Source organism: Schistocerca cancellata, chromosome 5 (genome assembly GCF_023864275.1).
Source record: "Schistocerca cancellata isolate TAMUIC-IGC-003103 chromosome 5, iqSchCanc2.1, whole genome shotgun sequence".
Taxonomy (NCBI): Eukaryota; Metazoa; Arthropoda; class Insecta; order Orthoptera; family Acrididae; genus Schistocerca; species Schistocerca cancellata.
In genome coordinates this window covers 282,709,915-282,782,003 of record NC_064630.1, presented here as the reverse complement: position 1 = coordinate 282,782,003, position 72,089 = coordinate 282,709,915, and positions in this window count along the sequence as shown.

The following is a 72,089-nucleotide window of genomic DNA, read 5'->3' as shown; positions in this document are numbered from 1 at the left end:
TTTTCATACGCAAATTAAGCAATTATCCTGAATTGAAGTTAAGATGAGTGAGAAATAGATTGTCAGATTACTCAGACCTTAAAGTCATTAATACCGGCACTCCTGAACACTGCTAAAATGAATTATAGTCCTGTCTCTTCATGGACAAAGAAAATGAATGTGCACTGTAGGAAGACCATGAACTCCAGACCAGTCCCAATCCTTAACAAATGTATCCAATAGGTTGTAAGTTATACTAATAATTTTCCACTTCTTCTGTTTCATATTGTAAATAAAAACCCGGGAAGCCACTTGAATTCCTGGCACCACAGTGGAAAGGACTGATGTACTGCATGATGAACGCCGTAGAAAGCTAACACAGATAGTGAAAGCATCACGAAGTGTAGGGCTTCGCTATTAAACTGTAATTGAACCACAATGAGTCAACAGGTGCTCGAACATTGTCCACTCTAGTTTAGTGAAAATAAGCACTCACTGTACTCATGTATTAGTTGTTAAGCTCAAGAGAATGTAATTTCTGAATTCTATCCCCTGAAGTGTGAAATGAACGTTCACTTATTGTTATAAGAAAATGTGGACAAAACTTAAAGATGCACATAAATGTTAATCTTGGTATTATGGAATGAAGTGACTGATGAACAAAGAGTGATAAACTTTATTTTGAAAAATAATAAATATCATATATATGTTTATAAATGTAATTTCAATTTATGTACTTTGTACTCCAGTAACATTACGTAAATGTCACACCAAAAATCACAAATATCTCTTGAGGACATGAGGATCGAGGTAATACTTCGGCATTCCCTCTCCGCTCATGGGAGGCAATGTGATATTCGCTATTTTTGACTTCATTAAAACAGCCAATACGTGAAGTTAATACTTTCAGCCAGAAGGCAAATACTTGTTTATAAATAATGATTAATGTATAATAAGGCGTCGCATAGCGACGGTGGAATTTTCTAAATAATGTAATTCGTCGTCTTTGGGCGGAAATATAAACAGAAAAATACGGATAGATATGCGATCCTTCACTATTTTGTTCGCTGGAGAACAAATGAAGCCTTGAGCGCTAAAAGACTTGTACTGTTTCTTTTTTTTTTTTCTTAAGTAAGAGGGACGCAGATTTGTGGCGCTCTGATCTAATTTTTTTACTAAATAAATAAAAACGTGTTCCGTCTAATTTTGAGTGAAGTGTAAGAAGAACTGTTATAACTTAATGTGACGACGCACGGATGACTCAAAAGGACAGTGGCTATATAAAAGAGCGCTCAATGGACATGATACGGACCTAAAAATCTACCGTCATTGTAGTACTAAGCTTAAGGTACGATATATGTTTTAGTTAGAATAAATATTTGTTATGGGAATACTGAATCATTTAGCAGTGCTCATTCCGATCATCTCCTCAGTATTATTTTCATTTTAATTATGCATTTTGCTAAGATTACAAACACCAAGATCAGCAGTCCAATGTGTGTGTCATTTTGATAAAAAGAAAACTGTTTTATCGTCATCTTGCTTCAGCTTTAATATTGAATTTCCCTTTTGTGTGATGTTACAGTTGTTTTCGAGCCCTTAAGAACTTTCTGGTTGTTTTGTCATAACAATAAGTTCACAACCGGCTATGATCGTACCTACGATCATGATGTAATTAGAAAGACGATAATGCAGTTTCTTAATCAATAGCACGCTAGCTGTGACTGCTTCAAGCCACGAGAGACTGCAAGTAAAAAACTATTCACATTTCATAATGCAATATTTTATGACAATGGTCAATCCATGATTCTTACGCCATTTGTGATTTATAAAACAGTAACCGAAATCTCAAATTCCAAATTTTCCATTGAATAACAACATCACTTTTATTTTGTAACATCACAAGGTCTAAGGCTAAAAATTAATTTGCCTTCACCATACTGCTTTCGCTGACAAGAACTGAGACGCGATGTGTGTGTGTGTCTGTGTGTGCGTGTGTGTGTGTGTGTGTGATACCGCCTGCGAGCGCAATGAAGCTGAAATGTTATTTACCTCGGTGCCACGATGGGTAATAGGTTAATGTGCCGCCAAAGTGTACAGTAGTTGCAGGGTAAGGTACGGGCTGTATAAGTGAGGCCGATATAAGCAAGAATCAAATGGGCTTGGTTACAGACAACCCATACATCTGAACAACATGTAGCTTTGTGTAATATTAAAGGAAACGATCAGGGCAGAATGTTACTGACACAGATGTAATCAACATACTAGGTGTGGAATCCATTCCTTTGTTTGTGCGGTAGGCTTTTCAACCATCAGCAGAATTATTTTTGATTCTCTGGGACAAGTTGTCTTCCAGACGCTGGTGTTCTTTTCCATTGGTCTACCGCCGTTGCTGGCAGAACGAACGCTATTTTCATATTTCAAAACACTTTTTGTATGAGCTCCATTTATTTATAAGCATAAGAGGAAACACTTTTGGGCATCTGGTGAAAAGTGAGCCTTAAACCACTACATATTCCACATCTATCGCTCAGGCAGTTAGAAAAAAACCACTTTACTCATTTCAGATTTGTTTTATTTTATTTACAAGTACATTAATATTTTATTTATTTTATTTACAAGTAAATTAATATAGAGTCAAGATTTTCAGCGGGCATGCATCATCTTCCACGTTCGTCAGGTAGAACTAGGTTGCACCGCTCTTCTTCCGTTGCCACATGTCTTGAGTCTTCTAATGGTCTAAGCTGTCACGCACAATCCTGTACTTTCGTGGTGTTTACACACAGCTTCGACGCCGGTACTTCCTCAGCCTTTGCACCTATACATGGCAGCGGCGTCGTCGCAATTTTACACAAATAACTCCAACGCTCCAGAAGAAAAAAAAAATAATAAAAATAAAATAAAAAAAACACGAAGAGAATATGAGCAGTGTTTTCTGTGAGTCGTGGGAGCTCATGAAGCGCTCAGACATCACGGCATACCGTCGGATAGTTGGCATACAGCACCGGCATGGCCACCTCCTCAGCTTTTGCACTTCCAGTGACTTGCCCAGGGTGGCGGCGACGTCGAAATACGTTCGAGTTCTGCAGCAGGCTCTTTACTCGCAGCTACCTGTCACTGAAACTCAGCATAAACTCCCAGCGTCGTCTGTTATATAGAAATATGACAATGTTAAGTGTGGTTTCTGTGGAAATGTGCCCTGGCGTCATTTCTTTACCCATTGTTCATTAGAATTCCCCATGTTGTTGTGGTGGTCTTCAGTCCTGAGACTGGTTTGATGCCGCTCTCCATGCTACCCTATCCTCTGCAAGCTTCTTCATCTCCCAGTACCTACAGCAACTTACATCCTTCTGAATCTGTTTGGTGTATTCATCTCTTGGTCTCCCTCTACGATTTTTACCCTCCAGGCTGCCCTCCAATACTAAATTGGTGATCCCTTGATGCCTCAGAACATGTCCTACCAACCGATCCCTTCTTCTGGTCAACTTGTGCCACAAACTTCTTGTGGTGTCACCGCCAGACACCACACTTGCTAGGTGGTAGCCTTTAAATCGGCCACAGTCCGTTAGTATACGATGGACCCTCGTTTCGCAACTATCAGTGATTGTAGACCGAGTGCCGCCACACGGCAGATCTAGAGAGACTTCCTAGCACTCGCCCCAGTTGTACAACCGACTTTGCTAGCGATGGCTCACTGACAAAATACGCTCTCATTTGCGGAGACGATAGTTATCATAGCCTTCAGCTACGTCATTTTCTATGACCTAGCAAGGCGCCATTACCAGTTACTATTGATACTGAATCATGTACAGTCAAGAGCGACGTTCACCATTAATGGATTAAAGTTAAGTATTCCACCAGCTACGTCCGTTTTTTCTAAATTCTAATTTCCTTGTCCTGTTCCAGACCTCATGCCAGCCTGTGTGAGCTAAAACGCGTGCCTTTCGGCTTCCTCTAGTAACACGGTGTTGGCTCTCCTGCCAACCACAACTTTGGCGACTACGCAAAACCGCATTCTTATCGATATTGCCCTGATTTACTTGTGTAATGGCTTCGCCACCATCTCCAGATGTACTGTCCGAATTTTATCGCTTACAGAATCAGCAGACGCAGGACTTTCTGGATGCCCTTGGATAGCTCGTCCAGGGTCAACGTGCAATGGAAAACGACACGGCAGCCGCCGCCCCACTGCTAACGCAGCTACAACACGCTGTTGCACCAACTTTTCGTCCTTTTGATGCTGCGCTGGAAAGCTGGACGGAGTGGTCACGCCAATTTGGATTCCATCTCGCCGCCTACAGAATTCTAGGTAACGAGCGGCAGCCATTTTTGTTGTCTTCGGTCGGCGTACAAACGTACCGTGTGATTGTCAAATTATTTTCCCGACGCAAAGTAGCAACTCTGTCCTACTACGAAATTTTGTCTGCATTAGATGCATATTTCAAAGAATCAGTCAATATAGTTGCCAAACAGTATACCTTCTTTCGTACAAAACGTACGGCAGTTCAGACTATTAATGAGTGGATTGCAACCTTGCAAGGCCTTACTAGGGATTGTGCTTTTGAGTGTCAATGTGGGCTACTTATTCAGATACTATGGTACGTGATGCAATTGCACAGAACGTTTCTGATGTTCGTATAATGGAACAGATTTTAAACTAGTCAATCCCTCCCTTCAACAAGTGATAGACGTATTGGATCAGCAGGACACACTTGACTTTGCTCATGACTCATTTGAAACTTTTCCACCTGTGTGTCAGGTTAATCGGCCCACCGGGCGAGCTGCACGGAACAGTAAACTCCCTCACACCCAGCCGCGCCGCTACCGCCAGGCTCTCAGCCACGTGTACCGCGCTGGCAAGCAAATACGGTGCTAAGATCATGCCCGCGGTGTGCTACTAGACATTCGCGTGAGAATTGTCCATCACGCCAAGCTATTTGCTTTTACTGTAATAAAAAAGGACATGTTCAAAGTGTTTGCCAGAAAAAGCTCAGATCGGAAACTCAAAATCATTCCAGGCCCTTTGCTTCGCGCCGGAATCGGAATCGAACCAAGGATCCTCAGGCTCGCGAAACTTCACCCATGGAAATTCGTATAGTCCATTCCACTCCGCCCAGTGCCACTCTCTCTAACAGTGACTGTGTTCGCCTCACAAATAGTGTGCATCGACATCGCCGGAACTCCCGTCAAGTTGCAAGTGATTTTGTACCAGTATCAGTTCACGTTGCACGAAACAGTCGCTCTTGTCATCAGCAGGACAATAAACTTTTTGTGGACTTGGACATTAACGCCAAAGTGATACCATTCCAACTCGATACCGGGGCTGCAGTTTCACTGATCAATCAAGACACTTACAAACTGCTGGGCACACCTCTATTGTGTGCCACAACTGTTAAGTTAACTAGCTATTCAGGTCAAGAGATCCCTGTGTTAGGACAGTGCAGCCTTCTTGCAACATACAAGGGCAAACAAAACTTGTGTCATTTTATGTCCTTCGCTATTCTTCGGCAGTGAACTTGTTTGGTTTCGATTTATTTCAGTTGTTTAACTTGTCTATAGGAAATCAGAGCCTATCAGTGAACCAGACTGTGCCTTCCGGCAGTGTTTCTCGTCTATGTGAAGAATTTGCAGACAATTTTGCACCGGGCCTCAGTTGCGCTAAGAACTATAAAGCACATTTGGAACTCAAAGTAAACGCACAACCGAAATTTCTCAGAGCGCGCAATGTTCCCCACGCATTGCGTGATGAGGTCGCAGAAGCATTACACGATTTGGAATCACAAGGTGTATTTGAACGTGTGCAGGTTTCTCTCTGGGCATCACCCTTAGTAATTTTGCCAAAACCTTTGGGACAATTGAGACTTTGTGTGGACTTCAAGGCAACAGTGAATCCACAACTAGTGATTGCAACTTTTCCTTTACCCCGCCCAGAAGATCTTTTTGACAAACTGTGCCCAGGTAAAGGGTGTGCATCCACCCCTGCATTGTTTCAACAATATCTACAAACTGTTTGTGCGTCGGTCCTTATTGCAGCAAACTATCTGGACGATATTGTGATCTCCGGAAAGACGGAAGAAGAACATTTAGCCAATCTCAGAACATTATTTCAGGTCTTGCGACAAAATGGTCTTCGCTTGCGGAAGGACAAATGTGTGTTTTTTGCTCGTGACTTGCCCTACCTTGGACATGTGCTCAATGCCCAAGGCATACAACCCAGTCCCGAGCACCTCCGTGCCATACAAGACTTGCCTTCGCCGCAGAATTTGAAGCAGCTACAGAGTGTGCTGGGAAAAATTAACTATTATCACAGATATGTGCCACATGCCTCTTCCATTTCAGCTCCACTTCATCGCTTGCGCCTTAAAGGTGTTCCGTTCGTCTGGACAACGGAATGCGAACGCGCCTTTCACCAGTTGAAATCGGCGTTGCTATTTAATACTTGCCTTACGCCATTCGATCCCCAGAAGCCCATTTGTTGATGGTGGATGCATCGGATTTAGGGATCGGTGCTGTGCTTGCGCACAAAGATGGATCGCACGATCGCCCTATTGCCTTTGCGTCCAAATTGCTCTCGTCTGCGCAAAGAAATTATTCACAGATCGAGAAAGAAGCATTGGCTCTCGTATTTGGAGTTACAAAGTTTCATGATTTCTTTTATGGTCGTCACTTTACCATCATCACAGACCACAAACCTCAGACATCGCTTTTTCATCCGACCAAGCCTGTACCTCCATGTACAGCGCAGAAATTCATTCGCTGGTCTATTTTCCTCTCGCAGTACCGCTACGATATCTTGTACCGGTCCACTGCTAAGCACGGAAACGCCGATGCGTTGTCCCGTTTCCCTGTCGCTGAGTACAGAGCATTCGATTCCTCCGAACTTGCTTACATGTTCATTGATTCGGAAACCGATGACGTGGTCGAATCGTTTCCGATTGATTTTCGTCGTGTAGCTACAGCCACAGCTGCCGACCCTGTCCTTGCTACCGTTCTGCGTTTTGTTGCTACGCAATGGCCCTTGTCAAAGTCACAGATCGGGGATCCGTTGGTTCGTCAATTTTTTGCTCACCAGGAGAGACTTTTTGTACGACGTTGTGTTTTGCTGTTGCGTTCTGATAATGATCTGTCCAGGGTCGTGATCCCACGTTCGTTACAGTCCTCTGTCTTACAGCTTCTCCACCAAGGACATTGGGGTATAGTGAGAACGAAACCACTTGCTTGTCAGCACTGTACTTGGTTCGGAATCGATGCCGCGATTACGAATATGTGCTCTTTTTGCATGGTGTGTGCCGAACAACAATCAGCACCACTGCGGAAATTCTTTGCATGGCCGAAAGCCACTTCCCCTTGGCAACGCTTACACATCGATTTTGCTGGTCCATTCTGGGGTGCTCGATGGTTGGATGTGGTAGATTCATTCAGTAATTTTTCTTTTGTTGTCCGGATGTCTTCCACGACATCATCTGCCACCATCCAAGCGTTATCTGCCATCTTTTCCATTGAAGGTCTTCCACAGACTATTGTTTCCGACAATGGCCAACAATTCATGTCCGCAGAATTTCAGTCATTCTGCAAGGCCAATGGTATTCAACATCTGACGTCCGCGCCGTTTTCGCCACAGTCAAACGGTGCCGCTGAACGATTGGTCAGGACTTTCAAGTCACAGATGTTGAAGTTGAAAGAGTCACATTCTCGGGAGGACGCGTTATTGCTCTTTTTGTCCTCGTATCGCTCTCAGCCCCGAGATGGTCGCTCGCCGGCTGAGTTGATCCACGGTCGCCTTCATCGAACCTTGATGTCTTTGCTACATCCGCCTCATCAGTTTCCTGTGCAGCGGCAGACACCTGCTTTTGCCCCAGGCGACGTTGTCTTTTACCGCCACTACCGAGGTTCACGGCGTTGGCTCGAAGGGCGCATTCTTCGCTGCCTCGGCCGCGCTATGTATCTGGTTTTGGAGGCCTCTGGCGAGGTGCGTCGGCATCTCAATCAGCTGCGCCTCTGTCGTCGCACGGGATCTGCTGCTCCCCGTCTGTTTTCAGCGACGGTGCCGTCCGGTCAGCGCCCTGGGGACCCATCTATGGCTCGCCTCGGCCCCAGGTGTTACCGACGTTGCCTTCCATTTTGACCCATGGCGACACGCCGCCGCCGCCACCGCAACCACCACCTGTTCTCCCGCCGGCGACGCCCGCAGTGGACGCTTCGCTGCAACCGCCAGGCGCCTTCCTGGGTCACGCGCCGCCCATCGCTTCCCGTGATCAGATGTCCTCCGATATGGAACTCTTGCCCACTCCGGACCATATGTCGTCTTCGCCCGTCGGGTGCCCCGGCCCGATAGAGGTCGACCATTCGGCCCCTCCTGTCTCTCTACGGGCGCATACACCGCATGTTGGCGTGTACCCTGGAGCAGGTTTTCAGGCGTTTCCTAGCTCCACGCTGTGCGAATGGCAGGGTGCGGGTGGCACAGCCTCGCCTGTTGTTAGGCTCCGCACCTCGTCGCATACGTCAACATGGGGTCCTCCCCACGGCGGGCGGGAGCCTTATGCCACAACCGTACACCTATTTGCGGGGGAGGAATTTGGTGTCACTGCCAGACAACACACTTGCTAGGTGGTAGACTTTAAATCGGCCGCGGTCCGTTAGTATACGTCGGACCCACGTGTCGCCACTATCAGTGATTGCAGACCGAGCGCCGCCACACGGCAGGTCTAGAGAGACTTCCTAGCACTCGCCCCCAGTTGTACAACCGACTTTGCTAGCGATGGTTCACTGACAAAATACGCTCTCATTTGCCGAGACGATTAGCATAGCCTTCAGCTACGTCATTTGCTACGACCTAGCAAGGCGCCATTACCAGTTACTAGTGATACTGAATCATGCACAGTCAAGAGCGACGTTCACCATTAATGGATTAAAGTTAAGTATTCCACCAGCTACGTCCGTTTTTTCTAAATTCTAATTTCCTTGTCCTGTTCCAGATCTCACGCCAGCCTGCGTGAGCTAAAACGCGTGCCTTTCGGCTTCCTCTAGTAACACGGTGTTGGCTCTCCTGCCAACCCAGAACACGTCTCTTCTCCCCAGTCCTATTCAATACCTCCTCATTAGTTATATGATCTCCCCATCTAATCTTCAGCATTCTTCTGTAGCATCACATTTCGAAAGCTTCTATTCTCTTCTTGTCCAAACTATTTATCGTCCATGTTTCACTTCCATGCATGATAACGCTCCATACAAATACTTTCAGAAACGACTTCCTGACACTGAAATCTGTACTCGATGTTAACAAATTTCTCTTCTTGAGAAACGCTTTCCTTGCCATTGGCAGCCTACATTTGATATCCTCTCTACTTCGACCATCATCAGTTATTTTGCTCCCCAAATAGCAAAACTCCTTTGCTACTTTAAGTGTCTCATTTCCTAATCTAATTCACTCCGCATCACCCGACTTAATTCGACTACATTCCATTATCCTCGTTTTGCTTTTGTTCATGTATATCTTATACCCTCTTTTCATGACACAGTCCATTCCGTTCAACTGCTCTTCCAAGTCCTTTGCTGTCTCTGACACAATTACAATGTCATCGGCGAACCTCAAAGTTTTTATTTCTTCTCCATGGATTTTAATACCTACCCCGAATTTTTCTTTTGTTTCCTTCACAGCTTGATCAATATACAGATTGAATAACATGAGGGAGAGGCTACAACTCTGTCTCACTTTCTTCCCAACCGCTGCTTCCCTTTCATGTCCCTCAACTCGAATAACTGCCATCTGGTTTCTGTACAAATTGTTGATAGCCTTTCGCTCCCTGTATTTTAGCCCTGCCACCTTCAGAATATGAAAGAGAGTATTTCAGTCAAAACTGTCAAAAGCTTTCTCTACGTCTACAAATGCTAGAAACGTAGGTTTGTCTTTCCTTAATCTAGCATCTAAGATAAGTCGTAGGGTCAGTATTGCCTCGGTGTTCCAATATTTCTACGGAATCCAAACTGATCTTCCCCGAGGTCGGCTTCTACCAGTTTTTCCATTCGTCTGTAGAGAATTTGCGTTAGTATTTTGCATCCGTGACTTAGTAAACTGATTGTTCGGTAATTTTCACATCTGTCAGCACCTGCTTTCTTTGGGATTGGAATTATTATATTCTTCTTGAAGTCTGACGGTACTTCGCCTGTCTCATACATCTTGCTCACCAGATGGAAGTGTTTTGTCATGACTGGCTCTCCCAAGGCCGTCAGTAGTTCTAATGGAATGTTGTCTACTCCCGGGGCCTTGTTTCGACTCAGGTCTTTCAGTGCTCTGTCAAACTCTTCACGCAGTATCGTATTTCCCATTTCACCTTTATCTACATCCTCTTCCATTTCCATAATGTTGTCCTTAAGTACATTGCCCTTGTATAGACCCTCTATATACTCCCTCCACTTTTCTGCTTTCCCTTCTTTGCTTAGAACTGGGTTTCCATCTGAGCTCTTGCTATTCATACAAGTGGTTCTCTTTTCTGCAAAGGTCTCTTTATTTCTCCTGTAGGCAGTATCTATCTTACCCCTAGTGAGATAAGCTTCAACATCCTTACATTTGTCCTCTAGCCATGCCTGCTTAGCCATTTTGCACATCCTGTCGATCTCATTTTTCAGATGTTCGTATTCCGTTTTGCCTGCTTCATTTACTGCATTTTTATATTTTCTCCTTTGATCAATTAAATTCAATATATCTTCTGTTACCCAAGGATTTCTACTAGCTCTCGTCTTTTTACCTACTAGTTCCTCTGCTGCCTTCACTACTTCATCCCTCAAAGCTACCCATTCTTCTTCTAATGTATTTCTTTCCCCCATTCCTGTCAATTGTTCCCTTATTCTCTCTCTGAAACTCTGTAAAACCTCTGGTTTAGTCAGTTTATCCAGGTCCCATCTCCTTAAATTCCCACCTTTTTGCAGTTTCTTCAGTTTTAATCTACAGTTCATAACCAATAGATTATGATCAGAGTCCACATCTGCTCCTTGAAATGTCTTACAATTTAAAACCTGGTTCCTAAATCTCTGTCTAAGCATTATGTAATCTATCTGAAACCTGCCAGTATCTCCAGGCTTCTTCCAAGTACACAACTTTCTTTTATGATTCTTGAACCAAGTATTAGGTAAGATTAAGTTGTGCTCTGTGCAAAATTCTATCAGGCGGCTTCCTCTTTCATTTCTTAGCCCCAATCCATATTCACCTACTACGTTTCCTTCTCTCCCTTTTCCTACTACCGAATTCCAGTCACCCATGACTATTAAATTTTCGTCTCCCTTCACTATCTGAATAATGTCTGTTATTTCACCATACATTTCTTCAATTTCTTCGTCATCTGCAGAGCTAGTTGGCATATAAACTTGTACTAGTGTAGTAGGCGTGGGATTCGTGTCTATATTAGGCACAATAATGCGTTGACTATGCTGTTTGTAGTACCTTACCCGCATTCGTATTTTTTTATTCATTAATAAGCCTGCTCCTGTGTAACCCCTATTTGATTTTGTATTTATAGTCCTGTATTCACCTGACCAGAAGTCTTGTTCCTTCTAGCACCGAACTTCACTAAATCCCACTATATCTAACTTTACCCTATCCATTTCCCTTTTTAAATTTTCTAACATACCTGCCTGGTTAAGGGATCTGACATTCCACGCTCTGATGCGTAGAACGCCAGTTTTCTTTCTCCTGATAACGGCGTCCTCCTGAGTAGTCCCCGCCCGGAGATCCGAATGGGGGACTATTTTACCTCCGGAATATTTTACCCGAGAGGACGGCATCATCATTTAACCATAAAGTAAAGCTGCATGCCTTCGGGAAAAATTACGGCTGTAGTTTCCCCTTGCTTTCAGCCGTTCGCAGTACCAGCACAGCAAGGCCGTTTTGGTTAGTGTTACAAGGTCAGATCAGTCAATCATCCAGACTGTTGCCCTTGCAACTACTGAAAAGGCTGCTGCCCCTCTTCAGGAACCACACGTTTGTCTAACCTCTCAACAGATACATTGGCTCACCCACTGATTTTACGTTGGATACAGAGTATAAAAACTTTTGATATTAATCGCTAGATACTTTTTACGTAATTTGTAGACATTATATTTGACCCTGTGTTTTTAATCTCCTAGTGATAGCTGTAATTGTAGAATAGTGTTCCTAGATTTTAATAAGGATACGTACTACCGCCGTATACAATGGTTTGTTCAAATGGCTCTGAGCACTATGGGACTTAACATCTGAGGTCTTCAGTCTCCTAGAACTTAGAACTACTTAAACCTAGCTAACCTAAGGACATCACACACTTCCATGCCCGAGGCAGGATTCGAACCTCCGACCGTATTTATCGCGCGGTTCCAGGCTGAAGCGCCTAGAAGCGCTCGCTCCCGCCGGCCGTCTCAATGTTTTGTACTTTTAATGTTGTTTAGAGAGGTGGAACAGTTCCGGAGCCACCAGAGTGGTATTCGGATGAAACTCTCCGGATAATGTATACACATTTTTGTTTCGTGGTTTCTTTTCACAGCTTAAGACAACCGAATACCTTCAGCTCACTTTATTTGTAAAGCAGCATTAAATTCTAAGCTTATCATCTCTTAATTTTGATTATATGTTACGAAACTAGTCTACTTGTACAAGAAGTCATCGTCATTCTGGCAACAGTGTTGTCAAGAGCGTGCGGGAGGTGAGACAACTTCAGTGAACCCTGTTGTCTCTGGGATGGAAAACTATCTCTAAAGAGGAAAATTATTAGCAATAACCAAAGACATGACGATGCAGAAGGCAAATGAGACACTGATATTAAGGATGCATAATGTGTGCCACGGTGTTAGAGATGCATAACTTGTATCTACAAGAAAACTGTCCTATTACAGGTGACGGTCACATAAAACCAGTCATAAGACTGATAACCCTCCACCCAAAGAAGTTAACAGACGTTCACACAGCAGACAAGAAACGAGACTGCTAAATGGATGATTCTCGTTAGCGCCTGGAAAACTGTTAGCGCAGGACTGAAGATAGCTGTTGAGCTACGTGGCATCCCTGTAGACGCACATCCAGAGACTGATTAAGAAGACAATCGGAATATACAGCTATTGACCTCACATGCAAAGACGTCACTTCCTGCGTCGGTTTGTACCACTACGTTCGTACGCTCGTATGGCGTTACAGGAAATACACAGCTTGATAAAATAGTAAATCACTTGGAAGAGACAGTCCGATGTCAATGTAACTTCGTAAGTGCGCTCACCTTTGGTATATGTGTGAATCATCAGAGTTGCAATTCTCTGCGACAGGAAGAACAGCCACATGAATGCAGTTGTATTCTTCGTATTTAGTTTTTTTATCAGATCTCGTTGGGTAGATAAGTGGTGTGAACACCGCTTAATGTTGAGTGATTACTGTGAAGGACACGGGGATAACGTTGCATGGTCTGAAGGGCACTCAGGGAGTCAGTACAGATGAGAAACTTAAGACTGGGAACACATCTCATCTGCTCCAGTGCCCGCAAGATCGCAAACAATTCGGCATCAATGTTGGTAAACGCTGCAGGAAGCCGTAACTTGACGACTCGATCAGGGAAAACAACAGCACTTGAACCCAGCGGATACGGTCGTCCAGAACATCCCTGATGCCCTACTCCACCTGCAACGGCAGGGGAAGGAGGTTTCTTTCTGCTGGGTACCGGGGCACGTGGGTATTAGGGGAAACGAACTGGCGGATGTGGCTGCCAAAGATGCATGTTCCCTCCCTCACGGTGTTGAATGTGTCGTCCCCCTCCATGCTGTTACCTCCCTTTTGCGTTTTTGTGTTATGCGTCAATGGGAAGAGGAGTGGCTGGCAGTCGGTGAAAATAAGCTGCGTTTGGTCTAGGACACCACGCGGCCATGGCGTACGTCCTATCAGTCATGCAGGCGGGATGAGGTTCTCCTCACTCGCCTCCGAATCGGACACAGTCCCTTAACGCATGGTTTTCTACTCCGGCGGGAGGACCCCCCAATCTGCATTGCTTGTGGCGTCCAGATTACTGTCCACCTAATTTTACTTGACTGTCCTTTATTCTCTGACCAGAGGGCGGTGGTTTCCTTGCCACCGGATTTTCCCTCTATCTTGCAAGACGACGCAACGACTTTGATTAAGGTCTTACGGTTTTGTGTCCTGTCCAATTTGTTGCCTAGGATTTTAGGGAGAGGATTTTAATGTGCTGCTGGGTGACTGGCTCACCCAGGCTTTAGGTAAGAGGTCCGCCAGTCACGATTACCTTCTTGTTTCACTTCGATTTCTGTTCTCTTTTCCTTGTGTTTCCTTTCCTTTTTTAGTGCGTTTCTTCTCCTCTTGTTTTGCCTCTGTATGTGAGGATTTGTAACTGCGTCAGGTCTGTGTCTTTTAGCCGTTCTCCTTGTTCGCTGTCCGTCTTCGTCCCTTCACTGCATGTGTTCCTGTTTCTATGCGTTTGGGCGCTGATGACCACGCTGTTTAGCGCCCGAAAAAACCTCAAACCACACACACACACACACACACGGGGATAACGTGTGCTCCTATGAAACGGTGTTGTCACCAAGAGTTTGAATGTGCCCTCATTTTGAGTCTCTGTTTGGATGCCTGGTGGAATTGTGTATTATCTTGCTTTGCGGGGCATTCGGATGTGACAGTCGCCCTATGTGGGGCTGCATGGGAAAGTGAGACCAGGCTTACTATTCATCAAGCTTCCAGTCGAGCATTATGAACACCATAAGGGACGTCCACATCATAACTCCTTCACATCTTTGCCAGGAGTCCGAGAACAAGTAATGGGCTCCCATAAACGTTCTGTGTCATCCCGCAACATTGGCTGGATAGAGAACTATCGTTTCATGCCTAGCCTACTGTTGACTCGACAACACACACGCTTAACACCACAACGCAAACACAAGGGCCTTGGGGCGCTGCTGTGACCGGGAGAAACGAACTGCTGATGAATGGCGTCGCATTGTATTCAGCTGTGAATCAGTGATCTGTCCAGACCCTGATGACCATCGCCGGCAAGCATAGCGGCGACTAGGAGAGCGGCTCAGTGGTATTACTCTACATCTGCATACATCAATCGCGAGCCAGAGTATGGCGAAGGGTACCTTGAAACACTATTATTCATTTTATTTCCTGTTCCACTCGCAAACGGAGCGAAGGAAAGACGGCTGCCAATCTGCCTCCGTACGAGCCCCACTTTGTATTATTTCATTTTCGCGGTCCTGATTAAAAATGTGCTATGGCTGCAGTATAATTGTTCTACGATCAGCTACACATGCCTATTCCCTAAATTTCGTCAATACCGTTTCGCGAAAGGAATATTGTCTTTCCTCCTGAGATTTCCGTTTGAGTTCACGAAACATCCCAGTAACGCTTCTGTGTGGATCTAGTAGCATTCCTCTGAATTGCTTCAAAATATTCATTTAATACAATATGGTGGGGAGCCCAAACACTCGAGCAGTACCCAAGAATAGATCCCACGAATATTCTATATCCAGTCTCATTTGTACATGGGCTACATCTTCCTAAGACTCTCCTAGTGTTTCGAAGTCGACTCTTCGCCTTCCGTGTTACCGTCCTTATTGCTCGCTCCATTTCATACCGCCTTGCGACGTTACGCGTAGATAGTTATTCGATGTGATTGTGCCCAGCAGCGCACCTCTAATACCGGATTAGAATATTACAGGATTCTTTTTCCTACTCATCTGCTTAATTTACTTTTTAATATGTTAAGAGCAAGCTGCCCTTCATCAAACCAAACAGAAATTCTATCTAAGTCAACCTGTGAAACTTCCTGGCGGATTCAAACTGTGTGCCGTACCGAGACTCGAAATCGGGACCTTGGTAGAGCACTTTCCCGCTAGAGGCAAAGGTCCCTAGTTCGAGTTTCTGTCCAGCACATAGTTTTAATTTGCTAGAAAGTTTCACATCAGCGCACACTCCGCTGCAAATGTCATTCTCTAAGTAATCCTGTGTCCTGAGCCACTCAACGGCGGCACATCCTCTCAGAGTATAGTGTTATCAGCGAACAGTAGCAGAATGTTGCTCATCCTATACCTCAGATAATTTATGCATATGAAGAATAAGATCGCTGGTATCAAATTTCCGTGGGACAGTCCTAACGATAGCCTTGACTCTGCGAAAACTCTCTTGCATCCATTCCCGTATCTAGAAACCTATTCCGCACGTTCAGCAGACTTTCATTAACTGTCTGTAGCGGGGCACCGTGAAAACGAATTTCAGACATATGGGTGTGTGGTATCTGCCTGTTATCCTTCATCCATGGTTCTAAGGATATCGTTCGAAAAAGGCAACTGAGCTCTGCACTAATAAGGCTTTCGAAACCCATTATAATTTGTGGACAGAAACTGTTATATCTCAAAGAAAAATTTTCCATTACAACTTAGCATATGCTCAAGAATTTTGCAGCAAACCGACGTTACGGACATTCGCCTGCAACTTTGAGGGCCTTGTACTGGAGAGAAAGAGAGAGAGAGAGAGAGAGAGAGAGAGAGAGAGAGAGAGAGAGAGACAGACAGACAGAGGAAGTCGAACAAATGAATCAGGGCTAGAGGCTGGAATGGTAGCGTAATTATAACCTTAATGAAAATGAAATGTAGGTAGATATGTCATGTAGCCAGACGAATGGATGGCAGATAGAAGAAAGGCCGGCAGCCATGGCCGAGCGGTTCTAGACGCTTCGGTCTGGAACCGCGCGACCACTACGGTCGGAGGTTCGAATCCTGCCACGGGCATGGATGTGTGTGATGTACTTAGGTTAGTTAGATTTAAGTAGTTCGAAGTTTTAGGTGACTGATGAATTCAGATGTTAAGTCCCAAAGGGCTCAGAGCCATTAGAACCATTTTGAGCAGATGGAAGAAGTAAGTTCTTCATTAGATTCCAGATAGTAAGGAAAAACCAATATGATAACATAATGGAAGGTGAATAGGTGACATTGGAAACCACGCATAAGTCTTTACGATAACTCTATTCAGATGATTCAATACCAGCAAATTATACGATGACTGACAAAAAAAGTAAAGCACCCAGGAGAAAAAGAAGGAACTTCCTGGTTTGGGAGGGTGTATGATAATATTTAAGTGTTTACTAAAACTAGTAAAATTTAGACAAAGTTGGCAGTATGAGCCCATATATCAGCATGACGATGAACCCCCTCTCGTCTGGATGCATATTTTGATTCGGTTGGGAAGAGTGTCATAAAGTCGTTTTATCATCTCCTGGGCGAACTGGACCACAACTGTTTGTTTTATGTACTTGTGTCAGAAGCCGTACAAACACTACTTTACACGAACGTAAAACATTAAGAGATACTAATTAAGCAACAGTTTCCATAATTTCCAATTTACATCTTTAACATAACGAAACAAATGATCTCCCAGATTTGAACAACAACTATAGTATTTCCCTTAGCGTCATCCAGTTGTTCATCTCTGCATGAATCAAGGCAGCATGGACAGTGGCACACGTCATTCCTTGTTGGTCCTCCTCCGCATTCACATTGTGTCGGTCCTTCGGAAATTCTCCATTTGACAAGGTTGTCCTTGAATTGAACTACACCTTATCTTAGCTATGAAATGCTAATTAAATCAAGATCCTACGCTGTCGACAGGCGTTGATATACATCAACGGGAACAGTTGAAACTGTGTGCTCCGCCCGGGACTCGAACCCGTGATCTCTTGCTTAAATGGCAGACGCTCTATCCATCTGAGCCACCGAGGGCACAGAGGATAGAGCGACTGCAGAGACTTATCACTTGTACGCTCCCCGTGAGACCCACATCCCCAACATAATGTCCACACATATAGTTAAGGTTAACCGGCCATTGACCTTCTTCTTCCGTGCAGATGCAGACGTATTGCCCGAAATTTTACGAGACTCGTTAGACTGACTTGTCTGCTGCGAGTAATGTGTGTAATGGGCAGGGGCACTACGAATGTCAGAAAGAACAGATACCATCTTCATGTATTATCTTAGCCAGTTCGATGATCTCAATCTACCAATCAAAAGCAGCTCCATGTGGTGGGAGCTCAGCAGATTTCATCCGTGTTTAAAGTTGATGTCATGTAGCTCCCCACCGTTGTTCTCTGGTATCGCATGGAGACATACGTTAGTGTTGACACTGAGCTAGGTAAACTACTTTCGGATTTTGAACTAGATCTTGGTGGCTGATGACCATGGAGAGAGTGTAAATGATTTAGTTCAGTCTACCCCCTTTCAATGTCTGCAGCTACTTTACGAAGTACGTCGACACGTGCAGTACATGCCAAGCAGTTAACCTTGTCTGTAGGCGTCGGTTTGTGACATGGAGTTGTCAGTCATGCAGTTTCATTCAGTGCAACGAACAGTTGCTTTATGTGGGCAGAGCTGCACCATACTTGATACACGTGTTACCCTGCAGAGAAACAGAGTGCCGAGGCGAGTTTCGCAGGGGCTGAGATTGGGCTCCACAGTTACTGCCAATGATTTTTCGAATGATGTTATCTCAGAATGACACTTTGAGCTTGGTGTTGGGGCTGATTGCGGTATGTTAATGACCTGTGTAAAGTGACTCCATGGTATTTAGGCGTTAAGCAGTGTTCCATCTCAATGCTTTTCCAATTACGATTAAATTTAACAGAACTGTTTTCTATTAACAGAATCTTCCATCGGTTCTTGGTAGAACAACATTATAATAAATGAAAACTACCAGTTTGCTTTTGTTCTACAATATTACTGCATTTTAACATTAACATTATAATCAAAGCAGTGGCTGTGTACCAGTTTTCATTAAATAAATGCTCATTTATTTAATGAAAACTGGTACACAGCCACTGCTTTGATTATAATGTTAAAATGCAGTACCAACACACTCGCCGGCCGAAGTGGCCGTGCGGTTCTAGGCGCTGCAGTCTGGAACAGCGAGACCGCTACGGTCGTAGGTTCGAATCCTGTCTCGGGCATGGATGTGTGTGATGTCCTTAGGTTAGTTAGATTTAAGTAGTTGTAAGTTCTAGGGGACTAATGACCGCAGAAGTTGAGTCCCATTGTGCTCAGAGCCATTTGAACCATTTGAACCACCACACTCTCAAACTGTAGATTCCCTCAAACACCGCCATTTTCCTGCATTTATTAATTTCTGTTTATCTTATTGATATTGCTTAAGTTCCTTATGTATTCTGTGTTTACATTGATAACTGTCTCTTCTTGTAATTGGTTGTGTATCACTCTCCATGTTTCATACCTCCCGATGCAGCCTTGTCTAGTACTAATTTAACTTTATTTTATTAGTTTTGTTTATTAATAGAAACTGTTACGTAGGCATGCTACTCCTATTTTGTGCTAAAGGTTTTCCTGTCTACTCCATTGTTATATATGTACTGTTCAGTTTTTACTTTTTCATTGCAAAGATGTTACTTACTGTATGTTTCTACTTCAGTCTAGATGTGTTACTTTTCTTCCAATGTTGTCTGCTAACATTTAACTTCTTGGGTGATAGTACTCAGTAAATGTCTGAAGATGGCCTTGTAAGCCGAAAACAGGTTAACAATAAAAGTAATATTGTAGAACAAAAGCAAACTGCTGCTTTTCATTTATTAGAAATGTTTTAACTGGACCCTGATATTCTGAGTACTGGAACTGAGCTTCAGTTGACATCCGATCTGGTGTCACATTTGTTCTATTGGGGAGGATGTGGGAATCTTTCTGTCCATGGGAGTATTTTAATACCAGAAGACAGTTTATAGACCGGCCGCTGTGGTCAAGCGGTTCTAAGTGCTTCAGTCCGGAAAAGCGCGGCTGCTACGGTCGCAGCTTCAAATCCTACCTCGGTCATGAATGTGTGTGATGTCCTGAGGATAGTTAGGTTTAAGTAGTCCTAAGTCTAGGGGACTGATGACCTCAGGTGTTAAGTCACATAGTGCTTAGAGCTATTTCAACCATACTTCATAGAGACATGTGTTATGGAAAATGGCACCACGATACTGTCACATGACAGATAACACATGAAGACACAGATACTGTGAGATACCGTTGTCACCAGAATTCCCTTAGTCATTATCTGCCACGATCCGAAGTTATACACGATGGTTTCCCACACCATGACACCGGCAGTAACACTGCTGTCGAAAGCAATGGAAGGGCCTCTTCCGAGGTCGCCGTCATACTAGCCTACGATGGACATGTTAGTTAGTGCAGAACTGTGATTCATCGCTGAACACCTATCGATGCCATTCATCAGCAGTCCATGATTCCCAGACACGACACTACCCCAAACACAGCTGTTGGTGTTGAGGTGTTAACGGCATCGTAGGCATTGTACAGAAATTCCCTAGTTCGGCAGCTGCTAGTTCTCTGCTGATGATGGGGGTGTCATAGAATGTTGCAGGGAGTCCATTACTTACTCCCAGACGATATACCCATACCTGAAGAGGCTGTGGTGTGCTTCGGGCCCAATAAGGCAATCCACCCTTGCGGTGGTCAGACGAGGTCGACGGAAATGTTAACGACATGTATTCCTGCCCTCACGTCCCATGAAGGCCAACATGGGGCCACTTTAATATCCGAATGCCCCACAAATTTGGATACTGCACGATTTGACCAGTCGTCAAGTGGATATTCACAGTGAGATCTCTTTCCAAGTCTGTCAGTTTATGATGACGCTGCCTTGCAACTGTATGTGGCATTTGTTTGTCCTTCACAGTGACCACTCAACACATCTACATCTACATGACTACTCTGCAATTCACATTTAAGTGCTTGGCAGAGGGTTCATCGAACCACAATCATACTATCTCTCTACCATTCCACTCCCGAACAGCGCGCGGGAAAAACGAACACCTAAACCTTTCTGTTTGAGCTCTGATTTCTCTTATTTTATTTTGATGATCATTCCTACCTATGTATGTTGGGCTCAACAAAATATTTTCGCATTCGGAAGAGAAAGTTCGTGACTGAAATTTCGTAAATAGATCTCGCCGCGACGAAAAACGTCTTTGCTTTAATGACTTCCATCCCAAGTCGCGTATCATATCTGCCACACTCTCTCCCCTATTACGTGATAATACAAAACGAGCTGCCCTTTTTTGCACCCTTTCGATGTCCTCGGTCAATCTCACTTGGTAAGGATCCCACACCGCGCAGCGATATTCTAACAGAGGACGAACGAGTGTAGTGTAAGCTGTCTCTTTAGTGGACTTGTTGCATCTTCTAAGTGTCCTACCAATGAAACGCAACCTTTGGCTCGCCTTCCCCACAATATTATCTATGTGGTCTTTCCAACTGAAGTTGTTCGTAATGTTAACACCCAGGTATTCATTTGAATTGACAGCCTTGAGAATTGTACTATTTATCGAGTAATCGAATTCCAACGGATTTCTTTTGGAACTCATGTGGATCACCTCACACTTTTCGTTATTTAGCGTCAACTGCCACCTGCCACACCATACAGCAATCTTTTCTAAATCGCTTTGCAACTGATACTGGTCTTCGGGTGACCTTACAAGACGGTAAATTACAGCATCATCTGCGAACAACCTAAGAGAACTGCTCAGATTGTCACCCAGGTCATTTATATAGATCAGGAACAGCAGAGGACTCAGGACGCTTCCCTGGGGAACACCTGATATCACTTCAGTTTTACTCGATGATTTGCCGTCTATTACTACGAACTGCGACCTTCCTGACAGGAAATCAGGAATCCAGTCGCACAACTGAGACGATACCCCATAGGCCCGCAGCTTGATTAGAAGTCGCTTGTGAGGAACGGTGTCAAAAGCTTTCAGGAAATCTAGAAATACGGAAACAACTTGAGATCCCTTGTCGATAGCGGCCATTACTTCGTACGAATAAAGACCTAGCTGCGTTGCACAAGAACGATGTTTTCTGAAACCATGCTGATTACGCATCAATACACCGTTCCTTCGAGGTGATTAATAATGTTTGAATACAGTATATGTTCCAAAACCCTACTGCAAACCGACGTCAATGATATAGGTCTACTACCCTTCTTAAACACTGGTGCGTACTGCGCAATTTTCCAATCTGTACGTACAGATCTATCGGTGAGCGAGCGGTTATCTGTTATTGCTAAGTAGGGAGCTATTATATCTTCGTAATCTGAAAGGAACCTAATCGGTATACAATCTGGACCTGAAGACTTGTCCGCATCAAGCGATTTGAGTTGCTTCGCAACCCCTAAGGTATCTACTTAACACATGACGCTGTTCACTCCCTTAACGAACCCTATTAGGTCTGATAGCAACAGCAAAAGCGAACAACAATAATGCACTTTGATCACCGTCCTGCCAGTCACAGAGAATCATTTACATACCTGCTGGTGATGTGTACGTGTACAAAGCTACACTCACAACCGAGTATGTCTTTGGCTGCTTAACATTCTTTGTAAGGCAGTGAATGTGAGTGATTTCCTCGTCTTTTCAGGAGTGATTATGTACTGAGCTGTTCGTTACCAGGAACTGCGTATCAACAGAGGAGTTCTGTCATAGGCTAACAGAGAGTGCCTATTATATACATTTGCGAGAAGAGCTGTGAAATAAATTAACAGAATCAGTCGTCTTAATCATTAAAAGTAACCTCTTATGACATCTTTGGCTGGAAGACACAAACAAGAAACGATTTTCTTTTTTACGCATAATAGTGGCTTAAAACATCTGCTCATTATGAATGTCCGTGATAACGGTGTGTGTGTGTGTGTGTGTGTGTGTGTGTGTGTGTGTGTGTGTGTGTGTGTTGAGTTCTAGTATCGTGCGTGGGTCGTTAATAATGGTAAGTGAGAAACTGTGAAGAGGTTGGTAATTTAACTATTTAACCCAGGACACTGGTTTAACAATTTAACCCAGGACACTGGTGCAACCCATGGTGACGGGGAATTATACGGAACTACACCTCGTGTCCTAGTCTGTCAAATAATGCTGGTGGAAAGTTCCTTCATTACAAGGATTTGAACCATCAGGATTTGAAACAACTACCTACTACACCACAAATACGCACATTAACAGCCTCGGTTAAAAGTGAGTACGGTCGCTGTTATTCACTGTGTGACTTGTGCCTTGATGGCACGTATGCAAGTGCCCAGTTATCAGTCCAGAAATAGCAATCTCATATGACATTCTACTACAGGGTTGTTTCCCCATCTTTCACCCAACGTGATTTTCACGTCTGTCCATAATTCGTGTATCCAGAAATGACAAATACCATTGTGATTCGAATGCAAATTTTCAAATATTTAGTGCAAGGAAGATTGATTAGGATGTAACGTCCTGTTGCCCACATGGTCCTTAGAGAGTAGGTCCATCTTGGACTGCAGAAGGTGGGAACGAAATCGGTTGCGAATTTCTAAAGGAAACCATTCCGCCTCAGGCAAGGCCGCTCTCTTTGGGATATGGGGCTTCTTTCGTGATGGGACAGAATTCGTATCGTCGAATGGCTATCTTAATGTCAGTCTAGGCTCTCTTAGTTTTAGTCTACACATATCACTTCGAACAAACTCCGCAGGCACATGTTCATGACACAGTCATAACCGGTTTCGGCCATACAGTGACCATCTTCAGATTCTAAAGGCGGCATACACTGAACACAGGTTCATGCGTTGTCAACGCATGAGCCTGTGTTCAGTGTATGCCCCCTTTGAAGATGGTCACAGTATGGCCGAAACCGGTTATGACTGTGTCGTAAACATGTGATTGCGTTTATAAATAAATAACAACAAAAAAAACAAAAGAATCAATCACGCACTACATACACAAAATGTCGTGTTTTCCAAAACTCCGCAGGTGCTCGATGGGATTAAAGTTGGGAGAACAAGCTGACCAGTCCATTCGCCGCTTAACCTTTTGTTCCAAGAGCTCACTGGACTCGCATTCGGGAGGACGACGGTTCAATCCCGCGTCCGGCCATCCTGATTTAGGTTTTCCGTGATTTCCCTAAATCGCTCCAGGCAAATGCCGTGATGGTTCCTTTCACAGGGCACGGCCGACTTCCTTCCCCATCCTTCCCTAATCCGATGAGACCGAGACCTCGCTGTCTGGTCGCCTTCTCCAAAAAACCAACCAACCAACCAACCAAGAGCTCAACCGCCTGAGGTGTTGGATGCGGTCTCGTATTTCCATTCATAAAACTCAAGTCAGAAACGAATGCACTCCTGAAGAGACGCAGATGGGAAAGAAGTACAGTATCAACCTTGACCGATGAGTGTACCATATTCAGAGGTTCTGAAGTCAGTACGCCAATGGAACATTATGCCTCCCCACAACACAACACGTGGACCACCATGTCGATAATGTTCGACAATTCTGGACGTACACTCACATGGCGAGAGGTGAGAACGCATAATGCACATGGGAACGCTATTGAACGCGCAAGTTTTGATGGTCCAGGTGTTATGGCGTGCTACAGTCTGGAAACGAGCGACCGATACGGTCGCAGGTTCGAATCCTGCCTCGGGCATGGATGTGTGTGATGTCCTTAGGTTAGTTAGGTTAAGTAGTTCTAAGTTCTATGGGACTGATGACCCTTAGTGCTCAGAGCCATTTGAACCATTTTTTTTGTCGTGGCGTGGGAAGACATAATGTTGCACGGACCTACTGGTCTTCAAATATTTGAATACTGTACACTCACCGGTCGACGTAATTGTGACACTGTAGTCTTTCCAGGCTTTCATTTGGCCCTGACTTCATTTTTATGGATGACAATGCACGACCGCATGGAAGAGCGCAGGTTGAAGAGTTCTTGGAACGAGAGGACAATTGGCGAATGGGCTGCCCCACCCGACCTAAATCGCTTCACAAACGTGTGGGATGCGGTGAGGGGACGTACTGCAGCACGTCCATGTGCACCAAGGTCCATCCAGCAATAGCCAACCGCGCTGATGGTATAATGGAACGCCCTACGACAAGTACCACTTACCAACCTTGTGGCCAGAGTGGGAGCACGTATTAGCGCATGCACTGCCATCCGTGGTAATCACACATCCTATTAAGAACCAAGTCCTGCCTCTTGCAATATCCACGGCACTACTGTCTTGGAAAATAAGTGTAATTTCTGTTCGTCTCATTACGTATTGCTTTCAGTTATATTCTGTACTACACACTAAGTGTGGTCCAAGTTTCATAGGGACACGTCACTTGGCGGGAAAACCCCATGTGAAAGGTACTTTCGTCCTTAAATTATGCACATGAGTGTACATCCACACTAATACTTCATAAATTGTTATGAAGTTCATGGCGAATGATACTTTCCATTGTACCAAACACTGGGACTTCTTCTGAACAACTGGCATATGGATAACTCTGTGCGAATTGCAGTTAGTCTAATCCTATCCTCGAGATCCCCACGGGCGAGTGACAAGGAGGATCATAGTATATTCCAAGGTTCCTTATTCTTGAAACTTGGCAAGTAGGCTTTCGCAGAATTCTATTTTCAACTAACTACCTGTTCAGGTTTTTCGGCTTTTTCATGATTCTGTCACGTGGATCAAACAAATCTACACTCATGCTCATAAATTAAGGATAATTGCAGAATGTGGGACTACACAACGTCGGACTACATAAAACTGGTGCTAATAGCATAGGCACATAGGGTACACACAAACACAGACCTGTAAGTCAACGATATTGGTGATAAGTTGAGAAAACCGTCGCAAAACACACGTGCTACAAAACGCCACTGTTTTCTGCGCATGTACCCCTACATCAATATGGAATATGATCACTATCCACACGTACACAGGCGGCACAACAGGATTGCATACTCTGGATCAGGTGGTCGAGCAGCTGCTGGGATATATCCTCCAATTCTTGCACCAGTGCCTGTCGGAGTTCCTGAAGTGTCGCAGGGGTTTGGAGATGTGCAGCGATACGTCGACCGAGAGCATCCCAGGACTGCTCGATGGGGTTTAGGTCTGGAGAACAGGCAGGCCACTCCATTCGCTTGATATCTTCTGTTTCAAGGTACTTCTCCACGATGGCAGCTCGGTGGGACCGTGCGTTATCATCCATCAGGAGGAAGGTGGGACCCACTGCACCCCTGAAAAGGCGGACATACTGGTGCAAAATGACGTCCCAATACACGCGACCTGTTGCAGTTCCTCTGTCAAAGACATGCAGGGGTGTACGTGCACCAATCATAGTCCCACCCCACACCTTCAAGTGACCTCCATACAGGTCCCTTTCAAGGACATTAAGGGGTTGGTATATGGTTCCTGGTTCACGCCAGATGAAAACCCGGCGAGAATCACTGTTCAGTCTATACTAGGACACGTCCGTGAACGTAACGTGGGACCACTGTTCCAATCTCTCCAGTGACCAGTGGTCAGTGGAATGCACCTTGTAGGTCTCCGGGCGAATAAACCATGTCTGTTCAGTCGTCTGTAGACTGTGTGTCTGGAGACAACTGTTCCAGTGGCAGCGGCAAGGTCTAGAGATAGGCTACCTGCAGTACTCCGTGGCCGTCTGCGGGCACTGATGGTGAGATATCGGTCTTCACCTGATGTTGTACACTGTGGACGTCCCGTACTGTAGCGCCTGGAAACGTTTCCTGTCTGCTGGAGTCGTTGCCATAATCTTGAGATAATACTTTGAGGCACACGGAGCGCCCATACTCTTACCTGCTGTATTTGACCAGCCTCCAGTCGCCCTAGTATGCGACACCTCATAACGTCATCAATATGAGTTCTTTGAGCCATTATAAACTCGCCGTCACCATTAGAACGTCTGAAAACGTCTGCACACTTACTCGCTGCACCGTACTCTGACATGCACCAACACACCTCTGCGTATGTGGACTGCTTCCAGCACCACAGTGCGACGACCGCAGGTCAAATGCACCGCATGGTCATACGCCGAGGTTATTTAAACCAGTAATACGCCCACCAGAGCGTTGTTTCATCATGTATCAGCATTATCTTTGATTTATGAGCATGAGTGTGTTACCTTTGGAACTGTCTTTCTTTGTACATGTACATCCTCTGTTAGTCCTATTTCTTGTAGGTCCCACATTCTTGAGTAGTTTTCTGGGATTGACCTCACGAGTGCTCAGCAAGTAGTATCCACCGTACGTTGCGTTTTCCTTGTTCCGTATCAGTTAACGGAGGTTTTCCACCTAGTTTCCATACGACTAATGTTATGTGACCATTCCATTTCATATCCCCACTAATTGTTACAGCCAGGTGGTTTTATGACGTGAGTGATTGTAGAAATGTACCGGTACCTTCGTCGTTAGAGACCATTACGGCTTCATCTGCCATTAGTTTAGATTTTTCAGAAATTCCGTGAAGGTTCCCGCCACAAACAGCTGTCTGATCTTCAAACAACTTACGAGAATTATGCCAGGTAATATTTACAGCGACCGCCGATATTTCGGCGGGAGTACACCCCGCTATTTCCAAGGCACAAACTGCAACGGACAGGCGATGTGCAGACAAATTTTAACCCTCGGTTCTTGGAGTAATTCAAGAAAAATAGCACACACGCACTGAACACTAGTGCCACAAATGATGACCAACGTCAGAGGTATCTATAGTGAAAGAGTACTAACTATCAAGTGAGGTAACACTGATTCTGGCCCTCTGTTTTTTGACAAGGGAGAGAGTAGGAAACGAAAACCTCCATCCCTGTTTACAAGGTTGCTCGCCAATTTAATCTTAACGGCAACAATAATAACACTGTCTCAATAGCTGGGCGTGCATGCCAATAACTCGATATTGTTGTATAAATCAGTATTCAAACAATGATCGGCAATAGCAGATCTACTTGGCTGCTGTAATCGTGTTTGCCGTTTATACTTAGTACAATGATCATCCACGGTCCTGATAGTCTGACCAATGTATGCCATGCCACAGCTACAAGGAAAGCGACGTACACTCGTCTTACGCAAACCAAGATTATCCTTAACAGAACCCAAAAGCACTATAATTTTAGATGGATGTCGGAAAACACATTTCACTTCGTATTTCCGTAATATTCGACCGAATCTGTAGGAAGTGCTTCCTACGTAAGGCAAAAAGGCAGTAGACTTAGATGTCGACCATTATTATCATCAATCAACCGATGCACAGTTGGTCGATAGCGCAACGCACATTCAATCTGTCTTTGACTATAACCATTTTGACGAAATTTAGCTTCAAGATGGGCCAGCTCATCTGACAAAGTCTCAGTGTCGCAAATGACATGTGCCCTGTGTACCAAGGGACGAAGTGCCACTTCACGGTGGGCCGGAGGGTGACAACTATCAGCCGGTAAATACAAGTCAGTGTGAGTACGCCAGGAGAAACTCAAGTCTCGGTTGTCTGACCACTTTTGGCGCCTTTTTTTGTTATGTAAAGAATCCCCCGTTAGCTTTGTTTGTTGCGGGGTCCATACACTCGATCAATATTCTATGATGCTTCGCATGAGTGTTTAGCAAGCAATCTCGTTCGTAGACTGACAGCATTATGCCAGTGTCCTCCTAATAAACTGAAGTCTGCCTGCTGAACGTACGGCAGGGCCCTTGGGATGTTTACATTCCGTATCCTCAGAGATTGCTGCAGGCAGGTATTTGTATAAGCTGGGTGATTCCAAAAACTTTACCGTCAGCGAGCATTACTAAATCTTTTATCGTGAATGTAAGTGTATAATCACACGAGGACTACAGCCCACATTTCATGCACTACGTGACTGTGTTTTCCCCTAGTAATCGTTGTGTAGAAAATAAATTAACGATAGTAGTCCACAGAGAAGTTTATGAGTACTAAAAGGAACGTTATGAATACCGAGAACCCCCAAAATCAGAATAAATGACCACCCTCTGTAGACAATACAAATATATAGGTACTTCCTTATAAACATCGACGAAATTGAGAACTTTCTTGTAACATAGAAACCCATGGTGAGAGAGGCATAAAGACCTTTAACGGAAGAGCAACAACGTGACAAAGAAGCTATCATGCAATGAGAAAATACCACAATGCAGCCTCTGTCGTTATTATAGGCTACCGGTCAATCACGTGGGGTCAGAGAGCCAGAAAGGTAAAGATAGCACAGGCTGTTCGGTGATGACAAAGAAGTGTACCACTGCGCCTGACAGGTGCATATTGAACAATCGTCGTCAAACGTTTTTGTTCAAGAGATAAGACTGACTTCGTGGGCCAGCAGCTTGGGCCGCATAGGTACGGTTCTTTTTATTAATTAGTAACCTACGGAAATTAGTACCAAATGAAACCTAACAGACTAAGGGTGCGATTAGATGACCACCGACCCCTTAGTGCTGGTCATTAAAAGTCCAGACCTTTGAAACACTTCATGCTGAATGTTCTATGTTTCATATTTCTACCACTCGCAGTGATCCAAAAGTTGTGACACCTGCGATGTGTGGTTGTGTCTGTGTGAGCGCGTCATTATTTGGTTATTAACAGCAAATGTACTATTTTTAAAAGCCTTGTGCAATATTTAGTGAATGTTTTGAATGTCGTTTACCTTCTATTCATAGGATTGTATTACAACAGCATTAACTTAATATGATATTCATTGCTAGAAATATAAAGCTTGTTTGAAGATGATCGTCTCTGTAATGCATATCGAAGGAACTGCTTGCAGCGTTCGCACACGTACGTCAGTTGTCAGTTCTTGGAGGGAAACATCAAAACATTCCCTCTCTCACACCCTCCAACCAGGGATGAGCTGCACTACTTACCCCGTCACCCTGAGGTAAGGGGACAACTTTGCTCAGCTCACGGCCTATCAAAATTAAGCACATCTTGAAATATTAGATATTACTGCATCGGTAAGTATTCTGTAAGTACTTTTGTTTATTACTGAGCACAAAAAATATGTTCTTAAGAGGTTATTAACTTTTTCTTTCAATGGTCTTTTGAATGAATGAATGCAATACGCCATGGATTTCCTTACTTCCCAGCCTTTTCATCTCAGAGTAGCATTTGAAAGACAGGTCCTCAATTATTGGCTGGATGTATTCCAATATCTGTCTTCCTCTTCAGTTTCTACTCTCTGTAACTCACTCTAGTAGCATGGAAGATATTCCCTGGTGTCTGATCAGAAGTTCTAGCTTCCTGTTCCTTCTCATTTCAGTGTTTTCCATATATTCCTTCCCTCGCTGATTCTGCGGTGAAGCTCCTGATTCCTTACCTTGTAAGTCCAACTAATTTTCATCACTCTTCTCTATTATCCAATCTCAAATGCTTCGATTGTTTCCGGTTCCACTTTCCCCACAGCCCATATCTCACTGCCATCGAATACTGTGCTATAAACGTACATTCTCATAAACTTTTTCCTCAAATTCCTATGTTTGATAACAATAGAGTTCTCTACGCCAGAAATGCCGTTTTCGCCAGTGCTGGTTGCTTTTTGTGTTCTTGCTCCCTGCATCATGGGTTATCTTACTGTCTAGTTAACATAATTCCTTCACTTCATCTACGTCGTGATCATCAATTACGATGTTAAGTTTTTCGATGTTCTCATTTCTGATACTTCTCATTACTTTCGTCTTCATTCGATTTATTCTCAATCCATATTCCGTACTAACTAGACGGTTCATTCCATTCAGCAGATCCAGTATTTCTTCATCACTTTCATTGAGGATAGCAATGTCATCAGCGAATTTTGTCATTGACATCCTTTCACCTTGAATTTTAATCCCGCGCTTACACCCTTCTCTTATTTTCGTCATTGCTTTTTCGATATATAAATTGAACATCAGGGAGGAAAGACTACATCCCTGTCTTACACACTTTTCAATACGTGCACCCCGCTCTTGGTCTTGCACTCTTATTGTTTCCTCTTGGTTCTTTTGTATTTGTACATTACCTTTCTTTGTCTTTCCATAAAGCTTACCCCCATATATCTCAGAATTGCGAAAATCTCTGACCATTGTACACTATAGAAAATGTCTTCCAGTTCGACAGAGCCTACGAATGCGTCTTGGCTTTTCTACAGTTTTGCTTCCATTATCACCCACAACGTTAGATCTGCCTCCACTGTGCCTTTATATTTCCTAACGACAAACTGGTCGTCATATAACAGATCCTCAATTCTCTTTTCCATTCTCCTGTACATAAGCAGGGACCTACAGGCAGAAATTTTGCACTTATATGGATGCTTCGAGGACTAATTCCGTAGTGGGTCCTTTTTTATGTTTGTCGTATTCTGTCCTACTGACATTTAAAGTGAACATGGAATCCAAGTGTGGTGAAGACCTTTTAATCTTATGTTGGAATCTTATCTACTCGAAGAATGTATTCAGTCCTTTGTGCAGTCGTAAACAATAAAATGTTATTGGTTCAACAACTGTTGTGGTTTTCTTCATTTTGTCAAAATGGACAAGTACACTTGCGCTTGCCCTACGAATATGACTCTGCAAAGGCATGTCTTTCCTTCTTTAGTTTCCTCTCTGGCCTGGTGAAAGCGCATACCGGAACCCAGTCAAACATTTTATGATGGTCGCAGTTTTTCCTTTGTGGCCTCGAACATCAATAAATGGAATAAAATTTTTGATAATTCTGGTCTTGGAGCGATATGAATAAAATTAAACCCTTGTTATCTTACCTAACAGGGGCTGTACAGTGAATGAACTACGAATTTCATAAACGTGGTACACCTCAAACTGAGTTACGCCCAGTTTCTACCTTGCAATTTCATCACAAAGCACGGCAAACGAAGGAAACCGTCACAAGTCGCTCTCTGACACAGTTGAAACTTCACTTTGTAAAAGTAGTGTGAGAATAGTTGAAAAGCTATTTAGTTTCATGTGCCAACAGCTAATATTTTCCGAGAAAATGAGAGTCAAAAGTATGATGCTATACTCGAGTTAAGAAAAAAAAACAACAGAACACCTTGAACGACTAGAGATAGGATGTTCATATTCACAGGACGTGTACATTGGTATGTTCTGCAGAAACGATTAGCATTTGAGCAATATCGGCCCGCAGGTTCAAGGTCAACATAGATTTCGCGGCGCAACACCACTTTACTTGTAAAATGTGCTTGCGGCTCTCGTTATCACTATATTCCGAAGGTTATGGGTCAGTGTGAATTGAGCAGATGTGCAGGATGCCTCGCAGGGGTTGTGTGAATCGTACCGTCAAACTAGTGAATTTGAAACGGGCCTCATTATTGCCATGAGAGAATGTGGTGCATCCATCCAAAACATTGTTGATCGCGTGGGACGAAGTGTCTCGGCAGTGTAACGGATGTGTGCGGAATGGTTCACGGCAGGCCTTAGAAAACGACGAGGTGGGTAAGGTCGCACAACCTACACCACCACCCGAGAAGTCGACACCTCATCGGAATGGCACTGCAGGACAGATCTGCGTCCTTTCCAGCTCTGACGCAGCAGTGAAACAGTGTAACATATCATACACTATTATTGGTGACAGTCCGTCGCCGTTTATTACGGCATGGGTAACGTGAGTGTCATCCACTTCTCCGCCTATCTTTGACGAATGTGCAGAAACATGCTAGGCGGCAATGGTGTGAGGAACGACGTCACTGGGGATCGGAACGGCTTCAGACAGTGACGAATCCAGGTTCTGTTTGTTTGAAAATAATGGCCGCATTTTGGCTCGCCACAGACAGAGGGAGCGGCATCACAATAACTGCATTCGCACAAGACAAACTGCGCCAACTGAAGGCCTTACAGTGTGGGGTCTATGGACACAACCACAAATCACAGTCGGTGCGTGTCCACGGCACTGTGAACAGTGTGACCTAAGTGAATGATATCCTGTAACTCATAGCCATAACCTACCTGCACAACACCCCAGACCTCATGTTTCAGCAAGACAATGCACGACCGCATGTTGCTGCACGAGCACTTGCCTTCTTTTTGTAACAGGATGTCAGCCTTTTGCCCTGCACGCCAGATCATTAGTTTTGTCTCCAACCAAACGCTAGTGGGATATGGTGTAGCAGTTTGACCCAATGCGGACCACCGCAGATGAACTTTGGAACCAGATGAATGCAGCATGGTTGGCTATACCACTGGACGCCAGTCGCGCCTTGTATGCCTCAGTGCCATCACGCATGGAACAAGTTATCGGGGCTCATGGCGCACCCTGCGTCTAGTAGGCAACAGGATAGTATTTCAAGCAAGGTGCCTGAAATGTTAATCATTTTTGCACGCTGTCTCTAGTCGTTCAAGGTGTTCCGTTTTTTCTGAACGTGAGGGCAGCATCAAACCTTTGACTATCACTTTCTCGGAAAGCCATGAATACTGACACGTAATACTAAACAGGTACCCCCTTGTGTCCACACTTGTTTCACCAAGTGTTTCGACTGTGTTAGAGAGTGACCTTTGATGGGCTACTCTTCTTAGTCGTGCTTTCCGGTGAAATTGCTGGGTGCTAGCTAGGCGTTATGTGGAGACAGGATTCGGTACATGTTTCTAGTTCATTTGTGCGAGCTTGGACCATGTGCGAAGCTAATCCGACTGCTACAAAGGTGTCAGTGGTATAGAGCTGATGACTTGTGTATCCTCGTCTCGTTGGTCAAGACAAGACTGATGAGCCTTATCCAAACTATTAGGTTAGAATATCTTACTGGCAGATTAAAACTGTGTGCCTGACTGATACTCTTATTTGGGCCCTTTGCTGTAAGGAGGCATCTGTTCTACCGCCTAAGCAACCCAATAATGACTCACGACAGGTCCTACAAGTTTTTTTTTCCATTAGTAACTCATTACCTACCTTTCCTTAGAGGCAAGGCAAAGAGCGTTGACCCAGATCCCACTACAAATTTTTAAAATACCGATATAACTTGATAAAAACAGAACTAAGAGTGACACGGAGGTGTGAGTACTGGTTACATGGGAATGTGCTTATGGTGTGGATGACGAATAGTTTCTCCCATCAACTCGCAAAAATCAAAGTTCTGAGCTGTTCATAAGTTCTATATTTCAACGGAGCCCCCACTTGCTATCGCAGGAGAAGATTTACCCACACATTTCACAGCACAAACACTTCAATGGCCCCCCGTAAACGTCGTTGGACTTACAAATTTAGCTACGTTTCATCCATAGGGCGTCTACTCATGTTCGTCGCAATGTACTCATTGTTCCATAAAAGATTTTAATACAAATTCAGGCAGGATTTCCTATGCAAAAGTCACTTACGCCCTCGCGTGTTTTTTCTTTTCTTTCTTTTTTTTAAGTTTTGTTAATTCAAGTTTATTTTCAGTAAGCACATTGAAAAATCGAAACTCGCAGTTCACTTAATTTCAGAGCCTGCCCGAATTTATTAAGATATTACAAGCGGTTGAATAAACGATTAATTGCGTAAGCTGTCTTTGGAAAACCTTGAAGTTCCACAGTACGTCAAACTTATTCCACAATTGAAATGTACTGAAACTTTCTTAGTGTGGTTCGTATCACAGGCAACCCAAAAAAAAATAACAAGTCCATCAGATGCCGAAAAATTTCGCTGTCCGAAAATAGGAACTCTGAATAATTCACACAGGTGAACTAGCGGCTATTTTACCGCTCATCACATAAAACTTTGTAGAAATACAGACTGATACAGCCTGACCGCCACCGCTGTTCACACAGGGAACCTCGGTGATGCACCACTGAAATCAGTCAAGCTACTGAACATGAAAACTGCTGAAATGCTTAAATTTTAACCTTTTATTCACATATTATGTATCAAATTACACAGTAATTTTCCGAGAAATTTATTAGTTTTCTTTTCTCTGCTATAATTTATTTATAAATAATAATTTCTATGGTTTTCCTCCATCTGCGGATTTATAAAGATAAATATTAACAAAACATTAGATAAAGTTCCTATATATGCAAAGTTTGCAGTACTGCCACTGCTTTTAATGTTTCTCTATTTATTTAGTAAGAAAAGCTGTTTTTAATTGCGCGAAATCCATTATTTCTCGATCTTTCACTTAAATGTGCGAGTAATTTCAGTAAATCTGCTATCAACAGTCCGATACAGTTCTACGAGGTAGATACCTCGTTTGTCGCAATGGCATAATGCATTGCCAAGATATTCACTTTTACCGTTCAGGAATAATTTATAACAATTACAACTGGAATTACAATAAATTATAAATGCAATATGATATCAAAGGCCCGCGTTCAAATGCGTAATCGTCCATCTTTTCCTTTCAAATGAGCCTACTTGTTCTTCAGTGGCACATATGGTTCAGTATTTATTAATTTTGGGGTAAGCTTTAATTTACACTGGACGCGAAAAGCGGCCATGAGAAATGAGCAGCCATTGCACTGCCCAACGGACGGGTTTTCCCGGTCCCGCGGTCACTTTAGCGCCCGGTGGAAATCCAGAGACAACCCCATTTGTGGGGCATGGTGTGAACCTTGCTTCTGTCAAGCTGATTTCAGCTCTCAACAGGAATATGACCCGATCTTAGCTCCGCTTGTGCGGCAGTAGAGGCGTGTTTGTAATTAAATAAAGTGCCTTTTCCCTTTACAATAGGCCATCGTGTTACAAACGGCATCACTTAGTGAGACCGTACACTGCATCGCATCGGACTGCAATGATGATAATATCAGGTGACGTACATTGCCCACCACGACCTTGAGTTACTGAAGTAAATGCTGTGAGCGTACAAGCTGTGGCGGGGGATTAGAGCGGCAGTTTCCTGCCTCAGAGGACGTGGCTGGCGGTTGCGACGGGGCCGTGGCGAGAGGCTAGCATGTACGCGCCGTCGGAAAAACCCGAGTGGACGCTTGGCAGGGGCGCATATGGCCGTGTTGGCTCGCTTCAAGAAAATTATATACCAGGAAAAAATTGATGAAAATAGAACTAAGAATGACACGGAGGTGCGAGTTGGCACTCATGGACAGAAGAATATATAAAGCTAAATTATCTAGACTCGCCAAAAAAACATGTAATAGTTTAAAAGTTATTGCGGCCTAAACAATTGTAAATTTATGAAAGTCCAAAAGCTAATATCTCGTCAATGCTTTGGCCGATTAATATGAACAAAGTGTTTATGGATACGGCTAGTAAACCTACATCGAGCAATGATAACCGATTTAGCATAGTGTGCACGATTTTTGAATGAGAGGTCTGATTCTACAGAGACAAACTGCGTTTTTAGTAATAAATAAATTTAAAGAGACGAAACTACCGGCAGCATTCTAAAGCTTAAAGAGGTAGATGAGTAATTAAGTATGTATTTTTATACGTTATATGTTAAGTACCAAAAATCCGGGAAAAGCAATATCACGCCTCAAGAACATTATTTGTGAAAAAACGTTGGCAGATAGAAAATATTGGACTTTAAACTGTTATTGGACGGAAAATTTCCATATTTCTCAATATATCATAGGTATTTTTGTGTTTGGTTTTAGAATATTCGTAATTTTTATCAAACATTGTTTTGAGTTAGTCAGTCGATTCGACGGTTGCATAGGGCGGCCATCTTTGATGACAGACTGTTGGTTCTGAGCGACGCTAAGAGCCGGATTTGCCGCGTATCTGGGGGTAGTAGTGGGCTGGTACTCATGTTCTTTCAGAGGTATGTATGTAGCGACGATCGAAAGCGATCAAGTGAAGCGCAATATAGTGGTTTAGAACAGCATACAACAGTATATTTTGAAATCTATGAACAGACTGTCGACTGTCATGATCACGACATATGAATTTCATAGTGAACTGTTGTAGCGTGAGTTATTGACGGCCGCCCTTACGTAAAAGACCCTCAAACTGCATTTTAAGTGTTTAGTGAATATATTGAATAATGTAAACTACTTGTTCAAATTATAAATCAACGTGAGTGACTCAGTATTTTAAATTTCACCGCAGTACCTGCCTGCATTGTTTTGTTATATTTTACTACAGCTTAAAAACTGAGTTTACGACAGGTTTGAGCTGGCACCCTATGACTAAAACGCAGCCAGACATTGAGACTAGCCACATCTCTGGGCCACTCAACTAAGCTGAGTGTAACGATTATATATATTTTCGTGCTATAGCACATGGGGGCTGGTGCCTAACTATTGAAATTTCAATGCACAGTTCCCAGTACCGTCATAATGCCTAAAACGACTCAAAGAGCTATTCAGAGACACATATTATGTGTTTGTTAGCTGTGTAGGGGCGATTTTAAGAGAGGAATACTTATGGACGCTATAATTTGGGTTTTATCTCGAAATGTATTGTTTCATCAACCTCATTTGATATATATTCGTTTCCTTATTGGTATTCAGCATTCTCTAGTTAATCCCGGGTGATATATAGGGTGAAGTACATAGCTCCAGTGTCTAATTGTCGTTATGGTTATGTCCTATTTATATGGCCCTTACCATTTAGTTAAACGACAGCCGATGGGCAGTTGTTGACTAGGTGACGTGATGTGCGTAGGATCTATCTTAAAAGAGTTATTGAGCTATTCCAGTAATCGTAAGTAGGAAATAAAATTACTTAACGTTGTGCACTAATTCGGATTCGTAATGTTTAACATAGTAAACTGTTGTACCAATTACACTTCGATAGTTCTCGTATGAACTCTGTTACCGTGAAACAACTGGAATACTGCGCCAACTGCAACGCATCACATAAAAATTCCGTCCCACGCTCACATCCGGCAACCTTTTTTTGTTGCTTAGGTACCTCTTTGTCTTAAGCTGTTTGAAAACTGAAAAACTCTATTGTCAGACACCTTTCGCTTCTTTTGACAGAGCTTCACCAACAGTTATATTGTAGCCGTTACCAGTACACGGTACTTTCCGCGCCTTTGGATTTTATAGAATGATTGTCAGTTTCGTTTAAGAACGACGTACTGGAGACATTACTGTCAACACTTTCTGGTGCTTGTTTCGGACTCACATCATAAATGCTTCCCCTATCATGTTATAAGAATCAGGAATAGAAGTTACACTGCAGTCATTCCAATGTTTTATTTTGTTTAGGCTTTCGAACCTTTTTCCCGGCCATTGCATTTTTTGCTGTTCTGATTTGAAACTGTATGTTATTCTCAGATTACGGTATTTCTTTGTGTATGTTCAGGTTTTCTAATAAGTTTTATGTTGTCGTTTTATTTGTGTTATTTTGTGTTAGAAGTGGTGCCAATGAAAATATTCACCAGGCAAACTATTTTCCAGCATATAATGTAAAAATGAACGTTATTTATTCATAGTGTTAATGGCGTGTGTTGAACCTAAAACAGCAGACATCTTCCGATACATGAGTTTTTTTAGTTTGCAGTTCACTTCAGGCAGAAAAATAAAAATACCTGCGACAGCTACTGAAGAGGAGAGGAGGCCAAGTAATTTCCACTGTTGTGCAAAAAGTGGTTCAAATGGCTCTGAGCACTATGCGACTTAACTTCTGAGGTCATCAGTCGCCTAGAACTCAGAACTAATTAAACCTAACTAACCTAAGGACATCACAGACATCCATGCCCGATGCAGGATTCGAACCTGAGACCGTAGCTGTCGTTCGGTTCCAGACTGTCCCTGTTGTGCATTGATGATGTTAGAGTCGGTGCATCTACATATTATTCATAAATATGTTTTAGGCTCAAAACATAGTTACAGAAATGTGAACTATACTCATTGAGCTGTACTAGGTATTTCTGCTCCCAGTCAACAAAGTGGCAGCCGGTGGCACAACATCTTGAAGCGGGATCTTCCCGTATGCTGGCCAGCTCAAGAACATCAGCTGAGCAAATGTATTTTGCCTGTCCCTAGTCTAATGGAGAATTGACAACTTGGTAGGAAACGTTTAGCAACAACATGACATTCGATTTACTTCCTGGAGTGGTTCAGAATTATGCTGTTATATTCACCCGATCTTATCTTGTCATTTTGATTAAATAATCTGAATGATTGTCACTTAAAGGATGACTTGTGGGTTTAAAATTCATGTTTATGAGTCCAGGAAGCTCGTTCCAACAGAAACTGCAGCTTACTTTGCCATATACTTGGCGAATTCTCCGTCTTAGCCATCACTGGGACATCGAGGGAGCGTTGTATGCCTGAGTAGTATGCTAGGATGGTGGTAAGGTGTCCACATTTCAGGGAGAAGAATGTGTTAGTTTTCGGCTCTAACCTTGCTTAATGCAGGATTTTTACTTCTGTTAAACAGCCACTAGCAGGCAGTTCGATAATCAGTAAAGAACTCTTAAGACAGGGAGATTTGCAGCTACTTTCAATCTGTTCCCTGTTGATCTTATGGTGGAAACTTACAGATCTGATAATTTGTTAGTTCCTACTTTAATGCTTTTGTCAAATGTGTTGACTTAATTACCACACTGAATGATTTTTTATGTAGATTTCGTTATGTATCTACCTCAACTGCTGTATTTGCATATTTTCTTGGAAGTTCTTCCGGTAACGCTACTTAAGTAAATCTGCAGACTGAGCGCAGGCACAGGCGGTTCCAAAGGCGGAAGCATTATCCTTCCAAATTGTAACAATTTGTGATAATTTGTTTCATTGAAACTACTTTTTTCGTTACATTATTCATCTGTGTTAATACTGTGCATAGCAAAAAGCATTTTTCGTTAGTTTATGCAGATAAATATAAGAGACAAATTAATCAGTAGCAGTCTCTTCATTATTTAAAACAGTCTGACAATTCTCGGATAGTTTTCGACTTCGCACCTGTTGAACTGTTGGTAGCACTTTGTATCCAAGGAAGCTATGCTGCATCAGAGGGAGTAAAGCTATGTGATCAGCATTATGGTAAGGGGAGGGATCTCGCGATCTCTGTCACCGGCAGTACAATTCGTACGCTGGAGCTAGGAGAGTGTTTTCCATATATCGTTAATAGTCCTTGGTTCCTTGCGCGTTCTCTAGCTTTCGTGTTGGTCAAACATGTCTCGTCAATTGTTATTCCGTAAGAGCACTGATTGTCGAACTGCAGCCTGTAACCATTGGTAAAGTGGGCCGTCAGAAGCTCGGAAGAAAAGGAAAACGAAGTGCTGCTGGCAAACACTTGATGGACCTTGCCACTGGTGTTGGAGAACGTTGCTAGCGTGAGAGAACAGGAATACTTGCTATGTCGCTTTTACCATCACTTACCTACTCTCAGTTTAATTATTGGAATTAATTCTGTAGATTAGTTCATGAAATTGATAATTTAAATCTCTTCAGAGAGGCTTTTACAGTGTCTACGTGGCCTTCGGCCAAATAGTTTATAACATTAATTTACTCACACATTTTGTAAACTTTGTAGTATTTTAATATCAATTTCTGTGCATACAGTCCCTGTATTTGCAGTCCATGACGTTTCCTGGAATTTCTTGTCATTTCCACTTGTTTGAGCTCACATGCTGTTGTGGTCATTTGTTAGCCGCGTTCTTCCTAACCGTTTTGGAATTCATGGAAATGTATGCTTTACTCGTAACTTCATCGAGAAATAATTCTTGGTAAATTCGATATTTTCCGTACCACGTGGTAACTAGTGAGCACCAAATAGTCTGTCTCGCTATAGAGGAGAGAATTTCACCGATATTTTAAAAATTTAACCCCTAATATCACTAAAATAATAGTTAAATAGTTTCTGAGGGTATTTTTATCCGTAGTTACAACTACAACAAAACGCGTATTTTTCTCCCCAGAGGCATTCCTCTTTATTCAGTTAAAGCAATTGAAGATGTGTGAAGTTTCATTTGTTTTCAAGATTGAATAACAGTTTGATAACGAATTGTTGGCTTCTACTTACGCTAATTTCTGCTCGGATTTTCGCCTACACCGAGAAATGCCGTCTGCTAGCACGTTTCTGGTTCCTTTCTTCGTTAGGCACTGATAACTGTGGTTCTCATTTTACGCTGCTTTGCAGAACTAGGCATTTTGGACGTTTAGGATGGCACTTTCTATACAACTGTTCAATATTTATATGTATTTTTCTAAACGTGTATAATGTCACGTAGTGTTGCCAACATTGCCACTATTTTCTCTTATATATATATATATATATATATATATATATATATATATATATATATATATATATATATACTGTGTGCTATTATTATGTGCTGTTCTATTTACCTGTGTTGGGGAGCTGTGTGCTTATACACTGTGTGATAAAAATGACAGAGTGGTGATGGAGTTTAAATTTTCTGTGTAGAGTCGATGTGATGGGGGGAAAGGGGGGAGGGAGGACGTTAGCGCGAGAGGGTCAAGGATGGAAAAGGCCCTTCTCTTTTTATGTGATTTCTTCAGTTACCTTATACAGTGTCTGGTTTCCAGTACTTCTTTGATCATTTGTTTGAACCCTGACATAAACTATGGTATCATATTGTCCATCGTCGCCATTAGAGATCAGCTGAGTGACCATTTCCTCCCTAGTGACCTATTTATCTTTGACACAATAACTGCTCTCAAGTTCACGAAACTGATACACCTCGTGAACAAGATATATAGCTATTGCAGACTTAGAGGAGAACGTTGAAAATTAGTTTGACTGTTAACATAAGGAATGAGGAGGTTTACCGCCAAATCTACGAAGAAACAAATATATAGAAAATAGTGACAAAAATATGGTATGGGATGATAGGAGATGTTTTAAGACATCATACAACAAAAATGGATCAAATATGAGTGAATTCCTAAGGGACCAAACTGCTGAGGTCATCGGTCCTAGACTTACACACTACTTGAACTAACTTATGCTAAGAACAACACACACACCCATGCCCGAGGGAGGACTCGAACCTCCAGTGGGAGTGGCCGCACAACCAGTGACATGACGACTCTAACCGCGCGGGCAATCCGCACGGCAAAAATGGTTCAAATGGCTCTGAGCACTATGGGACTTGACATCTGAGGTCATAAGTCCCCTAGAATTAGAACTACTTAAACCTAACGAACCTAAGAATATCACACACATCCATGCCCGAGGCAGGATTCGAACCTGCGACCGTAGCAGCAGCGCAGTTCCGGACTGAAGCGCCTATAACCGCTCTGCCACAGCGACTGGCTTCAGAGAACAATCTCCTTGCTACTAGAGGTAGCTGTAGACGGTTAAAACTGTTCTGAGACATCAAGGAATCTTCGGTTTAGTATAGGAGGGTAAAACCTGTGAAGGTAGATCAAGAGATAAGCCAAGTCAGCAGATTCAAATGAATGTTGGTTGCAATAGCTATTCATAGATAAAGAGGGCTGAACAGGATAGAGCAGCGTGGAAGCTGCATCAAATTAATCTTAATACTATGTAAGATATGTTTCGCGCTTTTTCGCCATAAATAGTCTGTAGCTTGGCCATAGCTAGGTTGAGAAAGGAGGAGGGGGAGGACTAACACCTCTTTCAGAAACCATAGCTCACATGGACCGGTTGACAGTACCTCGTGAGGGTTCCTTGCCAGGGTTACTGTGAAGATTGCAACAGTCGATAAAGTAACATGAAGCAAGTCTCTCCAAAGAATGCCTTAAGAGCGGAAGCAGCAGCTCTCTCTGCTAGGGTTTTCTTAACAGAGAAGAAAAGTGGATGTAACGGTCTTAAGCCCTGGTTGCTATTATACCTAGGAGAAGGTATTATGATTTAAGTTACCTTATACAGTGTCTGGTTTCCAGTACTTATTTGGCCAATTGTTTGATCCCTGACATAAAATATGGTATTAAATTGTCCGTCGTCACCATTAGAGATCAGCTGAGTGACCATTTCCTCCCTAGCGACCCATTTATCTCTGACACAATAAGTGCTCTCAAGTTCCCGAAACTGTTTCACCTAGTGGGGTTTCTGCGATGGGTTGGTTAACCATCAACATTAAATATCTACAACTCGTAAGATTCTAAACTATAAGACAGATACTTCGCAACGACAATGACAAGCCCATGTCTGCCCCTTGTAGCTTAGTGGTCAGCGCTACAGAATGTCATACCTATTGGCCTGGGTTCGATTCCCGTCGGAGGTTATCTCCACTCAGGGACTGGTTGTTGTGTTGCCCTTATCATCATTATTTCATCCCCATCGACTCGCAAGTCACCGAAGTGGCGTCAACTCGAAAGACTTGCACCAGGCGGCAGGTTACCCGACTGGAGGCCTTAGCCACACGGCATTTCCATTTCCATTGACAAGCCCATCATAAAGGGACACGAATTAGCGTTAAAGATATGTTATGGGCAGGTACCTCCAATATAAGAGGTTGTTTTCGTGCAAATTAATTAGAGCTTATGGAAAATTTGAAACAAAGAAATATAAACATTTCTGTACTATCAGAAAAAAGAGGAAATTGAGATAAGCAAAAGATTAAAATAACTATACATTAATTTACTTTGAAGTCGAACAAAAGCAACGGGCAGTGAGTGGAGTAAGCAGTCTAATAGGTGAAAATTTGAAACGAAAAAGATTTTTATCAGTCTGTAAGTGAAAGTATAGTAGTTGACAGATTTAACAATGATAGAGAACATTTATTTACCTTAGGGGTATATGCACCTGAAGAAGGAAAACGCAAAGATCCTTAAATATTTTATTAAGAGCCGCAAAAACCTGTAAATAAATATAGCAAAACATACGAGTATCATTTGTTGATATGAGGAGAGTGAAACGCAATAATTGGAGAGCACCTATAGCAGAAGCAACCTACACACTGGCTGAAATAACTTTAAGTAAAATGGTAATACATTAAGAGGTTTTGCTATATTTAATGAGCAAAAAATTACAAATACCTTCTTCAGAAAAAAAGACAATAATACATCGTGAATACCAGAGATTCGCAGTCAATAATTGATTTCATAGTACGTTATAAAAGATAAGTTATCGAACTGGAGACATCCATGTACTTATAGATAACGATATAGCCTCTCATTGCTTCCAGGTTAATTCAGAGACTGAAATATGGGCAAGGTGGAAGAAGCAAGGAAACCTAAATGAAATTGAAAATTTGAAATTTGCACTTACCTTCTACAGGAAGAAGAGCATGAGGAATTTATACTAATAAAGATTGCCACACAAAATGCAAATGGTTGAAACTAAAGACAACATTGAAGAAGAATGGGATGGATAAAAATATATTGTGTTGAAACAGCTAATTCAATACAAGGGAAAATTATGAGACTGGAAAAGGGATCTGAAAAAGTGGGTTACACTAATAGCTTGTAATGGTCGCCTGGTCGTAGATATAGCTAATTGCTATAATCGCTCTATTTCACTCCCATTTACGGAGCCTGTTAGCACTTGATGTTAGGTTGGCGCCATTAAAATGCATTGTGTTGTGGTAATCGTTGCTACTTGCTGGATCGCTGCTGTGTCTCGATGCTGATGCTGGCTCTAAATCTGGTTGTCTAGGGTTAAAAACATGAGGTCCCATGTTTTTATATGCTTTTGATGATAAAGAACGAGCGAAACCAACAAATATGTAAACTTCAAATATTTATTACTCTGGTGGCCATCTTAATTCCACTGTCCACCAAAGACCATGACACAACACAAAGTAGTATTTCCGTTACAGGTTCTTTGCATTGTTTATCCACCTCAAACAATAACACACAAACACCCTTTACCAAAGTGACATTCCGACTGCCTCCCGACCGTTCTTGCTGCTTGTATTTATAACATTGTCAAAGAACTACTGAAAAGAGATATAGTTTACAAGTCACATGTACATCTGTTATCATAATTTGTGCAGAAAAGTTATTAATTTGCATCGAGTGACATAATTTAACATGTTATTAAAATGACTGACAGATTTGTTGACTTGACAGAATAATTCTTTGTTACAAAAAGGCTGTTTTTTAGAAGTTTGTCAATTGACTTCTCTAATTTGCATAAATAAGTAAGTAACATGAATTATTAAGAATTACATTGGTTTTCGTCTAAAATAGGATTGATTTCGTGAATACTGAGTGAAACCGCTCCTAGTGAACAAATAGGTTTCACTGGGTGATTTTTATTTAAGGAGATCCAAAATACTTAAGTTGGCCACTATTTTTCGTACTTCATATTAATTATTTAATATGAACTTAGTGTTTTTACATGATGACATTTGCTGTATCAGTGATCAAGTGATATAAACTTTTGTGTGGGTCATTTACTCAGTATAATTTAATGGTTTGACTGTTCATGCAGACATGTTATGCAATCATTGTTAACATACACAATAACTTTTCTATAATCATAAATACTCGTTAAACTGGTTGAATTTGGAGGGTATCACATACTTCGGTACAGTAAAGCCTTTAATATGTTCCGTTAAAATACCCCCCTCGGGTAATATCATTTACAGAATGTTAATGATTTAGCCGACTAGGAAAAATGTGTCAAATGGTTAAAATTTGGGAAAGTACTGCTTTAATAATTTTTTTTTGTTTTTCTGTGCATAATGTGTATGTATACAAGGACTGTTACACCATTTCAAAATGACTTTTCTCTGCAAATATTTTAGTTGTGTTGTTTCAAATGCACTTTGTGTTATGGCTCTCAGTATAACAGCATAATAAAAATATTCAGTAATATATGAAAGTAAAAAAAAAAAGTTAATCTTTGCTCCCAGTGAGCTACATGGAAAATGATCAAAAACAGACACAAATATATCACATGCGATTTAAAGATATATAAAAAATATATGTAAATTATTTCAAAGTCAGTTCTCATTGAGTCACAGATTAATCAAGATAATAGAAGGAACATAAATATATTACATAGATGGACAGGTCATATGTCCATAGGAAAATATTGCAACTGTCTGCTCTTTTTGAGCCACATAAAAAAATGAAAACAAAGAACATAATTATAAGTATGGACATGATATATAAACACAAACACTAGAGAAGTCACATGTATGAATATAATATGCATTTAAAAAAAAGGAAATATTTAAAAAACTTGTCTCCCATTGAGACACATAGTCCAGACAGTACAAGAACATATTAATACTAAAATTGGACACTTAAATTGGTCACAACATAACACAAACATCAAACTTGGTGAACATCTGATTAGCTGTAGAAAATTGTACACAAATCTTATGCCTAAGAAGTGAATAGTAACAAAATGATGGATCTTGCACAATTTTTTCATTGTCTTTTATTTGGTGCAAGTATGTCCCATATTCAACAATACAAAAGGAAAGTAATAAATGTTTGTCACCTTCTTGCCCATTGCAAGAAAAGAAGATGTCTCAAAATTTAATATTCAATAGTGACAATAAAAATAAAAAAAAACATTCTCTCAGAGATTTGGAACTTTTCCAGGGTCTGTAGGATGAGTGGTAGTTGCTATTTGACACACCCAGTAAAAATCTTTGCTGATAACATGCTTTATGGAAAATGGGTAAGTAACTGTATTGAAACAGGGAAATGTGCTTAATCATGTTTATATGGTTTCAATTCAGTGATGTTTCTTAATCCAAATAACCTTCTTGATCTGGGAAAGATAAGTCTATACGCATTAGGATGTGGGCTTTCTTTTATTTCAAATGGACCAATGTCAATGTTTACTTTAACATATGGACAACCTAGCTCAACATCTTTGTCTATTTCAGTATTTTCAAACAATAGATCAATTTCAATTTCTTTAGTTCCTAAGTCTAATGTCTCTTTCCTACACTTAGACACATCCCTCTCTGTTTGCAAAGCATTGACATTTAAACATAAACTGTTGTTTTCATCTGTTCCTTTTAACACTGTGTTGTCACTTAACAAACTACTGTTTTCACCCCCTTTTTTTATAAAGTCCACTACGGATTCTTGTCCACCATATAGGATACCAGGTTGCACTTACCTTTGCTAATTCTTCCCAAAAGGCATCTTTGTTTATACAGTTTCCATAGTTCTTCCACAAAACTTCTAAAAACTTTTCCCCTTTTTCTTGAAAACACACATTTACATTCCATCCCTTTATATTTTCTTTAATATTATTATTATTACCATCCTCATAGATTAGTGTTTCATAGTTCCCAATAGGCAATTGCTTGTCCTCAGATATACATTCCCTAGTCTGTATTTCACTTAAATTAACCTCATTATTACCCATGTTTGTCACATCACTTACCTTTACCACATCATCACTTTTCAATTCTACAAATACTTTTATTTCTTCCTCCACACTCTCATCAATAACATCACTTGATTTAGGATCATTATTTAAATGTCCCTCTATTACTTCTTCCTCCTCCTCCACAACAACCCCTTCTTCAGTTCCCCCCCTATGTATCTGAATCTCAGCAATTGAGTCTTTGGCTCCATTAACCACTTCATCATCCCCCTTCTTATCAAATAAACCCCCCAAAATTGATTCTATTTGTGGTGTGTCTGACTTGTTATTAACACCAGTATCTTTTTCAGCCCAACTATGGAACTCTGCAATACCTTCAACTTCTGCACTTTCACTAACTACCTGTGCTTGAACACTGTTTTTATTAACTGTATCACTTTTACTCATAGTATCCCAAAACCTTTTATTAAATTCTAATTTATTCATTCTAACAACATCAGTGTTTTCATGGTACTTACTCTTTACATTGTATCCTCTCCTTTTCCAGTTCCGGTTATGTGTTGTCCTGTCATAATATTGTCTAGCCCCAAAACTACGGACATCTAGTGGGACTGTCCACCGTTTCCCGGCTGGTTCCCTCGGTCTGTCCGTTTGTAGTTGTCGTTTTGCTCACTAGTTTCAACAAACCCCCTTCTATCTTGTCCTCTTCCCCAATACCTATTTCTATCATTCCTGTTATCTCTCCTCCATCCTCCCTCCTGTGTATAGTTTCTGAAATCATTTTCATATCTCCTATCTCCCCTATTTGGAGCATTATTTCCAGAATTTTCAAAGTATCTCCTCCCATAAGAATCTCTATTTACATTCCTGTTCCACCCCCCATACTGATTGTTGCCAGAGCCAAAACTTTGGCTATTTTCTCTTTCCAAGGCCCTATCTAATCTATCTACAAATTTCAGGAACTCTTCCATTGAATCATCTGGTCCATGGACCAATTCCCACTGCACTCTCTGGTAACCTTCTTTTTAAAACATCAATTTGTGTCATAATATCAAAAGAGTTATTCAAGTCAGCAAGTTTTTTCAATTGATATCTGCAAAATTTCTGCATTCCCCCTACTTTCCCTCTATACACTGGTCCATTTAGAAATTCTGACTTTAATCTGGCTTGTATGGATTGTGACCAAAATTTGCAAATAAATTTAGCTTCAAACTCTTCAAAAGTATTCCAAGAATCATTATTCTCATTTGCCCAGGATAGGGCCTCCCCTTCTAGAAACCGTTTTACTAACTTAATTTTTATGTTATCTGACATTCCTACAACAAACATATCCTTACATTGGTGAATAAAGTCAATAGGGTGCAGATTTTCACCAGGAAAGCATTTCACTTGGATGTGCCCATACATTGTATTTTGATTGTAAATCGTTTGTTTGGACATCAATGCGTCCTCCAATTGTGTACATTTAGTGTGTATATTTTCTACTTTTGTATCTACATTAGTGGCATACAGGTTGTATTCTTGTTTAAGGTTTTCTGAAGTTTTGTCTATTCTCTGATCTAATCTTTCAACTTCAGTATCTACTCTGTTGTAGATGACAGCAATGCTGTCTGTGTTAGCTTGTATGTTTTCATTTAAACTTTCAACTTTAACTTGAAATTCTTTTCTGAAGTGTATCAACTGTTCTCTAGTGTCCTTACTGAGGGTAGTTTTAATTTCCTCGTACTTCTCATTGAGATGAGTACTTAATAGATCAAAATCAAAACTTAACTTATCCAGTCTATCTGTGAGTTTCAGACTTACTTGTTCACTTGATTGTTTAACATCCAAACGTACTTGTTCACTTGATTGTTTAAAATCCAAACTTACTTGTTCAATTGATTGTTTAAGTTGCAAGCTTATTTGAGTTGCAAACCCTGCTAGCCACTCTGTTAAGTTTAGTTGTTCACCATCCCCTGGTTCAATTTTTACATTTCCTACGATCTCATCACTCTCAGGTAGAGACATGTTAACTAATAATTATTTTAAATGACAACAACAACAAAATACCTTGCTATATGTAGCTATGCTATGATGTGATCGGTGTTCCTGTTGGCTTTCTTCACTTCTATTCGGTTTTATCGAAGCTGAAGTCTTGATTGATGAATTCCATTGACATCATCCAGACGTTAATCTTCCAAGCAGCGTAGTTGCACAAACACACTTTATTTATTTATTTATTTTTGACATATTTTCACTGTTGCCACACTGCACAAATAAACTTTTTTGGAATGATAAGCACTTACAAAATTTATCGCTGCACTATTATCATCGATGCACTTAAAGATCCCGGACGAGCCCCCACTTTTGTAATGGTCGCCTGGTTGTAGATATAGCTAATTGCTATTATCGCACTATTTCACTCCCATTTACGGAGCCTGTTAGCACTTGATGTTAGGTTGGCGCCATTAAAATGCATTGTGTTGTGGTAATCGCTGCTACTGGCTGGATCGCTGCTGTGTCTCGATGCTGATGCTGCCTCTAAATCTGGTTGTCTAGGGTTAAAAACTTGAGGTCCCGTGTTTTTATATGCTTTTGATGATAAAGAATGAGCGAAACCAACAAATATGTAAACTTCAAATATTTATTACTCTGGTGGCCATCTTAATTCCACTGTCCACCAAAGACCATGACACAACACAAAGTAGTATTTCCGTTACATGTTCTTTTCATTGTTTATCCACCTCAAACAATAACACACAAACACCCTTTACCAAAGTGACATTCCGACTGCCTCCCGACCGTTCTTGCTGCTTGTATTTATAACATTGTCAAAGAACTACTAAAAAGAGATATAGTTTACAAGTCACATGTACACCTGTTATCATAATTTGTGCAGAAAAGTTATTAATTTGCATCGAGTGACATAATTTAACATGTTATTAAAATGACCGACAGATTTGTTGACTTGACAGAATAATTCTTTGTTTCAAAAAGGCCGTTTTTTAGAAGTTTGTCAATTGACTTCTCTAATATGCATAAATAAGTAAGTAACATGAATTATTAAGAATTACATTGGTTTTCGTCTAAAATAGGATTGATTTCGTGAATACTGAGTGAAACCGCTCCTAGTGAACAAATAGGTTTCACTGGGTGACTTTTATTTAAGGAGATCCAAAATACCTAAGTTGCCCACTATTTTTCGTACTTCATATTAATTATTTAAGATGAACTTAGTGTTTTTACATGATGACATTTGCTATATCAGTGATCAAGTGATATAAACTTTTGTGTGGGTCATTTACTCAGTATAATTTAAAGGTTTGACTGTTTATGTAGACATGTTATGCAATCATTGTTAACATACACAATAACTTTTCTATAATCATAAATACTCGTTAAACTGGTTGAATTTGGAGGGTATCACATACTTCGGTACAGTAAAGCCTTTAATATGTTCCGTTACAAGCTGCAACAATGTTAAAGAGAAACAAACTGCTTGTAATGCCTCTTTACAATTACAGATGAACGAAGACCGTGAAATATACAAACAGAAAATAAATAAAACAAAAAATGTTAAAAGAGATACCACAGCAAATCCTGGTAAAGATTTATTGCTCATGTTGAACTTGAAATACGGGAAACACAGAATATAGCTTTGAATGTATGAAGATTTAGGAAGATTTAGCAAAACACTAGTATAGTAACAGCAAACCAAAGGCTATTTCAATACAATAATTTGTTGTATGATGCATATAATGAAGAAAGTTATTATACAGGGTTATTACAAATGATTGGAACGATTTCACAACTCTACAATAACTTTATTATTTGAGATATATTCACAATATTTTGCACACACATACAAAAACTCAAAGTTTTTTTAGGCATTCACAAATGTTCGATATGTGCCCCTTTAGTGATTCGGCAGACATCAAGCTGATAATCAAGTTCCTCCCACACTCGGCGCAGCATGTCCCCATCAGTGTGTTCGAAAGCATGATTGATGCGAGCTCGCAGTTCTGGCACGTTTCTTGGTAGAGGAGGTTTAAACACTGAATCTTTCACATAACCCCACAGAAAGAAATCGCATGGAGTTAAATCAGGAGAGCGTGGAGGCCATGTCACGAATTGCTGATCATGATCTCCACCACTACCGATCCATCGGTTTTCCAAACTCCTGTTTCAGAAATGCCGAACATCATGATGGAACTGCGGTGGAGCACCATCCTGTTGAAAGATGAAGTCGGCGCTGTCGGTCTCCAGTTGTGGCATGAGCCAATTTTCCAGCATGTCCATATACACGTATCCTGTAACGTTTTTTTCGCAGAAGAAAAAGGGGCTGTAAACTTTAAACCGCGAGATTCCACAAAACACGTTTACTTTTGGTGAATTGCGAATTTACTGCACGAATGCGTGAGGATTCTCTACCGCCCAGATTCGCACATTGTGTCTGTTCACTTCACCATTAAGAAAAAATGTTGCTTCATCACTGAAAATAAGTTTCGCACCGAACGCATGCTCTTCCACGAGCTGTTGCAACCGCGCCGAAAATTCAAAGCGTTTGACTTTGTCATCGGGTAACAGGGCTTGTAGCAATTGTAAACGGTTAGGCCTCTGCTTTAGCCTTTTCCGTAAGATTTTCCAAACCGTCGGCTGTGGTACGTTTAGCTCCCTGCTCGCTTTATTCGTCGACTTCCGCGGGCTATGCGTGGAACTTGCCCGGACGCGTTCAACCGTTTCTTCGCTCACTGCAGGCCGACCCGTTGATTTTCATTTACAGAGGCATCCAGAAGCTTTAAACTGCGCATACCATCGCCGAATGGAGTTACCAGTTGGTGGATCTTTGTTGAACTTCGTCCTGAAGTGTCGTTGCACTGTTATGACTGACTGATGTGAGTGCATTTCAAGTGCGACATACGCTTTCTCGGCTCCTGTCGCCATTTTGTCTCACTGCGCTCAAGACCGCTCTGGTGGCAGAAACCTGAAGTGCGGCTTCAGCCGAACAAAACTTTATGAGTTTTTCTACGTATCTGTAGTGTGTCGTGACCATATGTCAATGAATGGAGCTGCAGTGGATTTATGAAATCGCTTCAATCATTTGTAATAGCCCTGTATAAAAACGGATTATATCTCTGTGTATCAAACAGACATGATAGAATTTAAAGCAGCCTTAAACATAGCAAAAATTTAAAAGCGGCTGTTTAGATAGAAATAATGCTGAATTATTAACATGTTTAGGAATCATGTTAGAAAATTTGCTTTCTTCAATTTTTAAATAGGCGCTGAAAGAACTGTTCCATTTCTGAAGAATGGAATACCGCTGTAGTTATTTCTGTATGTAAATCAGTCAAAAGGATATTGCAAGAAATCAATGAAGAAAGAAATTTACTAAATGCAGGCTATAAAATTCCGATGAAAATCGATAATCAAAGATTAGAAAGTATCACTGATCCCATAATTTCAGGTTACTCATCAGACTCCAGAAGTGTAGTACATTCATAGTAAGGCACGTTATTGAAAAAGTTAGGAATTTGCCTTAGCATTGTGTTTAGCATTGGTTGATTATGCAAAAGCATTTGATGAGTGAATAGCGACTTCCTGTGGATTATATTGAAAACATCTTATTAGTACCGTGAAGATTCTGTACGTAAATATAAAAACAGTTATAATTTTAGGTTCAAAGATGCCAGATGAAATTTTATTAAATCATGATGTTTGACAAGGGTGTCGGCTCACTTAATTTAATTCTTACATTTACGACGTAGTTTTGAAATGAAAAGATGAAATACAGCTAGGAATTAAAACAGGATTTTACACACCATTAAATACTCAATTATATTCTAATATTACACAACTATACAGGAAAAAGAAGATAATGTAAATGAGCAGAATATACACTGAGCCAAAACCTTATATCCCACAGTTTAACTATACCTGCAAAGAAGACACAAGTAGCGGCAACCTAATTGAAGCATTCAGTCAGATCGAAAATTATAATAAATGAGAAAATGTTAGAGCATGAATCTCACTTCTGTTATCTAGGACGTGAGATTCGTTTTACCTATGACAGAGTCAATGAGAGGAACGATAATAAATATCAAGCTATCTGTGGAACAACTGGAAGAACTTTGGGAAGGAAAAACAAATAAGTAAAAGAAAATGAAATTTCATAAAAAAATAGCTCTGAGCACTATGGGACTTAACATCTATGGTCATCAGTCCCCTAGAACTTAGAACGATTTACACCTAACTAACCTAAGGACATCACACAACACCCAGTCATCACGAGGCAGAGAAGTTGGTTTTCCTTACTACGTCCTCAGTAACTTGAAAGAAAAGCTCTATATTCCTGAAAGCAATTAGATATAACACACTAGTGGCACTGCTCACTACCTCGTTTTTAAACCAGGTTTCCTACACTTTAAAGTATCTTTCTCACGTAGTTGGTTTAAACAGCAAAAAAGTCACTCTACTGACTGTCGTAAATGATGTTCACTCGTCAATGCACCAATAGTAATTGGTTCAGACCAGAAAAACTTATTGCTTTTGTTAAGTATTTTGTTAAAATTTCTGTGTTTATTCACCAACAATTCATACGCTCTCAGACTGAAATATCTGACACACAACTTGCAGCATAACGAAACACAAGTATGTAAGTTACCAAAACAATTACAAATCGTTAAATTTGCAGTTGAACCTTAGTAAAATCTTCGTCACAATACACAGGTACTCCTATCTGAATCTTTTGAAAAATACAACCGGAGTATTACATCGATACTTATGTAGCATACTGTGTAGTGTCACACTAAATTATTATTAGGAGAAGACATTAGGTTTTCTTACCAGTTTTACGGCCAAATACAGAGTCTCTCTCTCTCTCTCTCTCTCTCTCTCTCTCTCTATCTGTTCTGGAAGTTACATCAATTTCTCCACAGCATCAGAATATTCCAAAAAGAGTATGATGAACAGTAGCTCCCACTGTCACTGATTAATAGTAATCATTATTTCAAGGCCTGTTGACAATACAATTTATAACTAAAATATTATACAGATAATGAGGGCACTGTATTTCATTGCTCAAGATTTCAGCTTGTAATTGTTTTTAGATATTTGCTTAATACGAGTTTACATTATAAATCCTTCTGTCCATTAATTTTCATTTATTTAATAATTGTTGTAAATAAACTTAATCTAAAGCAATCAACTGGCAGTGAGTTATGTGCGGATTACGTGCATTTGCGTAGTTAAGCTAGTTACTGCCAGGTGGCAGCAGTTCGCAGGATGAATTTGTTTAGCGCTCGTGCTATAATGCGGCAGTTGTTAGTTACTAGCCTGCCTATGACAGATGTAAAAGTTCATCGCCTTCGACATTGCATGTCTCAAATGCGTATAATTCTGCCTATTCTTATGCCTTTCCATGTAATATGAGAAAACAAGAGTGTAAAATAAGGAGATTATGTACCATGTTATTTTGTCGTCATATGCTGCCAGCATGGGAAAGAGTGAATGTTACAGGGGAGCATCAATAGACAAAGACAAAAACAGCCATCGCCTGGTCAAACGAAACATTCTCGATCTCATAAGGACATTACAGGCAACACTTCAGGCACACTCCAGCAACTACATTACTATCAATATAAATCTGAACTACTTTAATGAGGCTTAACATTTGAATCAATAGCGGCAAAAAAATTAAAATTTTTGGAGAAGATAAGACAAAAATGTGAGATTACATCACACTTTCAGAGTCCTGACAGCAAATGCAGGAAGTGCCCTCCACCGGCATCGATGAGCATCTGTACTTGTTCCTTCATATCGCAACGTTCTATGAAGTGTATCTACACCAATGTTCCCTATTTTATGTGCAATGGTCTTACGGAGCTCAGATTTTGTCCGTGTCTATTCTCGTACATTCAGCTTTTAACATTGTCTCCGCAAGAAAAACCTGGTGTAGTGGTGTTAGGTCAGCAGATTTGGGGGGGGGGGGGGGGGGGAGAGATTTTTTTGAGATTATTCAGTCATCTGTGAAACTGACTACGAGTTGCGTGGAAACGTTAGACATATGGCAAAGACAATCCTGAAAGCTGACACCGCACGCCACACTCCAGTCTCCTCATCATGCAGTGGTGTTTCATGGGTGGTATGGAGGCTTACTCTAGCTCAGTATCTGCTGTTTTGTGTGTTTATGTTACCTGACAGATGGCACCTTGCATCATTTGTAAACCAAATTGTGGAGAGCATTTCTGGATGTTGAATAAGAAACTCCTGAAACAATCGACTGTAATGCATTCTTTTCCAACGATCTCCCGTCGCTGGTTCAAGTCCTTCCTCGGGCATGGGTGTGTGTGTTGTTCTTAGCATAAATTACTTTAAGTAGTGTCTAGGAACCGATGACCTCAGCAGTTCGGTCCCTTAGGAATTCACACACATTTAATTTTTTTTTTCTCATGATCTATTTCTTGCAATGCTAGCATAGTGTGCACTCTGTATGGTCACAATGCCGATTTCTTCGCAGCTGCCCGACAGGAGCCATGTGAAATGCCCGTCTCCTGGCTGAACCGTCGCAACCATTGTCTTGTAGAGTTCTTCAAGCGTCTTCGAATATTATCAACAACCTCTGCAGTCAACAATGGACTATACTTACCCTTGTCACTGTTTAGTACACCAGCTGTCTACAGCTTTCGTACAGTGAATAACATTGTTGCCTTGTTGGAACTTCACGCACATTCGATTCTCTCCGGAGTGCCCATTGGGTTGTGACCAATGAATCTCTCTTCCAATACGATTTCACAATAAAAAACCCACACCCGAAATGTTTCTGCCAGCTAAAGACTGCGAACGAATCACTAATTCGCTCGTTATTGTCACATGGCCCGAATTACACATTCACAGACTTCACAAACCACGACCTACGAGCTAACACGAGCCGGGAAAAGAACTCATACGCATAGACAACTATTAGTTTACCAATAACGGACGGTACTTCTGATTTTTCTCAGAACTACTGAGATCATCACAGCTACTTTCCCGCTTCTACAAGAATTGCGGAGGGAAATTATGATCTACTGACATAATTCAAGCTTATGTGGATCGCTCTGTACCTGCAGCAGCATGTTTTATCAGCTACGTTGCAGGGCCATATGCAAGTATGACTGTGTTTTGCAGCGACAACGCTACTGCGGCCAAAGAATACCGTAGAATATGATCAACGAAACAGAATCCTTTACAGCCGCTTCCGCATCCCGACTCGCACTTTCAAGCTAGACTCCGCCTCATAGCGCAGATGAAGAACAGCGACGCTTAAGAAAGCTGTTAGTGAGTCAGTACCGTCAACCCATAGCGCACAAAGAGAGATAACTTAGGTTAATCACATTTCTCTCGTGTATTAACATATAAAATGAATCAATTTTACGATGCTCGACGGACGACACAACCAAACGAGGATCTCTACGCGAAAGGTCTATCATTTCGAGACGTATTATGGCGTGCCTATTCAATACGTGAGCTGTTGCGGCAGTGACTTGGTTTGAGAGGGCCCTTGTACGGCCAGATGCCCTCACTCGGCGCCTTGCTCACGACACGCACACCCCTCCCCTATCCCCACCCGCCGCTACCCACCAGCCGCTGTTTGCCCGGCCAGCCTTGCCCCGATACCTCTCACCCCCCGGCCAAACTTTATCTCAAGCCGGCTACCAAGCCACCCAGAATTATTGGCGCCATAAAGTAACCCAATGTAAACTAGAAGCCAGAATTTTGTGCGTGATCACGGCGCCAGACGGGTTTACATTTCTACCTACCCCTCGCTCACTCGCTGGCATGTACTAACCTAACCTCAACCCTCTTTTCATCGAGTGGCTGCCTGAAAGATCGCCGCTGCCAGAGGTTTTCGCTTTAGCCGCACACGGGCTGCCAAGGATTGCTTTGACAGCAATGTAAGGAATTAACAAGGAAGGTATCTAGTTCCCATTCCCTAGCTTGTTCCATGATGTGCTACTCTAAACTGCAGATTTTATACGAGTCTTACAAAATTAGTGCTATGGCGTTTACTGGAATGCTTATAATTTCGCAATAGAATAGCAGCCTCACTCTTACTTTGGCCAGTATTTTCCATGCTAAGAAATATGGAAGAAGTTTTGCTAACGTTATAAAATTCTTAATTTCTAACATAAAGAACCAAATGACAGTCAAACGGTCTCAATTTTCTCATGCCATGTTGCTCAGAGAACTGCTTGTAGTAAGAAATGATCACCTACACAGGCACTAGGAATGTGTTTTTCATGTGCAGAAACTAAGAGCGCCTTCTCAGGAAATAGAAATCAACTAATTACAACCAGAGTAGGTCGCAAATTATGTAATTCTACGAAAACATGCAGCAAAAAATTTATACGTCTTGTTTGTGAAGTGTTCCTAACGGATCTACTGGCAGTAAAACTATATGATAGCTCTGACATAAGCCTACGTATTTAAATATGCCTAGATATGATGCATAGTTTTTATTTTTGTCTGTTCCAAGAAAGGGTTGGTACTGTACTTTTTTCAATAAGCATTGGAGGAAAGCATTCAGTGAAATTGCCGGATATCAAGTGTTCGTGACCCTTTCACGTGGTTAGCTGGTCATTCGTTTTAATTTAAAAACATTGCCACCAGTACTTAAAATCCTCTTCTCTGCCTCAGATGTACAAAAAATCTACTTTCTTCCGAAAAAATCAATGCCTTATGACAGACATCTGTGGTCGGGGAAAATTTAAAAACTCCTTTTCAGTGTAGTATATGGAATAACATATGTAAAATATACAATTCTAAACCAATTGTGAGAATGAGCACCGACAACTGTGGAAATATGGTCCATAATAGGAAGCGAACCTTGTATTGTCAACCTAGAAGAGAAACCTCGTTCTATTAAAAAAGGGTAATGCACATTATTCTGTAAATATGAAATGTCCATAAATGGACCACTATTTACCGTTTGCTGCAGCTGGAATATTTCAGTGAAATATACTCCTACAATTGGTGATGCATGAAAAATTGCAAACAGGGAAGGTTCTTCATTCTAGCAATGTGCATACCGATATTTACTGACAAAGTGTAAATCGCTCGTAGATTTTTAATGACCTCGACTTATCACTCAGTGCCACGCGTTCTCGTGCAAGAGGAAAGCTAAAATTCTTTTGTAATTCCCAAAAGTGAAGTGCCAGCTATATTACTAATGAAATAACGTTGCTATGATCTTTGTTATTCGCACATTTTTAGATGTTTCTTGCTTATTTCAACCACAAAAGTAAGCATTATGTTATAAGTTTTACCACATTGTAATATTTACTCCAAGTATGAAGAAAAGTTTTGAAATATTATAGCAAATGTGAAAGAAAACAGTTCAAGGCTTCTGTTTTTGCTAACACCTTTGCAGCTATTAGCGATTTCGACGTTTATATCACCAACAGCCAGTAAGCCATACACCGGCTCTTGATCCGTTTACGGACGCACGTGCAACTGCAACTTTTCAGGCCTACAGTGTTTTCATTTGAGATGGTGTAGGGTATGCTTGGGCGTCACTCAACCTGTGTATTACACAATCAGGACTGACTAACATGTTCAATATGCTGCAGCTTTGCCAGCAATACGAGGTTATTCATAAGTATTTAAGAGGAGGCCTGCAGGAAAAGCTACAGGACATGTAGAAAAATGACACAAAGTAGTAGACTGAACATCTCTCGAAGTCTCGTTTCGTAATACGAGCCATGGTGCAGTTCCTGTGGTGGGCAGGTGTGTCAGAACATGTACACAAATTATTCTCTGCGAAATGTCGCGTCGAACTTGTTCGCTCCTCGAGATAGGCAACATAGTGAGGAATTTCCAAAGCGGGTTATTGTTGCCCCTTCAAGGCAGTTTGTTTAATTTCAGTTATTTGCACGCACGTATTGACCTCTGTCACATTAGGAACGATGTCAGCACCATGAATTAAAAAGTTGGAGAGATGCTCTATTCACTGTTATATTCCAATATTTTGAACGTCTTACGGTTTTCGCGCGCAGCTACCTCCTGGAACCAGAAAATACTTATGAATAACTCTGTAGTTTGAGACATTGTGTGTGAGTATTTGTGATCTAGGTATCTGTCACACGTCGTACTGATCTTGTAGATCACGAAGAAATCTTTCTGAGTTGCTGCGTTATAGCATCCACAACATATCCCACGCCTGGTGTTCATCGAGTCTGGCGACCGGAAAAAGCGATATGAATTTGTTGATCTGATACATCATTATTTCAGTCACTTTACGTTGATGGTCGAGCCAGGCTATATTGTTTTCTTCGAGAAGAGCCGCTAGGTGTGTACTTTGCAAGACCCATGCCGCTGCGTATTTCTCCCATTGCTTCGAGTAATTGTACCTTCCTGCCCTGACAAGACAATTAATGCAACAGCAATACAGAAATAGAGTCTCGACGACCACGTTCATGTTTAATACCGGGTGGTTATAATAAAAGTGCTGCTACTCGCAAAGGTTCAGTGCGGCTGGTAGATGCGCTAATGCGTTAATGGGGAAACGGTTTACGCTGACAAAAAAAAAAAAAGAAATTATTACAAATTGTAAAGTTTTGAACATGGCTGCGTGGTCAGCGACCGTTTACAGAGTAAAATTAAAGCAGTAACAGCCTTCGGTCGCAAAAATTATATCTTTTGATTTGGTTTCTTCACTACGGTGAGTGCCTTCATCAGAAGTAAAACATTCAAAGTGGCCTGTAACATAAGTACAAAGATAATGGGAAATTTTTTTTATAAAAAAGATTAAGTATTGACTAACAGTACATATATGTCACGTGTAAAATAAGTATCAAGCGATAAAGCCTTAGTCACGAAATTTTTGAAGTGGGGGGCAAGCTGCTATGGGCTGCTCACACATGTCGAGCTACAGGTGGCAAGAGACTGAAGTGCCCGCGTTTGCAATTGCGGGCAGGTGAACGTTATTACAGTAAGAGGGCCATCTAGTAGCCGCAAATACAAACTGGCTACTTAACATTCAGAATATAGACAGACAAATATTATGATGAACATTATGTAGTACATGAAGTAAAAGGCAATATTTTATCTGACAGCAGCAGACATGGTGACATTTTGTCTACATAAGAGCTTACAAGTACAGTCGAAAGGCTGAAAACACCGTTATAGAATTACAAAGGGGGCTCAATGATTCGGCGTGTAGGGAAACGATATAACATGAAATGCAGCCACTATAATCCATTTAATAAACAAAACTTATTACTCTACTTGGATAGAAAAAGTATTTCAGTAACTGCACGAGGGAACACGAAATCAAATATCAAGTAACGACTTCATACAGTTGAAAAATTTCTTATTGCGTAACTGTAGCTGCTCATTAAGAATGAGGCCATCGTTTTGGGAAAGATGTTTAAAACTTTCAAATTCTTCGGGAACATCTAATCTACGCCATTTCTTCTCGGTGTGCAAAAAGTTGATATATTTAACCGCTTTAGGCGCGTGACCCGTAATCGGTAGGTGGTTGGCAGAAGACGAGTTTGGGGTGCTAGTGCCATTTCTTCTTAAAAAATGTTCTTTTTATCTGACTGTAAAGGCACGTCTTGGTTGTCCTATGTAGTAACAAGAGCAGAAAATCTTATAGACACCAGATTTTTCCAAAGGTGAACGAGTCGATTTTAAATTATGAATAATTTTTTTTAACTATTATTGGTTGAAAAGGCGGCATTACAGTTACATTAATTACTAAGAACATGTTGAGTCTGATGGGAGATGGACCCCAAGAATGGAATAGAAGAAAACTACTTTAGGTTGGAATCAGTGGTAGAGGTGCCAAGGGCAGTAACTCTTTTACGAGTTTTCTTTTTAAGGGCGTCGCATTCTGATGCTACCTGGTGCTACCTGTGGCTTCACATGTGTGAGCAGCCAATGGTAGCTCGCCTTCCATGACTTCTTTTAATAAAAATTTATGACTAGGGCTTTATCGCTTGATATTTATTTTATACGTGACTTGTAAGTACTGTTTCTGTTTTGTACTGTTTGTCAGTACTTATATAAAAAAAGATTTTCCCGTCCCGGTGGGAGTTATTGACGAGATGGCTGTTGCTGTAATTAACTATGCAGCATGTTCCTCACGTAGTGCTAGTGCTTGTGCAGTTTCACTGGAATTGTCGACCCTATGGTCAACAGCACCGAAAGTTTTGCGGTCTATTTTACACTGGTATCTGCACAAGATCCAGATGGGGCTGCCACTGACACCTCATCATCTGCAGCAACGTTCTGAATTTCCTCTTCGGTTCCTGGATCGGATCGAAGTTGATTTCGCAGGGTAATATTATCTGAAATGAGGATATACATTTTACACTACACGGTGCAGTGAATGTACTGAACTGACGAATTTAGGGTACTGTTAAACCGCATGTTGAACGCGAAGAGCCGTTGCACTAGCCGTACGTGACTGTGCAGTGAGGGTTCACAAGCACCTTTACAGGTTGAAGAGAATACACCCAGAAGGTCTGTCAGGTGTATTGTGACGTCTGCACGTTGTCGAGACATTGTACAGGCCATGATTTCTGCTTTGGAAGAACGCATCTGTGGTGAAACCTTTGTTTTTGTGCAGTCTGAGTAAACACCTCATGTCACTCGCCCAGTGAATGATCTGCTTAATGCAACCTTCCATGAACGTGCTGTCTCCAGAGGTTTCCAGATGTAAGGGCTGCAAGATCACCTGAACTCAACCAAAGTACTTTTGCTTCTGGCTATATCTAAAGGAACACGTTCGGTCTTCATGTGAAGGCCAGTATTAAGGATTGCGTTGCTCAGATTCAATCGGATGTGCTGCGAGCAACTGTTGATCATGTCGTTTTACGGCAGCAGCATCCAGCAGGCGTCGTCGTTGCACATATTGAACAAACTGTGTAAGCGTTGGTTAATGATAAAATCAATATTATGGCTTTCTCACTTGTTTGATCTACTCTGCCTATGTCCCGTTCCTAATCAATTGCATATGGAAACAATTTTTCCTTGCATTCATAGCGCCAGATTTGCACCTGTTGGTGAAAATTGGAACTAATTTCTTTTTTCCAACGTGAGTCAGTTCCGCTTTAATGCTTTAGAATATTGTCCAATTTTCGCTGTGATACGATAATTTTAACCTGCACTGGACCTCTGTGTGTAACTGTACTTTAATTATAACCACCGGGTGTCTGAGTAACGTTTCCATCTTTTTCAGTACGTTAGAAACAAACGGAACACGGAGAAGCGATTGAAGTCAAATGGTTCCATGTAGTTTGCTTTACCCTTGGCCGAAATGCATCTGTACTTTGTAAAACTGATTTAGGTATCGTATTCCTAGAACCCAGTTCCATTCCACATCAGAGGAGTGATACAAGCAACAGGCGACATCGCGTGACTAGCCGCAGTTGCCTCCGAAGTGGCTGGGTAGACTGCACGCAACAACTACGGCGGGCTAACGCGCCAATTTCCACTCAGCGCCAGTCGGGACGTTGGCTAGGGAGCCTGGATTCCTACTCAACAGTAGGAGAGTGAAAATTGACATCCATACCTCCTAATTACATTCTCTATGGTCCTCGTACGTCACTATAAATGATTGTAACGTTGGTTCTTTCGTCAGTGGCATCTCTCGCCACACCCGTGTCCACAACCCTGTCTGCCTACGTCAATCTTGAACTGCCAGAGGTGTCAGATGATGATATATGATACGTAGAATAGTGCCTGTAAAGATAGAATACAAATTAAGGGTAACTGAAGCTATGACTGTGGATCACGAGGTGCGTTGGGACAAGTCAGTAGCTAACAGGATTGCCAGCGAAAGACAAGCGTAAGGCGGATTCGAGCCCGCAGAAAGCCTCCGACACAGGGCGGTTGACTGCTGATGAGGCCGAAGCTCTCGCGCTACGCTGGATAGTGAATCTGCGTGACCGCTGCTGGAATTGCAAGTACTGAATTCATATCTACTGACTGTCGATACAAGCCGGGAAACGAAGAGATAGCTAACACACGAAGTTTCGAAAATACGCAAGTACTTTTAAGACGGAGGTTTGAAAGGCCCCTACTTTTGTATTTGTTGACTGGAAGCATTCATACGCGTTTGCTGTGTACCACTCAAATACAGATTCCACAGAACCCAGTTATTAAACAGAAAATTTTATCATAAACACATCTCCATGTCTGCTGGTGAGGTCTGGCTCCCTAGTTTTCTTTATTGAGGCAAAAAATATTGCTGAATTATCAGTGTGGATTGTAAAATTTTGCACATAGTCTTCAGCTTAATCTCCACTCTGCAACTACAGTCTCCCCATGCTGAAAGCAACGTTCTCATTTTCTGTAGTATACATACAAAAGAAAACCACGTCTGAGTTTTTAAAGAAACAGAGTTTACGAGATAATGGATGCGAACCATTAGGAAATTTTGACGGGGTTGTGTTTCGTAGACAATTCCTCATGAAACAAAATAGCATTGTCTCTTATTCTGTTTGGAAATAATAAATGATCACACTGACATCGTGGTACTGTTTCTCCAGGTCTTTTCTGCAGATAATGAAATGTTATTTAGGGCCAAATATCTTGAGCCCGAATTTAAGAAAATTGTGAAGCTCGTCAATTGCTGTTATTAGTATCGGAAAGATTAAGCTTAATATTATTTATCTGATGCAGAAACAAATAGCTGGAATCCGAGTGCTTGCGCTGAATGAGAAGAGTAAACATTATCGTTACAGCACGGATGCACTGAAACAATGAATTCTGAGAAGGCCGTGCTCAGAATCGCCGTCTGGAGTAAAACGCTTTTCACTTACCCCGGACCATTGGCCATTTGTTTAGTCATTCGAACATCTGTCTTCCAGTAGCTACATACAACAAAAGAAGTTCTGCATCATCCCAGTTCCCAGAACTTCAGGAGACAGACATTGGCTGTGGATATTGTATCACAGACACAGTCCCTTTGACTGTTCAGAGACGTCGCTACACCCGCCCAACGATGTCAACAACCATGCATGAGCAAGGCCTATTAGACAAAGGGGGTCCTACAGCCGATCAGTTCCAGTCATTCCACCACGAAGGAGGTACACGGCTCGTGTTGTCTGTAGTTCAACTACGCCTAGACGGTCAATACCGAAGTTCGATCGCGTCCCCATTTTTACTTTGTGCCAGGAAGGGTTCTCAAAAAGGGAAGTGTCAAGGCGTCTTGGCTTGAACCAAAGCGACGTCGTTCGGACACGGAGGATATACAGAGAGACAGGAACTGTCGACGACATGCCTCGCTCCCCCCCCCCCCTCCCCCCAAGGGCTACTACTCCAATGAATAACAGCTACCTACGGATTATGGCTCGGAGCAACCCTGACTGCAACGCCACCATGTTAAATAATGCTTTTCGTGTAGCCAAAGGACCTCGTGTTATGATTCAAATTGTGCGCAATAGGCTGCATGATGCGCAACTTCACTCCCGACGTCCATGGCAACTTCCAACTTTGTAGCCACGATACCATGCAGCGCGGTGCAGATGGGCCTAACAACAGGCCGAAAGGACCGCCCAGGATTAGCATCACATTCTCTTCACCGATGAGTGTCGCAAATCTTTTCAAGCAGACAATCGTCGGTGACGTGTTTGGAAGCAACCCGGTCAGGCTGAACGCCTTAGACGCACTGTTCAGCGAGTGCAGCAGGGTTGTGGTTTCCTGATGTTTTCGGGTGGCATTATGTGGGGCTGACATACGCCGCTGGTGGTCATGGAAGGTGCCGTATTGGTTGTACGATACGTGAATGCGATCCTCCGACCGATAGAGCAACTATATCAGCAGCATATTGGCGAGGCATTCGTCTTAACGGACAACAATTCACGCCTCCATCGTGCACATCTTGTGAATGACTTCCTTCAGGATAACGGCATCGCTCGAAGAGCGGCCAGCATGTTCTCCAGACACGAACCCTATCGAACATACTAGGGAAAAATTGTAAAGGGCTGTTTACGGACGACGTGACCCACCAAACACTCTGATCCTTCCATGTCTAATCGCCGTTGAGGAGTGGGATAATCTGGACCAACAGTGCCTTGATGAACTTGTGGATAGTATGCCACGACGATTACAGGCATGCATCAATGCAAGGGACGTGCTACTGGGTATTAGAGGTACCGGTGTGTACAGCAATCTCTGAAGGTCTCGCTGTATGGTGGTAAAACGCGCATTGTGTGATTTTCATGAGCAATAAAATGGGCGGAAATGATGTTTATGTTGATCTCTATTCCAATTTTCTTTTCAGGTTCCGGAACTGTAGGAACCGAGGTGATGCAAACGTTTTTTAGATGTGTGTATTTTACTGTGTATTAAGGGAGGTTTGAAGGACAATCCGGAGTTGACATCCAGGAAAATTCTACGAATCGATTAATACGTTTTCCAAAATATGTTAATTGCCCTGAATTTAACGCTTAGCTAATGGCAGCATTCCTTTGTGCATCGTTCGGATTTGACAATCAAATACGCGTCTATACTTTAAACTTGTAGGAATCGTTTCAAACTTTGAACGAAAATAGATAAATGGATAAGGTCAAAGGGAATGTTCTTATCCAGTAATCTTTATCCTTTGTCAACATAGGACGGTTTAAATTAGAGGTAAATGTAAAATGTAAAATTGGTTCTTACGTGAATTGAATGCGTGGAAACGGTTCAAACTGAATCAACTAAACAAAAACTGCATTCTTACAATAAAATTGAGAACTCGCTTTCAGAAATTTTGCTGTATTTCTATTTAACGTGCAAAGAAGACCGTTTTGTGATTTTTTATGCGTACCACATCTGTGTTCTAAACTTCTGTGAATCTGTTCAAATTTTGTTGTAAGGTAAACAAATATGTGTAATTAATAGTTGTCCTGTTTTTGAGAAATGTTTATCCTATGTAACGACATAAGTAACATATTTCGAAAGACAATTATCCTATAAAGAATCAGTAGTCGCTTCAGTTAGCAAAAAATCTACGTCAGTTGCCAAGCTATGGCGGTCTGATGTCAATATTATGGTACAGTAAAAGTTGGGAACCAGAATGAAGAACGCTCCTATCATAAAACAAAGAAGCCAAACATCTCCAGGGCAGAGTTTCGGAAGTAAAAGAAGGGAAACAGCTTTTCGGCTTAACTGGCAACTTCCAAGATATTTAAATCAAAACATCCTGATGTACTGGCGCTCCTTTACTGTTTAACGCTACTTCCCCATTATAGTGAGGTCTCTGTGCTGCGAGGTCTTGCCAGTCGTGCATCTTGCAATTTATAAGGTAAAGTCCCTGATCCTGTGTCCAAATCCAGATGATTCGCCAACCATAGTAAACAATACTCGTGTTTGATATCATGCTGCTGAAGAGCATACATATAATAGCTAAAAACTTTTTCTGCGGGGACAAAATTTATGGGTATGGATTGGACATAGGGGGGAGGGGGGGGGATGACATGATGTATCATGCTACTTTACTTGAAAAAGGCATGGGTATTAATATGACGAGTTAAAATGCCCGAAGATCTCAAGATGTTTGGATTTAAATGTCTTTGAAGCTGCCAGGTACGTCGAAAAGACACCCTTCATTTACATCAATAACTCTGCCCACGACGTATTTGCCTTTTTTGTGCTGTATAAGATGGATTTTCGTTATGGCGTCATGAATGAGCAATCATCAACTGACTGTGACGGGCTTCCTCCCGGAGTGTATTTACATATTGGAATATTATTGAAAACTATTACTCGCAGAGTTTATTTTGCCTCCTCAGTTCATCCTCGGAATGATCGTTCTCATTCCAGAAAGGTCGAAAGCAGAGACTATTACGCTGCTTCTTTCTTTATTGTTTTTTGTTGCTATTATCGTGTTCCTTTCATAGTGTCGCCATATTGATCCGGTCTTGACAATGTTAGCGGTAGATGGTAACCGGAAACCCGTCCTGTTGCCACCCTTGAGCCCCGCCCCCACCCCCCACCCCCCTGTCCCCGGGACAAAATTTGTGTGCCTCATTTGCTTCCGTCTCGTGAAGTCCCGTGTGAAAGTGTGAGAATGTTTTCTAAATGTTGTGAATAGTGTAACAAGATCAGGGCGTGGATACCATCCCTTTATTCATGTAATCTGATGTGGACAACCACCTACAAAACATATTCAGGCTGTCTAGCGCACCGACTTATGTCGTTAACACGACAGTCTGTTCGATTCGTGCCGGCACCCCTCCACGAATCCTGGAAGTGGCGTGCCAGCATGATCAGCTATTCACGCGAATTGAGCATTGCTTTGCTGATTATTGAGAATAACTCAACCTTTTATTATAATAGCCTATTACTTTTACTGAAACTGATTGCACTATGTTGCTCTTAAGTGAGAACCAAATTATATTGTCAGTCAGGGTCATGCTCAGATACTTTCGGTCTCTGCTTTCGACGCTATTTCACCTGCCGCGTATTTTCTGTGTGCCAGGTGGAACAGATCTGTCGTACACTTTTTGTAAGGTGGTTGAGATGAGCCGTAAATATTTTATGAAGTTCATAATACAGGAGCTGCCTGAGAACGTATTTCTGTTCCACTGTCTGGTTCGTCTACAGACCATATCCCAGTGTTCGCTACATACGAACGCGACAGGAAAGAGAAACGATTACATAATCAAATTAAACTTAGAGATCAATCAGCATCACACACAATTCTTTCAACTTTAGATATCCATCAGAATTTCATAAACCACTGCATAAAGCTGAAAAAAGGCCAAATATCTAAAGTTAACATGTGAGACCGCATAAATATAATATATTTTCATCTAATTAACTATATAAGCACTTTGATATATACCTCTAACTTTAAAATCATACAATATCATGCACAGTTAACAATATTTTCCACATTAAGCTCATAACAGATTGTCAGCCTAGAGAGAACAAACCGTTTTTATTCAGTGTGACAAACAATAACAGGCCCATGTCTGGAGCTTCACATTTTTCAGATATTTTATGTCATTTCTTATTAATACATGCTGCAGAAATAACTGAGAAGGAAGACACAGTAAAGTAGGGATGTCCAGTCGAAGAATACATTGCTCCTAACTACAGATCTCAAATCCCTTTTGGGTATCTGCAACTATAAAACGGTAGCTAATCGACTACTACAGGTCGAAATTGTGTGCATCGAATGCGACCTGCGTCACATAATATTTGTTGCGCTAAGGGACGTACGCAGTCAAATCTAGGAGGCACTGATATCAATTTATATGTCTGGATTCGTTAGATACGTTTTTTTCTGTGTTGTTTAGTGAGTAAATCTGGACTATTTAAGTAAATTGGTCTACAAGTACCACAATTTAATATTTTTAAAATAATAAATTGCACAACCCAAATAGCATTGGAGCACAGTAGGCTGTATGTGAAAATGCTTATAATCATGAAATCTGAAGGTGATGTATTTTAATTTTTTCCTGATGTGCAAAAAACAATAATGAACAAGAGATATGTTACGGTTAACTAAGACCCTGCGAAATGTAAGTCAGAAGAATAGGGGGGGGGGGGGGCGGAGATTAGTGCGCTGCAGTATGGAACCACGCGACCGCTACGATCGCAGGTTCGAATCCTGCCTCGGGCATGGATGTGTGTGATGTCCTTAGATTAGTTAGGTTTAACTCTCATAGTGCTCAGAGCCATTTCAACCATTTTGAACTTTAGTTATCTGAACTGCTTTACAGGAAAGCAGAACTTTCAGGCTACCATATTGACGTAAAATTGTCATCAACGACAAACTGAATGTCCCATCTTATCGATAATTCCAGCCACTATTGTCTCCGCCTGAAAAATACTTGCAGCCAGCTGTTCAGAGGCGATTTGTTTCGTAAATTCACTGCCTTCTTGTGGGAATTTTCCCAACCTGTGGTAATGTGATGAATTTTACCAGATAAGCCTTGTTGTTTGTCATGTTTTCTGACCTATTCGTTTCATACGATGAGATTTTTCTACCCACGCCAGTAGCGTGTGTAATGCAAAGACAAGACCAAAAGACATCGTCCTAACATAGAGAAAGCGATAATACGAGTTAAACGGATTTATACAAGACGCCTCTTAAAGTGTCGTAAAAAAAAATAATAATTCGGTCCTGTCGTAAAGTATTTCGGTCTGAATTAGGATCTGAATTAGTTCTCACAAACAGGAAATCATCCGTGTAATTAGCTATGAGAATTACTTCTCACAACTGGGTTCTGGCCGAAAGCAAACTCTAAAGATTGTAGCCTGTGATGGCGGTTCCTATTGTGAAAATGGCACAAAATTTCAACAAGTCTGCGGCTTATCATCACTAGGTGTGACTCCGGGGAGCTATAGTGGTGAACCAGTTTATACGTAACTCTCTAAGAATGTGCTAGTAGGTGGAGTGAAGGACCTTCACAGGGGCCTGTGACGGAAATACGTACCACGGATCCGCGCTGCCAGGCAAACTGCTTGTGCTCAGCTCAGCCATCCTGCCTCTGAGACCCCTCGATGTGTCACTGCAGGATTAGTTTTCCCGCAGGCGACGACGACATAACGCCGCCAACGCTGCTTCCAATGCCTTACTGAAGTGGAATCCTGTTTCTCTGTTTACCAATGAGGAATTTGGTGTGTGGCGATGGGTAGGGCTGTGTGAAACGTTCCAGGCAGAATGCGGAAGATGTATGGCGAGATACTGTAGGATGCTCGGACCCAAGTAGTTCATCTCTCACATAAGATATGCGCATAGGTCCTTAAAAGAGGACATTCTTGCCGACAAGCTCAACGCCACTCATTATTTTTTCCATGATATCCTATTCGTTGAAATGATGGATTCTCGAAGTATTATCTCCTGCAGGAGGATTCTACAAAAACAATTCAAATAAGACATCCACTTTCATAACATTCATTTTCTTAAGCATCTGACAAAGAGTTAAAAACTGTACTGGCTCCACTGAAGGTATCTAATCGTCCAAAAATGTATAAAGAAAATTTTCCGTATCATCTCATAGTTGGCAACATTCGCAGATTCATAATACCATAGCGAAATCTCTGGCTTCTCCTTTGAGTCTTTTGACAAGTAAAGTACCACTTCCATAAACCGGTAGATTCCACTATTCGACTCGGTAACTTGTCCCTATAATCAACTGACGTATTAATGATTTTTTTATGTAGTCTGTCTGTTCACATGTGCATTTGTTAGATTCATTCCAACTGATAGAAATGAACATGTTATAGTACATAATAAGAATATCATACACATATCATACAGTATCATACATCCCTTGAAGCAAGTGCCCACCTTTAACTACTTCTTATTCAATAACCAATATTTTGAACAAATAATGTTGCTGCTATGAGCTTTCCTCTGTATCCTACAGAGCTTATCCTTTGAATGGAGAATATTCATGATAAATCACTGTGAGCAGCCGTTCGAAATTCACGTGTTTTACGAGATATGTAGACCATACCTGTGGGATCCACCGTGGCATTTGTTTCACTACGTAAGTGGAGAAAAATGTCCTCAGGTAGGTCGAAAATTGCACTTAGTCGTGACTTGCAGAGTATCTGTCATCCGACTTTCACGCTCTGTGAGGAGACGTGGAGGGCCAACGCGTGGTCGCCTAGTACTGGTTGCACATTTCTTTAACCACAATGCGTAGATGTTGGCGACAGAAGCAAGTGAGCAGCCGACCAGCTTCACCGTTCCCGAAGTTTGTTCCTGGTGCCGCACAATAATAATTTGCCCTTTTTGAACAAAATCATTTTGGGTATTAAGTCGTCTCATTTAGAAACACCAAAAGAGCTAAACTGCCGATGTTTCGACCGAATTTTCAGAGGTCCTATTCAGGGCTACAAACTGCTTGCTTCTCGAACTAAGTGACGTATTAGTGGTTCAAATGGTTCAAATGGCTCTGAGCACTATGGGACTCAACATCTTAGGTCATAAGTCCCCTAGAACTTAGAACTACTTAAACGTAACTAACCTAAGGACATCACACACACCCATGCCCGAGGCAGGATTCGAACCTGCGACCGTAGCAGTCCCGCGGTTCCGGACTGCAGCGCCAGAACCGCAAGGCCACAGCGGCCGGCGACGTATTAGTGGTTCATAACTAAGTGCCTAATATCGCAAATGATTTTATCCAAATTGACTCTGGCAGTGGAAGCCTACAAACACATAAGCTACTGTTTATTAGGGTCACTTATGTCAGTAGACTTCCCACATGTTGGCCCGTATCGTCGTTATTCATTTCGTCTCACCACCGCTTGTATAGTTTCCATACAGGGTTACGTGCCTGCGACGCAAACACGTAGCATTGACTTTTGCGATGGACAGTGGACACAGTAATTTTGCTCATCCGTGTGAAAAAAACTGGATTAGGGCCACGTCAAAACCGACAAATTTCAGTAACTATTTTCTGAAACATATACCAGTTTTTCGAACATTGGTACTCTGACTTCACCAAAATAATTCTGCATTATGATCAGTCTGAATGCTTTGAGTCTGTTGAATGTTTTGACAGCCGTAGAAGGAAAATTTCCCATTTCTTCCAGGACCGTAGCCGGCCGTTGTGACCGAGCGGTTCTACGCGCTTCACTTCGGAACCGCGCTGCTGCAACAGTCGCAAGTTCGAATACTGCCTCCGGCTTGGCTGTGTGTGATGTCCTTAGGTTAGTTAGGTTCAAGTAGTTCTATGTCTAGGGGACCGATGACAGATGTTAAGTCCAATAGTGCTTAGTGCCATTTGAGCCAGGATCGTAATTTAACACTGGTATATAATCTCGGGCAAAACGTAAAACTGTGTACAACCAAGAGGAGAGTTTGTCTAGAAGTAAGGTTTTTGACGCACAAAACACTTCATTTCGCCGCCAGGCTCATGGCTCTTTATCCTACACTCATGCAGTAGCCTACCCCGTCGGCCTCTCCGTGCTTTCATTGCTGTTTGGCTGCATCCTAGCATCTGGATCACTGCACAGAAGTTATATAAAAAACTAACCTATGCATACTTACGAATATACAGATGCAATTTCCTTCGTTCATATTAAAACTTTCGGACATCTCCGAAAGAACAGACATTAATCATGCGTTCATGTGACTGAGTCACCTCGATGGACAATGAATTCACAACCTTCAGTGTGGATATAGAGTTACATTCGAACTACAGTGGGGATCTAAAATTAGCGAGTTTGTCAGACATGGACGGGGATTGCGGGCAGATGGCGCTAGGTTAGGCGGGAGTGTGGGTCGGCTGGGGATCGTGCCGAGTGAGTCAACGCGTGTATCACGAACTCTGTCAGG